This window comes from Rhinatrema bivittatum, chromosome 1, assembly GCF_901001135.1.
Source record: "Rhinatrema bivittatum chromosome 1, aRhiBiv1.1, whole genome shotgun sequence".
Taxonomy (NCBI): Eukaryota; Metazoa; Chordata; class Amphibia; order Gymnophiona; family Rhinatrematidae; genus Rhinatrema; species Rhinatrema bivittatum.
In genome coordinates this window covers 332522860-332594948 of record NC_042615.1, presented here as the reverse complement: position 1 = coordinate 332594948, position 72089 = coordinate 332522860, and the positions used below count along the sequence as shown (strand labels likewise).

General features: G+C 44.9%; 1 long non-coding RNA gene across 1 annotated transcript; it reads right to left on the bottom strand.

Moving 5' to 3' along the window:
- Positions 1–50474: 50474 nt before the first annotated feature.
- Positions 50475–61572, bottom strand: LOC115080674. The gene is made up of 3 exons (XR_003853629.1): positions 61541–61572; positions 61223–61438; positions 50475–50509 (listed from the first exon to the last, which is right to left on the bottom strand). It is a non-coding gene; the product is annotated as an uncharacterized LOC115080674 (long non-coding RNA).
- Positions 61573–72089: the final 10517 nt, after the last annotated feature.

Genomic DNA, 72089 nt, shown 5'->3' with positions numbered 1-72089 from the left:
GTACACAACTTTAAAAAATTGTCTTTACCCCTGAGTACCCAAAAAGGAAGGGGGATCAGATCCAACCCAAAATCTGCAGTTTGCAAAGGGTATACCCTTTCTCAAACACAAAATTGTGTGAAAAACAATCAGGAAAATGAAGACATCCCTCTTGATGGTGGAGCTAGCTAGATGACAAAAGGCAAGGAAATAAACCTTCTCCATCCTCTGCTAAGATACTCTCTGTTCAAAGGTTAGATTACTTAACTTAGGGCCTTATGTTCTAAACCAGGGGTCAGGAACCTATGGCTCGGGAGCCAGATATGGCTCTTTTGATGGCTGCATCTGGCTCGCAGACAAATCTTTAATAAAAAAGTAAAAATCTAACAAAATCCCCCACCCTCCTGACGCCCCCCAAGACCTCCAAAATTAATTTACTACAACCCCCACCCTCCTGACCCCCCAAGACCTGCCAAAAGTCCCTGGTGGTCCAGCGGGGGTCTGGGAGCAATCTCCTGGACTTGGGCTGTCGGCTGCCAGTAGTCAAAATGGCGCAGACGGCTCTTTGCCCTCACTATGTCACTGGGGTCGACCAATGGCGGCGGTAGCCCCTGTGACATAGTAAGAGCAAAGGGCTGTCGGCTGCCAGTAATCAAAATGGTGTCGACGGCCCTTTGCCCTTACTATGTCACAGGGGCTACCGCTGCCATTGGTCGACCCCAGTGACATAGTGAGGGCAAAGGGCCGTCGGCACCATTTTGACTACTGGCAGCCAACAGCCCAAGTCCAGGAGATCGCTCCCGGACCCCCACTGGACCACCAGGGACTTTTGGCAGGTCTTGGGGGGGTCAGGAGGGTGGGGGTTGTAGTAAATTAATTTTGGAAGTCTTGGGGGGCATCAGGAGGGTGGGGGGTTGTAGTAAATTAATTTTGGAGGTCTTGGGGGGCGTCAGGAGGGTGGGGGGTTTTGTTAGATTTTTACTTTTTTATTAAAGATTTGTCTGCGAGCCCTGGACCCCTGCTGGATCACCAGGGACTTTTGGCAGGTCTTGGGGGGGGGGGGGTTGGGAGGATGGGGGGTTGTAGTAAATTAATTTGGCAGGTCTTGGGGAGTCAGGAGAGTAGGGGGTTGTAGTAAATTAATTTGGTAGGTCTTGGAGGAGACAGGAGGGTGGGGGGGGGGGGGGGTTGTAGTTAGTATGGCTCTCACGGAATTACATTTTAAAATATGTGGCGTTCATGGCTCTCTCAGCCAAAAAGGTTCCCGACCCCTGTTCTAAACGAATTGCAAGTGGTAAGGGACGTTTCGCACGCGAAATGTCCCTTTTTGCGTGCAATACCAAAATGGGAGTGGAGTCGGCCCCGGAAGAGGAGGAGTCGGGGCGTCACCGGGCTGACTCCGCGAAGACGCCGTGGACAATGAAAAGGTAAGGCCCTTTTCGCATCCGAGTTCGCTCCCAATAGCTCCACCTCCTATGGTGGCACTATTGGGTGCGAAATCGGAAGCGATCGCACTGCGATGGTGTGATCGCTGCCGGCTAGCACAGGCCTGCCCCCCGTTTCGGCCCCCCGCCCCTCATTCCCTAAAGTATCACAGGCCTGCGATACTTTAGAAAATTAGGCCCTTAGTCTCTTAGGAGGGTGATTAAGCCGTGTGCTCCTGTGCCTGGATATCTCTGGAAAGGAAGTCTCTCAGTCTCTCAGCTCCTGGCTCCTTTTTCCTCTGTTGGGATTTTACATGTAGCTTGGCTATGAAGCAAGAACAGCAGTCTGTCTCTCTATTTCCTCAATGCACAGACTTCTGTCTCTCCCTCTTGTTAATTAGCTCTTCAGAAAAAGAACTGATTGCAGGGCTGCCAAATTACTCCTCTCTTCCTGGCTCCAAATCCTGGCTGCCTCCACCCAGCACACACAGATAGAGCCAGCCAAATTGTGCCTTTTGTATCTTACATGGTCTCCTAGCATTCCTTAGGGGTGTGCATTCGGATTGACCGCATTAGTAAAACGCAACTCATATTTTTTTTTTTACTTAAAAAATTGATTCGACATAAACGATCGGATTTCCCACATATCGAACATAGATATGTTCGATATGTGGGAAATCGCGATTGTTGAGCCAAAATAAAATATAAACCCCCCTCACCCTCCTTAATCCCCCACCCCGACTTACCACAACTCCTGGTGATGGAGCGAGGAGTGAGGACGCCATTTCTGCAATCCTTGGCGAGAAGCATGTGACGTCGGCGGCACGTCGAGTGACGCCGGCGTCACGTGATTCCCGGCTCGTTCGCGCCGGCCGGCTCGTTCGGCCCAAAAAGAACTTTTGGCCAGCTTGGGGGGGCCTCCTGACCCCCCCAAGCTGGCCAAAAGTTCTTTTTGGGCCGAACGAGCCGTCCGGCGCGAACGAGCCGGGAATCACGTGGCGCCGCGTCACTCAGACGCGACGTCACGTGATTCCCGGCAAGTTCGCGCCGGACGGCTCGTTCGGCGCGAACAAGCCGGGAATCACGTGACGCCGACGTCACGTGATTCCCGGCAAGTTCGCGCCAGACGGCTCGTTCGGCCCAAAAGAACTTTTGGCCAGCTTGAGGGGGTCAGGAGGCCCCCCCCAAGCTGGCCAAAAGTTCTTTTTGGGCCGAACGAGCCGTCCGGCGCGAACTTGCCGGGAATCACGTGACGTCGCGTCTGAGTGACGCGGCGCCACGTGATTCCCGGCTCGTTCGCGCCGGACGGCTCGTTCGGCCCAAAAAGAACTTTTGGCCAGCTTGGGGGGGTCAGGAGGCCCCCCCAAGCTGGCCAAAAGTTCTTTTTGGGCCGAACGAGCCGTCCGGCGCGAACGAGCCGGGAATCACGTGATGCCGCGTCACTCGACGTGCCACCGACGTCACATGCTTCTCGCCAAGGATTGCAGAAATGACGTCCTCACTCCTCGCTCGATCACCAGGGAGTTGTGGTAAGTCTGGGGGGGGGATTAAGGAGGGTGAGGGGGTTTAATTTTTTTTTTTGCACATATGTACATATACCCAACTCATTGGATTTTTTTTATGTCCATATTGGCCGCAAGTGGGACCCCCTTTCGGACATAAAAAATATGAACATAAAATTTTGCTCTGCACATCCCTAGCATTCCTTTGGCTTCCTCCTCTGCTGACATTATAGTGCTGTTCTCTGGGCAGGCTAAACAGTTCAGCCCTTTTACCAATGTGTTAACACTGTGAGTGTTGGATGCTGGTTCTTGCAGAACATTTGTCATTCACAGGATAACACCCAGGGGTTTTTGATGTATTTTTATATTCCTTCACCTTGCTTCAGTGACTTGCAGCATCTCCAAGATTGAAAACCCCTTTTTGACAAAACACATCACTCAGATCCAGACACAGCTCAGTCCACGTTATATGGCTAATTCTAATACATGGTTACCTGTGCAATTCAGGATTCAGTAGAAAATCCTTACTTTAATTTTTAATATTATTTATTCTAATGATGTTGGTTGGATTGGTGTAGCACTGCATTTATACACTCCTCAATGAACACTTTGATCTCAAAATAAATGTCTTTTCATCGTCCCTACAATTCAGAGTGCACATTTAACTGAAGTTAGAGACTGTGTATTTTCTATAGCTGGTCCTAAGCTGTGGAACACTATGCCTGAAACATTATGTACATTAACTGATGGCAAGAGATTTAGATGTGAATTAAAAACATGGCTGTTTAAGAATGCTTACAAGAGAGTATGTCATATTGCAGAATAGATAATTGAGTTGGGAATATTATTGCCTTAAGTGAGAGAGATTAGGGTTAAACATATGTAATGTGATTGTTTTTATTTAATTTGATGTTTAATTTTTTACATTTTATAAGTGTATTGTTTTATTTTATTATTATGTAGATTTTATGTGTGTTTTAATTGTAAACCATTATGATCGTTATTTGGAATGACAGTATACAAAACGGTCAAATAAATAAATAAATAAATAAATAAATAAATAAATAAATAAATGAATGAGCTTGAGGAAGCAGGAACCGGGTTTGCAGTAGCTTGCTACAACAGATACCACCAGATAAAAAAGGAAGAAGAGAAAGAGGAGGAGAAAAAGCACCCAGATGCTCTTGTTGCTGCAGCAGCTGAGCCTCCTGCAGGGAAGTAGCAGCCAACACTACCACCACCACAACCACAACTACCGATGGATCCCTGCAGTGGCTCAGCAACTACTCCCCTCCCTGCACAGTAAGCCCCAAGCCTAAACAATAACTCAGCTCTCTCCTCTTTCCCCTTTGGCTCCGGGACCCTTGGACATTGGCCCTGTGGCTGCCCAGATTTTTCTGGGTGATGGAGGTAAGCAGCTCACTGGGTTGCTTCCCCTAGATTCAGGGCAGAGCCTCCTGGCTGCTGCAGAGGAGGCTCTGTGGCAGAAGCACCCACTTCTAGCTCTGAACTACATACTTCAGCAGCTATTGAGGTAGCTGTCCAGAGGATGGAGGAGGATGTCCACAGCCTGCACAGAGACATCAGGAGGCCAGTGGAGGTAGTGTAGCTATACAGCTGCTCTTGACCTGGTGGTCATGAGTTCACCACTACAACCCCCACCCCCCTAAGTCATTTATGGCTGGATTTTAAAAAGGTTACGCGCAACGGACCTATTTTAAAAAGGCCTAGTGATGCGTGTAAAGCCCCGGGACTCGTGTAAGTCCCAGGGCTTTACTAAAGGGGCAGTCAGGAGGTGGGGCCAGAGGCCTCTGACACAGCGGCCATCCCCGAGTCCTGATCCTTTCAACATAGCTTACTGTACTCATTCTCACACACACACATATTCACGCACTGCCACACATGTACTTTGGTGTGCTATTCTGTCTTCTAACCTCTCTTCTGCACTCATCAACCATTATTACATCAGCCACTGTTAAATACCAGGTAATTAAGAGCTGTATTCTATACTTAGCTCCCCAGAATGTCCTTCCTTCAATGGGCACAACAGATCCAAGCTATGAGTCATCAGTTTGGTCTTACTTCCTCTAAGTGCCAGAGATGAGTGCAGCCAAGCCACAAACACCGGTGTACCCTATAGAGGAAAACATCCTGTCAGCTTCCCAAATACAAACAAGTCAATGAGGAGCCAAGATGCTGAAAGTTAGTGGAGCTCCCAGCAGAGAAAAGATATCCTTTTGATATGCTGGTAAGAGCTCCTTTCTACAGAAGTAGACTGCTTAAACTTCTAATCAATCACCTATATCTTCTTAATGATGGCGCTGTAAATGAAAACTATAATGAAATATCTGTCTAGACTCGCATTGAAAAAGACATACGTGGAGTACTACTGGTGGTTGAGCTAACCACAGACCACATCCTCACCTTCTCCCTCTTTACACTGGTCAAAAGGTCATCCTCCCCAGTAGGGACCAGCTTACCTCCACAAGTCTCCCAGCTTCCAGCTGTAAATCCCTTCATCACTATGCCCTCACTTACCGTTGAAACATCCACCTTCCTGGGCCCCTTTCCATGTAGGCAAAAGGAGTTGCGATGGCTCTCACTGTAAAACTTCCAGCTGTGAGCTATCAGGGATTCCTTGATGTTTCCATTACCTTACCCCCTCACCCACCTACACCACCTATAATTGAGAAGGGTCATGGCACAGCAAGCCTTCAGAGCTTGGCTATCACCTGACCTAATTTTCTTTCAGCCGCTTTCCATTCAGACATCAATTACAATACGTGGAGTTTGTAGGGTAGATATAGCTAAAGAGACCCTGTAGAAACTAATAACCTTATATCTTCTACAATACAATACACATACCAAAATTATTTTTAGTTGACTGAAGGTTCTCGTCCTTAAAGATTAAATACCAGGTATAAGGAATAAAAGCAAAGGCCAAAAAATAAAAGTTCAAGGCCTCAGATGTTGAGCTCATCATTCACACATGCCCTGCTTTTCTTATATCCAATATATAGCTGTGTTCAGCAGTTAGCGAGCTGCTTCCATGAACCACCGCCCTTAACTTCAAGGGTGGATCAGCTGCACTCCCTGCTGGCACAGAGGATCACCGCTGATGATCTCCTTGAAAAGACACTGCCAGACACCATGCAGCCAGTGCCATAGCCCCTGATCTCAGGCCTCTCCTTAGGCGCATGCACACTTGACATCAGGCTATTTAAAGAGACCGCAGCTGGAAATTCACTGTGGCCCCTACTGATGATGTCATCCGCATTTCCCTAAATAAGGGCAGCTCCCCTGATGCACCTTGCCTTAGCAACAGGTCCAGCTAACTCCTAGTAGTGCATGTTGCTTCTCAGCATTCCAGTCTTTGTCCAGCTCATCTTCAGTCTTCATCCAACTCGTCTTCAGTCTTCATCCAGCTCATCTTTAGTCTTCATCCAGCTCGTCTTCAGTCTTCATCCAGCTTGTCTTCAGTCTTTGCTCCAACCTGTTCTATCTTCTGTTGTCTGCTTGTTTAAGCCCTTGCCTGCCTGCTCTAGCTTATCTGTTTCTCTTCCTCTCCTTCAGATGGATACCTGCCTCTGACCACTGACTGGACTTCAGTTATGCCTGACCGCCACCTGCCTCTGACCACTGCCTGGACCCTGGATATGCCTAACCACTGCCTGCCTATGACCACTGCCTGGACCCTGGATATGCCTGACCTCTGCCTGACCACTGCCTGGACCCTGGATATGCCTATGACCCTAGCTACTATGGACTTGCCATCAGCAAAGACCCCAACTAAGTTCTGCCAGCTTCAGCATCCAAAGGCTCAACCTGAAGAGAATATGGGCTGGTATAGGTGAAGGTCCTGACCAGTCTCTTCCTCGCCTGGGTCTGCCTGCTGACAGTGGGAACTTACAGGGGTCTTCCCTGCAGGTAGTGTCAGTCTTGCCTCAGCCCAAGGGTTCTCAGACTCAACATGAAGAATATTTACAGCACCCAATTCATGTTTCAAATAAAGTCAATAATTAATAGAACAGTATAAAGATTAATAAACTTGTGATTTCACTCTTCTAATAAAGAATTCCTCCAGAAGCACACCTCTTAACACTTGATCTCTTTCTCTTCCCAACTACTCAATTTATGTAGATTGAAGACAGTTCAATCCTTTTTCCCAATATTTTCACTACTGAGGAGTGGTTGGTATAAATCCCAATATTTATCAGAACGAAAGCCCCAATGCACGCACCTTTCTTGAAGTATTCTTTAATACTTTAGCTCTCCTTATGAAGTACCAGATGGGCACTCTCCTCTCTAGTGTATCACACCTGAGTCAGGAGCAAACATAGGGCCTCATTTTCTAAAGTATCGCAGGCCTGCGATACTTTAGGGAATGAGGGGCAGGGGGCCGAAACGGGGGGCGAGCCTGCGCTAGCCAGCAGCGATCGAACCGTTGCGGTGCGATCGCTGCCGGTTTCGCACCCAGTAGCGCCACCATAGAAGGTGTAGCTATTGGGCGCGAACTCGGATGCGAAAAGGGCCTTACCTTTTGGTCATCCGCGGCGTCTTCGCGGAGTCGGCCCCGGTGACGCCCCAACTCCTCCTCTTCCGGGGCCAACTCCGTCCCCATTTTGGTATCGCATACAATCCAGATGGAGAATGAGGCCTATAGTCCTTGAATACTTTCAGCCCCTTCCATCTAGAAATGACAGGAATCCACATCTTAGATGAAAACCTTCACTCCTCAGGCTCTTCCTAGGTGAAAGATGCCTTTTCCAAAAAAAAAAATGGAAACTGATTCCTTGGGACCAAGTGCACTCAGCTCCAGGTGAAACAAAAATAGTCTTTTACAAAAAGGAGAAAAACAAATCCTCCTTGCCTCACAACAGAGGAGATAGCACAAACCAGATCCTTGAAAGCTGAAACTCCTCTGGAAAGGGTCACTAACAGGTCTGTCCCCTGGAGGAGTGGTAGAACTCTGTCAGAATCTTCCCTTCCCTTGATTTCACCATCCACAGGGATGCCCCAATCCTCTGTGAACTGTCCACACAAGAGTCTCACAAGGGAAGTCTCCAAAACTGGATTAAAAGAGAAAAAAATCATTACAAGTAGGTCAGACTTCAGGTTGATCAACAACAGGGGAAAAACAGACAGTACTTGTGGAACAATTTAAAATAAAAATAACAGAAGACAGTTCCTGCCTTCAGGAAGTCCAAATTAAAATCCATGAGGATTTATGATCCTTGAGAATGATAAAAAGCTAGAACACACCTGAAAGAGGCTCAACTCTTGAATCCTAGACAAGCCCGATGGGCACTCTTCTTTGAATGGTTCGCTATTGCCCCGGTCCCAAGAACCTCTGTGCTGATGCACTATCGAGATCCTTTGAACCAGAGGATGTTCCCGATGTTCCTAGATACATCATAGATCCTGCCTACGTATCCCTTGCCATGACCACCACTGTTCCAGTGGGGAAAACCATTGTTCCACGTAGATTATGTGAATGAGTTCTGAAATGGGCCCATGATTCCAAGATGACAGGACACCCGGGTCATACCAGGACCCTAGAGATGCTGCGGAGATACTACTGGTGGCCAACCATGGTGCAAGACTCTCGTAACTATGTGGACTCCTGTCCCGTCTGTCCCCAACAGATGCCACCTACCGGACGGCCTTGGGGCCTACTCCAGCTGCTTCCAGCACCTACCGAGCCAAGGTCCAGCATCTCAACAGACTTCATCACAGACCTGCCTCCGTCCCAGAACAATACTGTAATTTGGGTCATCATCGACCGTTTTTCGAAAATGGGTCACTTTATTCCCTTGCCGGGCCTCCCATCGGCCCCAGAATTAGCCGTTGTTCCTGAAACACATTTTCCATCTCCATGGCCTCCTAAAGAAAATAATCTCTGACCGAGGACCGCAGTTTTTCTCCAGATACTGGTGCTCATTATGCAAGAAATTTAATATTACTTTGAATTTTAAGTCGTCCTATCATCCACAGGCCAACGGTCAAGCTGAAAGGACCAACTGGACTTTGAAAACATTCCTCCATTCCTACGTGAATGACCAGCAGAACAACTGGTCTGAATTACTACCCTGGGCTGAGTTGTCACATAATACCCACGTCGCTGCTGCCACCGATGGATCTCTGTTCTCCGTGGTATTCGGACGACAACCACAGCTGCCACTTCCACTTCCTCTGACTGTTCCTTCCCCAGCGGCACAGTTCACAGCCCACACCATTCGCCAGGTGTGGAATCAAGTCAACAAACACCCTACTCAGGCCAACGAACACTCCAAGCGTACTTCTGATGCCCACAGACATCCTGCTCCATTCTTCCATCCTGGTCAGAAGGTGTGTCTAAGGGCCCGACACATAAGATTGAGACTTCCCTCTCATCGCCTGGCTCGTAAGTACATCAGTCCATTTCCGGTGCTTTGAAGAGTGGGAGCAGTGCCGTATCAGCTACAGCTACCATGTGCCATAACACATTTCATGTCTCGCTGTTGAAGCCTTTGGTCCTCTCCTGGCCCTCCCGTAGAGATCCTCCTCCTCCATGGATCTCCACTGAACTGGACTCAACTCTTCAGGTAAGAAAGGTCCTCGACATCCATTGGCGTCAAGGTAGATGGGAGTACCTTTTAGCCTGGGAGGGTTATGGGGCCGAGGGTCGGCAATGTATTGTGTGCTAGGTTGCCTCCACGTTCACAGTCTTGTTCCAGTCTTGTTCCAGCCTTGTTTCTGGATCCTACTGTTCCAGTCTTGTTCCAGTGTCCTCCTGTTCCAGCGTCCTCCTGTTCCTGCATCTGTCTCTTCGTCTTCCCAGGTAGTACCCTCAGACTGTCTTTCTGGTACTGACCTCGGCCTGTTCCTTGACCTTCCTGTCTGCTGCCTGCATCCTGACCTCTGCCTGCCTTGTGACCTCGTCTGACCTCCAGAACCTGACCTCTGCCTCGTTGACTACTCCTCTGATTGATTCTTGGATTCTGACCTCGGCTACCCTTCACTACATCTCCTGATTCTGGCTCTGTCCCTTGCCTTGTCATCACCTACACTGTTTGTGCCTTCCTTGCCTCTCCAGGTCAAGAGCGTGAAGTCCTACCGCGCTTCTTTGCTGATTGTGGGCACGCCTCTCTACTACCTCTCCGGGAGACCCTGCGAGGCCCACCTAAGTCCAAGCGGCCCGGGTCCCTATGGGCTCCACCTGGAGGGACCTCGGGCTTCCAGTGGTGAAGCTCATCCAGGCCTCTGTCTCCTCCTGTTCTCTGCCCCCTGAGAGCAGGTGCTTCCTGTTGCCTACCAGGGAGTCGTTCTCCACTGCTCCAGGACAAGGGTCCACCTCTAAGTGCAACAAGATCTAGGTATCATAGTGGATAATACATTGAAATTGTCAGCTCAGTGTGCTGTAGCAGTTAAAAAACATACAGAATGTTAGGAATTATTAGAAAGGGAATGGTGAATTAAATGATAGAGATCATAATGCCTCCATATCGCTCCATGGTGAGACTGCACCTTGAATACTGTGTGTAATTCTGGTTGCCGCATCTCAAAAAAGATATAGTTGAACTGGAGAAAGTACAGAGAAGGGTGACCAAAATGATAAAGGGCATGGAACAGCTTCCCTATGAGAAAATGCTAAAGAGGTTAGGGCTGTTCAGCATGGAGAAGAGATGGCTGAAGGGGATATGACAGAGATCTATAAAATCATGAAAAGACTTGAATGGGTAAATGTGAATTGTTTATTTACTCTTTCAGATATTTGAAAGACTAGGGGGAACTCCATGAAGTTAGCAAGTAGCACATTTAAAACAAATCAGAGAATATTATCTTTTATTCAACGCACAATTAAGCTCTGGAATTCACTTCCAGAGGATATGATTAAGGCAGTTGGTATAGCTGGGTTTAAAAAAGGTTTGGATAAGCTCCTGGAGAAGAAGTCTATAAACTGCTATTAATCAATAAGAAATAGTCACTGCTTATTACCAGTAGGGATGTGAATCATTTTTTGACGATTTAAAATATCGTCCGATATATTTTAAATCGTCAAAAATCATTAGAGGCGATATTTAATAGGAATTCCCCCGATTTATCGTCAAAAATCATAAATCGGGGGAAGGGGGAGGGGAAGGGGGAGGGCGGGAAAACCGGCACACTAAAACAACCCTAAAACCCACCCCGAACCTTTAAAATAAATCCCCCACCCTCCCGAACCCCCCCCCAAAATGCCTTAAATTACCTGGGGTCCAGTGGGGGGGGGGGTCCCGGTGTGATCTTTTACTCTCGGGCCTCCGGTGTGTTGTAGAAATGGCGCCGGCGCTACCTTTGCCCTGTCATATGACAGGGCAAAGGTAGCGCCGGTGCCATTTTGTTTTTTGTCCCCCGACGTCAGGAGCGTAGGAGATCGCTCCCGGACCCCCACTGGACCTCCAGGGACTTTTGGCCAGCTTGGGGGGGGGGCCTCCTGACCCCCACAAGACTTTCCAAAAGTCCAGCGGGGGTCCGGGAGCGATCTCCTACGCTCCTGACGTCGTTTTGCCGTACAAAATGGCGCCGGCCATATGGCCGGCGCCATTTTGTACGGCAAAACGATTCGAGTGCAGGAGGTCGCTCCCGGACCCCCGCTGGACTTTTGGCAAGTCTTGTGGGGGTCAGGAGGCCCCCCCAAGCTGGCCAAAAGTCCCTGGGGGGCCAGCGGGGGGCCGGGAGCGATCTCCTATGCTCCTGACGTCGGGGCACAAAAAACAAAATGGCGCCGGCGCTACCTTTGCCCTGTCATATGACAGGGCAAAGGTAGCGCCGGCGCCATTTCTACAATGCACCGGAGGCCCGAGAGTAAAAGATCACACCGGGACCCCTCCTCTGGACCCCAGGTAATTTAAGGCATTTTGGGGGGGTTCGGGAGGGTGGGGGATTTATTTTAAAGGGTCGGGGTGGGTTTTAGGGATGTTTTAGTGTGCCGGTTTTCCCACCCTCCCCCGATTTACGATTTACACGATATTTAAAAAAACAAAACCGCGACGATCTGATTCCCTCCCCCCCCCAGCCGAAATCGATCGTTAAGACGATCGATCACACGATTCACATCTCTAATTACCAGCATTAGTACCTTGGGATCTATTTAATATTGGGTCTTTGTCAGGTACTTGTGACTTGGATTGGCCACTGTTGGAAACAGGATACTGGGCTTCGTGGACCCTTGATCTCACCCAGTATGGCATATCTTATGTTCTTATGTTTTTTATGTCATTCTGGCAAGAAATCTGGCATAAAATATCAACTTTTTTTTAATGTATTGTTTATAATTTTAACAAATATATTTCAAGAAGAACATCTTGATTTGAAATCAGAGATAACACAAAAAAAACCCCCAAAGGATTATTATACATAGAAAATTTTCTTAATATCTCTGTTCCTAACTCCAAGTCCTCAATAGGTGGATCCAATACTACTACCTCAGGTAAACTTAATCAAGACAAAAAGGAAAAGAACCTGCTGTACGGAGTGCTAAATCATTAATATGGACCTTAATACTGGCAATAACATTCACTCAGTCATGATAGAAGAGCTAAGGACTGATGTAACTTTATCTGAAAGAAAAGTAGAAAGCTGGTTTAGCAAGAGAAAAGAATAGGAGAGACCCTGATATTTAACAATGCATTTACAGAGAAATTTAAGCAGAAACATTGTTCCAACATCAATAACCTTAGGCCTTAACAATAAAAATTGTTTTCTTCTTTTCTGCGTTGCCCTAGACACATCTGGGAAAATACTAATTTTGAGACCCATAAAAATTTCTAGGACGCTGGAAACGAATGCCATGTTGAAATGATACTAGTAAAAAATTGAAATGCCTATTTAGCCCTTGTAAAAGGACCTTGTCTGAAGCACAGTCCCATGTGGGCTTCAGCTATGTGAAAGAGTGTGAATATACAGTGGCTTTTACAGTGAATTCTTGGAAACATCCATGCAACATCAAGTATTTTTTCAGATAAGTTCAGTATCGAATTTCACATTTGGTGATGTATTGAAAGATGTTGATTTTTATTGCATAAAAAAATTGAAAAATTAGTTTTCTATTAGTTTTATGCAGATTTTGGAACTTGATGATTTTAATTGCATCAAAAAGAATAAAAAAATTAACTTATCTACTACGTCCACAGCTATACTGATATTGGGACTTGGCAGCAATTTAAAATGACCGATAATTATATATAAGGCAGAGCCTAGAAGTGGTTTTCACTGACGATGATGGTCATGATGGTCATTAAACATTATATGTGCACTTCGATTGCATAAAAATAATGGAGATGTGGTTGGAATAGTATTGTCTTGATATTAGCTTTCCATCCCTTTTCAACACTATTTTTTGACGTCCGCGGAGTTAGCACAGATTGATCGGGAATATTATAACATCAAGAAATCAAGTAACTACAATTCAAATAAAAAAAAAAAACTACCTTATTTGTTTAGGGATTTATTTTCAAAATAATTTAAACACATACAAAGCAATTTCATACACAAAAATGAGCTTTTGAAAAGAGCCTGGCGGGGGGGAGAGGAGGAGGTTGTGTACATAAATGTATGTGCAGGAGTAATTTTACATGTTCTTTTAGATGCACTAGAAATAGGCAATCCAGGGGGGGGGAGTTTGGGGCAGTAAAACCATTTTACAATACATATTTATATCTGCTTACGAGCGAGGGTAAATGTGTGCATGCATATGCAGCTCTGGGTTTAATGCACACCTGCTGATTTTCATACCTATACGTACGTACAAGTTCACTTTGAAAATTCAGACTAAAGTCTGCTTATACTTTGCACATGCAACCTTTAGCTCTATGGGGGACACTGAAAATTACCCTGCCTAAATTTGTATTCTTTGTGAAATTCTTTGGCTTCACTTATTTTAGTGTGTATTTCTTCTTTCCTTGTTGTAGGAAGATTTACAAGTGTACAACCTAGCTTGAGCGTCTTCATTAATTAACATTCTGCAGTAACATGAGTAATAAAATATTAGGATTTCTTTGTAGTTTTTGCATCTTAGGTTCCCTTTGGGGCGGATTTTAAAAGCCCTGCTCGCGTAAATCCGGCCGGATTTACGCGAGCAGGGCCTTGCGCGCCGGCGCGCGCAGAGCCCCGGGACTTGCGTAAGTCCCGGGGTTTTTCGAGGGGGCGGGTCGGGGGCGGGCCCGGGGGCGTGGTTTCGGCCCGGGGCGGTCCGGGGGCATGGCCGCGCCCTCCGGAACCGCCCCCGGGTCGCGTCTCGGTGCACTAGCGGCCCGCTGGCGCGCGGGGACTTACTTCTCCCTCCGGGAGGCGTAAATCCCCCGACAAAGGTAGGGGGGGGAGTTTAGATAGGGCCGGGGGGGGGGGGTGGGTTAGATAGAGGAAGGGAGGGGAAGGTGAGGGGAGGGCGAAAGCGAGTTCCCTCCGAGGCCGCTCCGATTTCGGAGCGGCCTCGGAGGGAACGGAGGCAGGCTGCGCGGCTTGGCGCGCGCCGGCTGCACAAAATCGGCAGCCTTGCGCGCGCCGATCCTGGATTTTAGCAGATACGCGCGGCTACGTGCGTATCTGCTAAAATCCAGCGTACTTTTGTTTGCGCCTGGTGCGCCAACAAAAGTACGCAAAGGCGCACTTTTTTAAAATCTACCCCACTGTTTTCATAGAGCTCACTTGGGTATATTAAGAAACCAATGACATTTCAACTCCAGAGGTTTAGGTGGATTCTCTTTAAGGCAGGGCTTCCCTAATTGTGGGTCAGGACCCCAAATGGGGGTGTCACATACATTTCAGCTGAGATCACAAGTGCCTTAAATGGCCGAACTCTTCAGGGGCCAGCACAGCAGCAGAATTAGTAGTGACAATCAGCAGGTCCTGTGAGCCAGTACATGCTCATAGGCCCTACAGTGGCACGGCACTTGCTCGAGTTTCTGTGGAAACAGGAAGCCCTGCAAGAGGAGGAATCAGGGTTGCTGCATTGTCCATTAGACTAGAGCTTTCACTAGCCCACAGGCCTCATGCTGAATTGCATTAGTAATGCTGCTGTCACTTGGGATCTGCCGTGAGGGGAGAGGAGAGCAGTGTGCATGGGCAATGGAGATTGCTCCTCATCCACTACTGAACCAACCCAAGAGAAAAAGGCTGCCCCTGTCCTCAACCTGACTTCACTTCCCACCAGTTGTCATCCACCTTTGGCCCAGGACCCCAAAGGAAAATGTTATACTGACTCTAGCCAGGGGATATGTGGAGAAGGCGCTACTTGAAGGGAGAGATGAGATACACGAGGAGTTTGAGGTGACACAGACTGGCTGTGGAGAGTGAAAGAGCAGGGATGTAAGAGGAGGTTGGGAATGAGAGGGAATCAGCTTGGGGGGATGTGAGAAAAGGGTTAGAGGGGAGGAGGTGAGCGAAGGAATGGGGATGAGTGAGGAGGGAATGGGGAGGGGTGAGAGGGAGGGAATGACAAGATTAGTTGGGGGTTATAAGAAGGGATTGGGGTGAAAGGATCAGATAAGAGATGCAAAAAGGGCTGGAGGAGATGGTTGGGAGAGGAATGGAGGTTGAGAGGGGATCAGCTGAAGTGCAGAGGAAGGAGAGAAGGAGTGATTGTTTGGAGAGGGATTGCACCCCTGCTAATTTGCTTTGGTCATCCTCTGGGGCGAAAGTGCTACAATGGGGTCACGTTGGCTAAAAGTTTAATGGTTGTTGTGTCAGTAACCCTGATGATGGTTCTTGTTAAAACTGAAACACTGACATTTTTGTGAATGTAAATAACCATCTTATTTCTTTTAATGTCAAAGTGCTGTTATAGTTTACAGTATATGTACTTTTTAAAGAATCTTTTACCTTATTGAAATTGCATCTACTAGGCAAATCTATAAAAAAAACCTCAGAAGCAGCAATGGAGTAAAATGTTTGTAAACCTTGTTTACTTGTGCACTGCATGATAGACTACTATGAGCTAACACATGAGGCCTCAACGCAAAATCAATATTTCACTCAGTCTAAAAATAGTGAGGAGTTCTCCGGGGCAACCAAACAATAATATCTTTATTCTATACTCACAGAAGCAAGCCGAAATCATGGAACCAATGCATTCATGAATTTTGATCGAATATTTGCTAAAGAGAAAGGGAGCACTGTGTACAATTAGTTTGAAGAAAGTCAACAATGCAGCTGAGTGATGACATCTTTATCAGGCTTAAGGTTTTAAAGCTGAATGTTTTCTGGACTATTAATGTCCTTTGAATTCTTTTCTCAGGCAATCTCTGCATTTGTAGAGGACCTTAAAAGACCTTGGTAGTCCTGATAGTTTTCATTTTACATTTTTATAACATGGGCAGCCATGACAGCATGACCCCTCTCTTCCTGTGTTTCCTACTCTCCCTCTCTTGACCCACCATAATGTAATCAATAGGCTGACATGGTTGTTTGGAAAAGAAAGTTTGCAGCATTTATTACTATAACATTTAATAACAAACTGTTCCCAAGCCAGGATAATCTCAGTAACATTTAATCATTTAACAGTTGTTTTGATGCCCACCATAGGACCAGCGGGGCTATCTGAGTCCTGCACTTGAAAGGTCCACTGTGGGAACCAGCTAGGTTACTGTCATCTCTTCCACAGTTCAGGCAACTGCTGTGCAAGCTAAAGTGCCCTAGTGGTGCTGCTGAATGCAGTGTGCAGCCCATGATATACTAAGGTCCCCAGCCTCCCACTGGGTAGCTATTGATGTTGCACCCTACTATTTCTGCAGGTAATGCAGGACATTTCCTCAGCTTTTGATTCCCTGAATCATGCCATCTTGTTGGACTATATGAGATCCTTGGTTATCGGGGCTACAGTCCAATCGTGGTTTTCCTCATTTCTTGCCGGGCAAATATGGATGGAGTTCTTTCTAATCTATTCCCCCTACCCACAGGGGTTCCACAAAGGTCCTCCCTTTCTCCCATTCTTTTCAATATCTATTTAACACCTCTCTGTCTGCTTCTTTCTCGTATGGATGTCTCATTCAAAATATATGCTGATGACATCCAGTTTTTCTTCCCTATTTCTTCTTCTATGGAAATGGCATTGGAGAAAGCATCTTCCTGTGTCACCCAGATCAGAGACTGGTTATCAGAAAATAAACTACTGTTGAACGTTAAAAAAATGGAAGTTCTACTTTTATCTCGATCAGTAACTGATATTACTTCACTTCATGTCATTACTGACAGCATTTCCATACCCATCAAAAACCAAGTTCATAACCACGGAGCTCAAATAGATTCCACATTGTCATTGCACCCTCACTGTATTTATTTATTTATTTAGAGACTTTTATATACCGGTATTAGTAGGGACATCATACCGGTTCACATTTGAACAGCAGGTTTGAAAGTACATATTAACAGGGAGAAAGAACTGGGAGGGGGATAACACAAGAGCAGCATAGAAATGTAGCTTAACAACAGGCGAACATAAAAGCTTAACAACAGGCGAACATAGAGCTTCTTAATATAAGGAATATAGGATAGTCTTTAGCTCATTAATTCAGGTATCCTATTATAAACTAAGGCTTTTGCGCTCTTTAAAACCGCGACTTAGTTATACCAATTTTCATATAGTCACTCAGTCAATGGCCCTTTTTGTAACTAAAATCACTCCAACTGATACAAAACTCAGCGGCATGATTGATCAGTGAGCTAGAACCTTGAGATCATATATCTCCTGTATTGGCAACCTTACATTGCCTGCCTGTTCTCTGGCAGATTAAATTCAAGATGCTTACCCAGGTCTTCAAATGATAGCATGCATTGCATTGCATCCACACTACATAACTAGCCGAATACTTCAGTCATCCTCCCAGTGTTTATTAGAAACTCCTTCCTTACATGAGGTAAGGCTCTCTGAGTCTAGAAATAGGATGTCGAAATGTGCAGGCCTCACTCAATGGAACAGCTTCTCGGAGGAACTGAAGGACGAAATAGACCTGCTATGTTTTAGAAAACAGCTTAAAGCCTATTTCTTATCACAAGCTTCTCCCTCCCCTCCCCCCGATAAATCCCACACTTTTGCAAGCTAGGGAGATGGGGATAGCATCATAGTGTAGCTGGACAAAACAGGTACTGTGTATGAGATTGGAAACAAGAGTTGTATATACATGTGGATCTATTGTTATGTTTATTCTATTTTACCATATTTGTATCTTGTCTATTGTCGGTTAAGATATGTTTTTATTTTGTATGTATTTTGTTATCCCTCAAGATCTGTGGATTGCTGGAATAAAAGTCTTTTGAATACATAAATAGATAAATAAATAAATTCTCCCTATCCTCACCAAGTGTACCCAGATAAAGGATCTCCCCCTTTAGAAAATTGTTCAGTGATGAGGCATGAGCACCTGAGCACAGTATTAATTATACAATGCAGCCCTCACTCTTGAATCTTCCTGTGACTCCTATCCCTTCTCCCATCAGTCTCAAAATCTTGTAAAATCTTCTGTTCCAGCCTGAAAAATAATATACCTTAAACAGGGATGGATTTATCTCTCAAGCACACTTAGAAGTAGGGGAAAAGGTTCCCTTTCCAAAGATACAGGCATGGTGAGGTGGGTGTCTTCCTCAAAACATGCTCCATGGTGAAAGCAGCACCTTCTTTTAGATCTTGGTGGCACTGTCTCACAAGCATTGTTCAGCCTCAGTCGAAGCATCACATCAGATTTGCCCCCTTAAAGGCATGTGGTAGTCTGGCAGCTATTCTGCTTTACAGTAGTCCCTGCGCTTTTAAAGGGACAAGTTTGATGGGATGCTGGTGCTCAGGCTGAGCACTCTCAGGGCCACAGGGACAGAGGAGGTGTCACTTCTTACACTGCTATGCTCTTACACAGGTGCTTACTTCATCTAATTGGAAATTCAGGTCTGCCTTTAAATAATTGGACAGAAATGCCATTTCATTATTCGCTTACGATTTTCACTGATTGAGTCACTGATTGAGCACAAGTACTACCCTTTTCTGAGGAGCCTACTTTAACAGGCAACAATAAAAATGAAATATTGAAGCACATGAAAATAAATCCCCACCTGCACCCCACCATAGGAAAAAAATCTTCCCAAAATGCACATTTCAAAAATAAAATGAAGAATAAGAGAAAATCAAGCTACACGTTAGAACAACACACATTTTTATCTACATTCTATCCCATCATATTCAGCGCCATGGATTACACATGTGCTCCAAACGTTTCAGTTTTGGAAAGGCACATACACTGGATTAAGAGGTTAAATCATTGTTTCTGCAAAGGTGACGCATAACACTTGCTGTGGTCATCTCAGAACACAGCAAAACAGAAAACCTCAGGACCAGTCCTGGCATAATTAGCAAGAGAACTAAAGCTGAAACAGAAATTAAAACCCTGTTTTGTAGCTGTCTGATCCACGGTCTGAGTCTTTACAATGTTTGTGGGCTTAAAGAAAAACAGGCCGTGCTTGTAACAAAAGTGACACCCTGTTTGTATGATGCCCTTACCTATATGTTTAAGTTATTCAAAGCTCTCTTAACTGCTCGGTACAGTATTATCAGCCCATTCACTCAACAAAACCGGGAGCCAGAGATAAACAATGAGCTAAAGTCCTCTGCATTTTGTCCTTGTCTAACTTCTGGCTCTTTTGTTTTTTTTTTCAATTTTTATTTTCTTCCACAGAATTTATGTCCTAAACAAAGCCTATATTACTTCAAAATTGTGCAACTGTGGCATTTACTAATTCAGCTCCAAAAAATAAAAGGATATATGTCGAGTAGTATAGCATTTAAAAAGAGATATTTCTGGTAAGGTTATCAGATAATACATTACAGAATTCCACAAAACATCTCCAAATTCTAATTTGAATGATCATTAATTTAGCCAGATCCTGTGATTACTGAGCTTCAAAGGAAGTTCCATGTATTTTCTCTTTCTTTGTTATACATTATTTGTAAACTGATATGATGTGCAAACAGTTATCGGTATATAAAAGCCTTTAAATAAATAAATAAATAACATAAGTTCAGTTCCTTAATGTCCATTTTCCTTGAAAATCCTTCTTTTAAGGTGATGCATAAATTTCACAAGATATTACAAAATCCTTCAGTTTGTCCAATAATTTTGGCAAAAGATTTATTGTTAGAACCACTTTCTATATATGTAGACAAAGGGCCTTATGTTCTAAGGCTATTGATATCGATAGCTAGCGAAGGTAGCGCATGCCTGCGCTACCTACATCAGGGCGGAGCCGGCCCCGGAAGAGGAGGAGTCGGGGCATCACCGGGGCCGACTCTGCGAGGACGGCGAGGACGGCACGGACAGCGAAAAGGTAAGGAGCCTTTTCGCTGCCTATTTCGTGCCCAATAACTACACCTTCTATGGTGTAGTTATTGGGCGCGATGCCGGCAGCGATCGCACTGCGGAGTTGCGATCGCTGCCAGCGAGCGCAGGACCACCCCCTGGTTTCGGCCCCTCTTTACCGCATTTTCTAAAGTACCGCAGGCCTGCGATACTTTAGAAAATGAGGCACAAAGGTTTTATTAGACCCTCAGTGCTTAGATGACATCTGTGCTAATGGATGTTCTGGGAGAATTCCTCCAGCTGTGGTGCTCAGGGGGGCCTCAGAAAGGACGTAGTCAATGGCTTTAACAACAGCAACCCGCCACAATATTTATTTTAAATTTAAATATTGCATTCTGTGACTTTTGGCAGTTTAGAAATTAGGAATGCAATCTACAATTTTAAGCTTGTTTTTTAAAATGAAATATTCAACAAATGACATAGGGGAGTTTTCTACTCTTATAGAGCAAATAGTATTTGAGGCATTATGTTTCCGGGGGAGGGGCTCAAAGGGGAGGGGCTCAAAGGGGATGTAGTCATATGCTGTAACTTTTTTCCAGCCTCATTCTTCCCCCTCATTTTCCATGAAGTCAACAATCCCAATTTGGGCAGTCTGCTCAGATATCTGAACTTTACAGGGTTCTCACAGGTGATCCTTTTTTTTTTTTCCTTACTGAAGCAGCAACAAATAAAACAAGTTAAGATATCCTGTAAGATTAAAGGCCTGATTCCCTTTATAGCTTTTCTTCTATTCTCTGTCTATGGGAAAAGACCTTGATGAAGGGGTAACAGATTTCATCACCTTCAAAAGAAGGGATAGTTCATTTTATTTTTTTTTTAAGTGGTGTAATTCTGCAATATTTTACCAGTAAATTAGTCACGGTTAGATCATCAAATTAATTCAAAAGCCATTTTAAAGTAAAAAGATAATAGTGGCTATGATGATACACAACAAGAAAAGTGGCAATCTGGAAATTCTGATAGCTAATTTTGGCAACTAAAAGGACTATTTTCTTTGTTGCAGAATTGATTACAAACGCACAATGTTTTCCACCTTCTCCTGGATTACCATGTAGAAAATACATTTAAAAAAATCAGAAGAAGGTTGGCCCTGTTGAGCCCCTGGGTTCTGCTAACCTAGCCATTTATGTAACTACAAGTCAAATTTATCTAAGCAAATCTCGCTGTGCCACAGTAGAACAATGATTATCTGAACCCTCTCCTCCTCAAGGTTTGAGTGGGGATCAGATTTAATTCAAACCTATTCACCCCTCCCTAAATTAAAAAATAAATGTTCTGTTTTCCATCTATGCAAGGCAGATTTGAATAGACTGCTTACAAAACATAAGCCTCCTTTACTACAATTTGAAATAACATGTCAAACACTGCCACCAACTGGACATATAATGGGCCAAAGGATTTTTGCATGAACTGTAAAATTGAACAGGACAATTCACATGCATAATGAACGATTAATTTTTTTTTGTAGTGGAAAATTTTAGGCAAGAAAAACCCATGAAGAATAGCAGCTCTTATACATAGTACTGGCCTGTGTTACTCCCAGAATATTCTTAGATGACTGTAATGCAAACTACTTTTACATTTTTGCTGTGCATTAACTAGATATTATTGATGTAATCATTTATGTAACCAAAGGAAATACAATTAAGATAAAAGGAGAAAGTGGGGTTAGATAAGTGGGGGACCAGCAGAAGGCAGAAGTCGTAAGCTTTTCAGCTGAAGTTTACAAAAAAAGGGGATCGTGACATACTAAGGCAGAAAATGAGAGGATAAATGAATATGAAATTATTTGAAACCCATTTTTAGAGGGAGCACTTGAAGTACACCAGCACTCACTGAGGGTAATTTTCAAAAGCCATTTACCCGTGTAACGTGCACTTACACAGGTAAATCCTATGAAAAATTCAATGGCATATATTGCAGCAATTTTCAAAAGTCCACTTACACGGGTAAAGTATATTTAGGCATGTAAAATCCAATTTTAAAAGTGTAAATACTTTTTAAAATCTGGCCCAGTATTGGTAAAGCAAATCTAATAATTTCCTTCGACAGATAGCCCAACTACATTTAAGTTTGAAGATCAATTGTAAACAATCTCAACAATAGTAAGGAATTTGGGAATCTATTTGGAATCATATTTATCCTTTAAAGGGTTGCTCAAAGCACATTTAATAAATTCTGATTACTATGTCCTTTGAAACCTTATATAACCAATTCTGACATGTGCACTGTTAGATAATCACTGGTTATTACAAAGTTGGATTATTGCAATTTTATATTGGTCTACCTGGTTACATATTGCAATATCGCTAGGTAGTCCAAAATGCAACAGTACGATTCATTAATGGTTGCATGCACTCAGTGGAGAGACTCCTCATTGCATTAGCACTTTATTAATAATATACAAACCTCAAAGATCCCTGTGTTCAGCAATTAGCTTGACATACCATCCACATGACAAGTATTATTAGATGAGCCCTGAGAGCAAACATTTTATGTAGCTGGCCCAACCCTGTGGAATATTTTACCCAGATGAATTATGGAAAATTCAGTGCTATTTAACATTTCGGAAGCAGGTAAAAGTGTATTTCTTTAAGCAAGCCTATGATTAAGTTAAGAACTGCTGAGATTTTATGCATTGTGTACCATGTAAGTTGAATACAGATGCTTTTTGTCAGTTTATTGTATGTATTTTAGGCGCTATTTTAGCTTTTATTTTGACTGTTTTTAAAAAATGCTTTTATTTATTTATTTATTTTTATTTTAACACTTTTTTATACCGGCATTCGTAGGACACATCATGTCGGTTTACAGTCAACTAAGAAAGGAAATTACAATGAACAAGGGAGGGGCTAACTGGGTAATATACAAAATACAAAGGAAGAGAGAGTCAACAGCAGAATTACAACTTTTTGCATTCAAGTTAGGGTTAAGTATGCAAAGGAACTTATATACAAATTAAACGAGGCATGTACACTTGAGAAATTAGCATGTGTGGGCTTATTTACAGTATGGGGAGGCAAGTGCACATATGTATAGTTAAAAGCTAGAGGGGGGGGAGAAAGTAGGGAGGGAGCAGGGGGAGAGGGGGCGGGTGGGGTAAAGTGAAAAAGGGGTACAGTAAGGCACGGGTACTTTGAGGGAGGGGTTACTAGGGGGTGAGAGGGAGGGGTATTGGGGGGTTAGGAGTGCAAGGGAAGGAAGCAGGGGTAGAGTGAAAGGGGTACAGTAAGGCACGGGTACTTTGAGGGAGGGGTTGCTAGGGGGTGAGAGGGAGGGGTATTGGGGGGCTAGGAGTGCAAGGGAAGGAAGCAGGAGGGGTGATGGGAAGGAGAGGGGGAGGACAGGGAGGTGGTATAAAGGCTGAGCGTGAGCTAAGGTGGTTCGTAGGACAAAATTAGGATTGAGAGGAGTTGGGGTATGCCTGTCTAAAGAGCCATGTTTTGATTCCTTTTTTGAAGTGGCTCAGGGATGGTTCTAGGCGGAGTTTGACGGGGAGGGAATTCCAAAGGGTGGGGCCCGCAATAGAGAAGGCTCTATCCCTGGTAGTGGTAAGGTGTCCAATTTTAAGTGAAGGGATTTGGAGAGTGCCAGCAAGGGAGTTTCTCGTGGGGCGATTAGCTTGACGGAATTTTGGCATATTTTCAAGCCAGGGTGAATTGTTATTGTATAGCGTGTTATGGAGGATGGTGAGTGTTTTGTACTGGGAACGGAAGGCGATGGGGAGCCAATGGAGGTCCTGAAGTATGGGAGTGATATGGTCTGTTTTTCTGGTGTTTGTTAAGATTCTTGCCATGGTGTTTTGGAGGATTTGGAGGGGTTTAATGGTAGATGCTGGTAGGCCTAAGAGGAGGGAGTTGCAATAGTCGAGTTTGGATAGTATAGTGGTTTGCATCACAGTACGGAAGTCGTGGGCGTGGAGGAGGGGCTTCAGTTTTTTGAGGATTTGAAGTTTATAGAAGCCCCCTTTTAGTAGTGAAGTAATGTGGGATTTGAAGCTTAGTTGATTGTCTAGGGAGACTCCTAGATCTCTGACACTGGGAGGTAGTGTGTGAGTTTGTGAGGCGTTTTGAATCATTTGATGGATTGAATCGATTGGTTGATTTGCTATGATAAGGATTTCTGTTTTAGAGGCGTTGAGTGCTAGGTGTAAATTGGAGAGGAGGGAATTGATGGATGTCAGACAAGATTCCCAGTACTGAAGGGTTTCATTGATGGATTTCTGGATGGGAATGAGTATTTGGACGTCGTCTGCATATAAGAAGAATTTTAGTCCAAGTTTAGAGAGGAGGTGGCATAGTGGGAGTAAGTATATATTGAAAAGGGTGGACGATAGAGAGGAGCCTTGGGGTACGCCTTGTGTAAGGGGAATGTGAGCGGATTCAATATTATCAAGCTTGACTAAGTACTTTCGGTGGTCGAGGTATGAGGAGAACCAAGCTAGGGTTGTGTTTGAGATTCCTATCTCTGCTAAGCGTGATATTAGGATTTGATGGTTCACGGTATCAAAGGCGGCTGAAATATCAAGAAGGGCAAGTATGTATGATTGGCTGTGGTCCATGCCTTTGAGGATGGTATCCGTTATATGAACATCCTTTGTAACCCACTGATGACATGGGATTATTAAATAATCAAGTAAACAAATAAATAAATCACACATACATAAATATGACTATAGATAAGGCCATGAGACCCATTAGAGTCAACCTGAGGATACTGAAGGAGCTCAAGAAAGCACTGACTGTACCCTATGTTAGGGATGTGAATCGTTTTTTGACGATTTAAAATATCGTCCGATATATTTTAAATCGTCAAAACTCGTTAGGACCACGATACAATACCAATTCCCCCGATTTATCGTCGAAAAATCGTAAATCGGGGGAAGCGGGAGGGCAGGAAAACCGGCACACAAACACCCTAAAACCCACCCCCGACCCTTTAAATTAAATCCCCCCCCCCGAACCCCCCCCCCCAAATGCCTTAAATTACCTGGGGGTCCAGCGGCACACTAAAACACGGCACACTAAAACCCCCTAAACCCCACTCCGACCCTTTAAATTAAATCCCCCACCCAAATGCCTTAAATTACCTGGGGGTCCGTAGCGGCGGTCCGTAGCTTAAATTACCTCCGTAGCCTTAAATTACCTCCGTAGCGGTGGTCCGTAGCTAAATTGGGGGAAGGGGGAGAGCAGGAAAAGCGGCACACTAAATCGTGTAGTCTTCAGCCGGCGCCATTTTGCAAAATGGCCGCCGCAGACCAAAACGATTCGACGCAGGAGGTCGTTCCGGACCCCCGCTGGACTTTTGGCAAGTGTTGTGGGGGTCAGGAGGCCCCCCCAAGCTGGCCAAAGGTTCCTGGGGGTCCAGCGGGGGTCCGGGAGCGATCTCCTGCCGCGAATCGTTTTCCGTACGGAAAATGGCGCCGGCAGGAGATCGACTGCAGGAGGTCGTTCAGCGAGGGTTCCGGACCCCCGCTGAATGACCTCCTGCAGTCAATCTCCTGCCGGCGCCATTTTCCGTACGGAAAACGATTCGCGGCAGGAGATCGCTCCCGGACCCCCGCTGGACCCCCAGGAACTTTTGGCCAGCTTGGGGGGGCCTCCTGACCCCCACAAGACTTGCCAAAAGTAAAGCGGGGGTCCGGAACGACCTCCTGCATCGAATCGTTTTGGTCTATGGCCGCCGCCATTTTGTGGCAGCCATTTTGCAAAATGGTGCCGGCTGAAGACTACACGATTTAGTGTGCTGCTTTTCCTGCTCTCCCCCTTCCCCCGATTTAGCTACGGACCGCCGCTACGGAGGTAATTTAAGCTACGGACTGCCGCTACGGACCCCCAGGTAATTTAAGGCATTTGGGGGGGTTCGGGAGGGTGGGGGATTTAATTTAAAGGGTCGGGGTGGGTTTTAGGGGGTTTTAGTGTGCCGTGTTTTAGTGTGCCGCTGGACCCCCAGGTAATTTAAGGCATTTGGGGGGGGGGGGGTTCGGGAGGGTGGGGGATTTAATTTAAAGGGTCGGGGTGGGTTTTAGGGGGTTTTAGTGTGCCGGCTCACGATTTTAATGATTTTCACGATACTTTACACACCCAAACGGCAACAATACGATTCCCTCCCCCTCCCAGCCGAAATCGATCGTTAAGACGATCGAGGACACGATTCACATCTCTACCCTATGTAGCTCTGTTCAACTTGTTCTTGGAGACAGGGGATGTTTGAAGAGACTGGGGGAAAGCAGATCCAGTTCCATTCCACAAAAATGGGAACAAGGAAGAGGCATGCAACTACAAATCAATCAGTCTAAATGTGTTAGTGAGTTAAGCTATGGAAACACTATTGTGTAGTATCTTGAAACAAATAAATTACAGGACAAAAGACAACATGTTGGCATTTGCATATTATTTACATTATATCATGAAGTCTCTTAGAAGATGTTGCTGTCATTCAATTGGAATCTGGGAAGGCTTGCTTAAACAGCCAAGTCTTAAGCCTTTTTCTGAATGTGGGTAGGCATGGTTCTTGTCTCAGATCCGGGGGAATAGAATTCCATATTGATGGTCTGGCTGTGGATAAGGCTCGGTCTCTAAAAGTTAAATGGTGAGTGGTTTTGGTTTGGGGAACGAGAAGTGATCCTCTGTAAGCTTCTCTGATGGGTCTAGTGGAGGTGTGTCGTCTGAGTGGGATTTGTAGATCAAGCATAGCATGGTGTTGGATAGCTTTATAGATGATGGTGATGGATTTGTGGATAATTCTAAAGTGTATTGGCAGCCAGTGTAAGTTCTTGAGAATGGGAGAGATGTGATCTCTTCTCCTCGTGTTAGTCAGAATTCTCGCAGCCGAGTTCTGGAGCATCTGAAGGGGTTTAATGGATGTGGAAGGGAGACCAAGTAAGATAGAATTACAATAGTCTATCTTAGAAAAAATTACTGCTTGAAGTACCGTTCTGAAGTCTCGCAGGTGAAGGAGAGGTTTGATTCTCTTCAGAACCTGTAGTTTATAGAAGCCGTCTTTTGTTGTTTGTTTGATGAAAGATTTTAAGTTGAGATGGTTGTCAATAATTACTCCTAAGTCCCTTGTTTGGGTGGTAAGAAGGTTGGTTGGAAGTCACAGAGAGAGGTTACTATTTTCTGGGGAGATGAAAAGAAGTTCCGTCTTGGCTGTATTTAATATCAGATTTAGACTAGTGAGAAGGAGATTGATCTCTCGAAGGCAGATTTCCCAAAATTCAAGTGTTTTAGTGATGGTTTCTTTAATGGGAATCAAGATTTGCACATCGTCGGCGTATAGGAAATGTGTTAGTTTCAAGCGGGTTAGCAGTTGGCAGAGCGGGAGAAGGTAAATGTTAAAGAGTGTTGAGGAAAGGGAGGAACCTTGCGGAACTCCTAGAGACGAGGTATAGCGGAATGATTCTTTATTGTGGATTTTGACCTTATAGCCTCTATTGCTGAGGAATGTTTTGAACCAGGATAGTGCAGATCCTGTTATTCCTATGTTTGACAATTGATTGAGGAGGATGGAGTGGTCAACGGTGTCAAAAGTGGCCGAAAGATCTAGGAGAATAAGTAGAAAGGATTGGCCTTTGTCAAGACCCATGATGATGTTTTGATATGGGAGGTTTACTGTATTGAAATGGTAATTCTATTTGTTCACGACTTTCTGAGGGCCAAGCCCACACCCAGCATGCATTACATAATGTCTAATTCCATAGGAGCACCAAGTGCAGAGTTTTCTGGTTGGCACTGCAGGAGTGCCTGTAAATATAATATGTGTGTTGTTGGTATTTTTGCCTCAGCAGACTTTACTTTTGAATGTTCTTTTTCATGTAAAATGTATTATAAATGAATAATTTAATTGTGTGAGTCTGTAAAAGATGAGGGGAGGTGGGGGGGGGGAGTGTGCAAGGCTATAAGGTTTGCCTAGGTTACCTAATACCCTTCCCTATCCATGGGTGGGGGTGGGGGGTACTTGTCGATTTTTAAAAATATAGATTGCAGGACGGAGCTGGGCTTTATTTGATGGGCCCGGGATAGGCACTGAATGAATCGGGGGTGGGGAAGCACAGTAATTTTTCACACAGGGCAGCAAAAACCTAGCACCGGCTCTGTGTAGGAGGTAATATTCAGTAAACCGGTGAGTGGGCAGCTAAAGTTAGCTGGATAACTTGTAGAGATGTGAATCATGTCCTCGATCATCTTAACGATCGATTTCGGCTGGGAGGGGGAGGGAATCGTATTGTTGCCATTTGGGTGTTTAAAGTATCGTGAGTATCGTGAAAATCGTGAGCCGGCACACTAAAACCCCCTAAAACCCACCCCCGACCCTTTAAATTAAATCCCCCACCCTCCCGAACCCCCCCCCCAAATGCCTTAAATTACCTGGGGGTCCAGCAGCGGTCCGGAACGGCAGTGGTCCGGAATGGCCTCCTGCAATTGAATCGTGTTGTCTTCAGCCGGCGCCATTTTTCAAAATGGCGGCGCAAAATGGTGGTGGCCATAGACCAACACGATTCGACTGCAGGAGGTCGTTCCGGACCCCCGCTGGACTTTTGGCAAGTCTTGTGGGGGTCAGGAGGCCCCCCCAAGCTGGCCAAAAGTCCCTGGGGGTCCAGCGGGGGTCCGGAAAACGATCTCCTGCCGCGAATCGTTTTCCATACGGAAAATGGCGCCGGCAGGACATCGACTGCAGGAGGTCGTTCAGACTTTCAGACGACCTCCTGCAGTCGATCTCCTGCCGGCGCCATTTTCCATACGGAAAACAATTCGCGGCAGGAGATCGTTTCCGGACCCCCGCTGGACCCCCAGGGACTTTTGGCCAGCTTGGTGGGGCCTCCTGACCCCCACAAGACTTGCCAAAAGTCCAGCGAGGGTCCTGAATGACCTCCTGCAGTCGAATCGTGTTGGTCTATGGCCGCCGCCATTTTGCGCTGCCATTTTGAAAAATGGCGCCGGCTGAAGACAACACGATTCAATTGCAGGAGGCTGTTCCGGACCGCTGCCGTTCCGGACCGCCGCTGGACCCCCAGGTAATTTAAGGCATTTGGGGGGGGTTCGGGAGGGTGGGGGATTTAATTTAAAGGGTCGGGGTGGGTTTTAGGGGGTTTTAGTGTGCCGGTTTTCCTGCCCTCCCCCTTCCCCCGATTTATGATTTTTTGACGATAAATCAGGGGAATTGGTATTGTATCGTGGCCCTAACGATTTTTGATGATTTAAAATATATCGGACGATATTTTAAATCGTCAAAAAACGATTCACATCCCTAGTAACTTGTCCTATAGATTCAGCGGGATAAATGTCCTGCTGAATATAGTTGTCTAAAGCGATCTAGCTACATGTAGCCGGATAACTAAAAAACCCTAACCAGCTATGTTTGAAAATAACTGATTAGGTTTCATACTTATCCAGTTTTGTGTAACTGGATAACTTAGTACGTAACTGGATATCTTATAAAAATATCTGGTTAAATAGCGATGTCAAATTAAAAAAAAAAAGCCTGTGGCTTGATTTTCTCCTCCCTCTCCCCCAAATTTCATAGATAGCCCTTTTGGGGCATGCACCCTCCACCCCACATCCCCTCTTAATTATTAAAAATGTTCTGCGGTCTGCTGCTGGCCCCCCATTTCCTTCCCCATTTCTATAAATATATAATCTGGAGCTACCCCTAGGAAGGTACTGCATCACATTCTCCACCCCTTTGGATCCTACCCCTAACTCCAAAAAATGTACAAACCCCTGTGGGGATTGTTAGGGTAGGAATTTACCTGCTTCCAGCACTCCAGCTGTCACAGGCTGTGCTGGAAGGATAAACTACAAAATAGAGATGTGAATCGGAACCGGAATCGGTTCCGATTCCGGTTCCGATTCACATCATTAATTTTTTTTTGTGTGGCCCGATCGCGCTTTTATCGGCTGCGCCCAAACCGATAAACAAAAAAACCCACCCGACCCTTTAAAACTGTTCCCTTAGCTTTCCCCACTCTCCAGAACCCCCCCAAAACTTTTTACAAGTACCTGGTGGTCCAGTGGAAGTCCCGGGAGCGATCTCCCGCTCTCGGGGCCATCGGCTGCCACTAATTAAAATGGCGCCGATGGCCCTTTGCCCTTACCATGTGACAAGGTATCCATACCATTGGCCAGGCCCTGTCACATGCTAGGAGTAATGGACGGCTGGCACCATCTTTAAAAATGGCACGGGCCATCCAGTGCTCCTACCATGTGACAGGGGCCAGCCAATAGCACGGATACCCTGTCACATGGTAAGGGCAAAGGGCCATTGGCGCCATTTTGATTAGTGGCAGCCGACGGCCCGAGAGCGGGAGATGGCTCCCGGGTCCCCCACTGGACCACCAGGTACTTGTGAAAAGTTTTGGGGGGGTTCGGGAGGGTGGGGGAAGCTAAGAGAACAGTTTTATAGGGTTGGGTGGGTTTAGGGATTGTTTTGGTGTGCCGTTTTTCCCGCCCTCCCCCAAAACGATAAGAGAACCCCAGGAACAAAATTGTGGGGTTCTCTTATCGGGAGCACCCGATTTCTGACGATTTTGAAAATATCGTCCGATATTTTCAATCGTCCGAAGCCCAATTCACATCCCTACTACAAAATAAACATACAAGGCCGGATAACTTAGATGGATATAACTGAAATTTGGCTAATAACTTATCCGGCTAAAATCTAGACAGATAAGTGGCTCAGCATTCAGAAACTTGCCATTTACACAAATAACTTGTGAGTTATCTGTTTAGATGGTTTTCAGTATTGATCTTGTAAATTTTTAAAAAATGATTTCTCTCGCTTTTTGTTAACTGTTGTACACCACTTTGCTGCTTTCTGAAAAGCAGTCAAAAATTTGATTACATAGATAAATAAATAATTTCAAAAAGGGAAGATCCTGTCAGAAAAACTTGATTGAATTCTTTAATGAGGCAACACAGGTAGTGGATAGGTGATGTGCAGTAGGTGTTGTTGCCTATCTGTAATTTTGACCCTGTTCCATGTAGAAGAATGGTAAACAAACTAATCAGTATGGGAGAAAGACAGAAAGTTATTGACTGGGTGAGGAGCTCATTAAGAAACAAAACCCAGAGAGTGCTGGTCAATGGGATCTGTATTGGTGAAGATTAAGATGATACATTTCAAAATGATTTCTGAAGGTAAAAAGTATTTTACTTGCATATATATCACTTTCTAAAAATTGCACACACTCAATGCAGAAGAATCCATGTTGTTCCACAACATGCTTACTTTTAGCTACATTAATAAGTGTTCCTAGGGGCATGTTTAGGTCATGGTAGGAAAATAGCACACCTAGATTGCATTTTCAAATCTATGCGTGTTCTTTTCCATCAAAATTCTACCAACAGAAAAATCAGGTGCAAGTGTCTGGGGCAACTTTCAAAATGGAAGTATGTGGGACAGGCTTCCAAAATGGGCCCTATGCCATTTGAGCATGGCCTGGGATACATTCTGGGTGGTAGAGTCCCTTGATCTCTTTTCTGGGGGTTTTGCAAAAGATTGATGTTACTGAATGCTAAGCTTCATAGAAAAAAATACTGATCCTGACAGCTACCTTGAACAGCCACTAGATGGCATAGTATATGGCAGAGGATGATGATGCATGTCAACTAAAGGGGAGTTTATGAATGGAATTTCTAGGGTATGTTCTAATGAGTCTCTTTTAATGCCTATGGGAGAAGGTTCTGCTATAGGGAATATTCTAAAGATGATATAAACTTATGTTCAGGGATTTTGCAGGCTTGTAGATTGGAGGGACTAACCAGAAATGTCCGGTTGCCCAGACTGCTTCTCCTCAAGGAGAGGCAGTCTGGGCAACCTGCCGGAGCTTCCCCCTCAATGGGAAAGGACCAAGGCTGGAGTAGAGTTTCCTCACAAAGGTAATCTTCAGGCCCAAAAATCAAACCTTGGTCCTGAAGCGAGAGAACAGGTTTGAGGTCCCAACATCCATGTAAGACCCAGGAGTGGAGATGTTCAGAGGTGTGTGAGCTTGGGAATCCTTTGCAAATGCCTTAAGGAGAAATCTGGAGTCTGGAAAGGATACACAGTTATCTTATGCAGTGAGACGAGTCATATTGTGTCAGAAGAGTGGATGCTGATGTAGCTGGAGTTGATGTTATCACTAACAGAAATTATGAGTAAAATATTGTGCTGACATGGAGAGCTGGGGAGCACTTTTTGTCATTTCTCTATAAAAATAAAAGAAGTACATAATTGTAAGAAAAATATTTTTGTTGATTTTTTTATGTATTTCTAATGCTGCAGTTTTGCTGTGGAAGCCTGTGAGCTCTGATCAAATCGTGGTTTTTTTTGTTTGTTTGTTTGTTTTTTTACATCTTTTCAATATTTTGAATTCTCTGACTGCTGGACCCAGCCTCGCTCCACAGGATTGCCTCAGCAACAGGTCTCTCTGCTTGGATGTAGTATGTGCTGCTCCTGCACTGGTTCCTGCTCCTGCTTTGCTTCCAGCCTGCTCTGTCCCTGGTCCCCCTTCATCCTGGTCCTTCTTCAGTCTGTTTGATATTGACCTCTCCAGCACTCCCAGGTGGTGTTATGGACGTGTAAACTGAGTGTAGATTACGCTTCCAGCGCTGCCAGTCAGAAGCAGCGCTGGAGCCATTGGGAGTAGGTGAATAAGACCCTCACTCCTGGCAGGGACCGATTTAGGAAATCAGGGGGGGGGGGGGATGGGGGAGTCCAGGATGGGGGAGGAGTGAGCTTGTTTAGTGTTTTCTGGGGGAGGGGTGAAGTTCGGGAGGGGGTTCCCATTACAATATTTTTTATTAAATCAGGCAAAGGTTGCGGGGGACGGAGAGAAGGGGTCATTCCTTGGGGCCAAGGGGAGCTGGGCCTGACAGGGCCATTTATGTATAAGGGGAGGGTGGGCAAGGCTCACAGTCGGACCACAGGCCCTTTGATTTTTATTTTTTTCGGTGTCAGTGGCAGTGCCACTTAAGCGGATATCTTTGAAGATATCAGGTTAAGTAGAAAGTTAACCGGCTAACGTAGCTGGATGTACCCGATATTCGACTAGGTTAGCCGGATAGCTCAGTCCCTCTGTACAACGCCCCTGACATGCCCCCTTTTTCCTACAGTTAAATTATAGCTGGATATGTAGTCTCAAAATTTCACAGTGAAAGTTTATCTGAAAGTCCTTGAATTTGAGCAGAAACTGATTATGCTAGGCCCACTGCCTACTCTTTCAAGGGAACTCTAGTAATCTGAGTGCACTCTGACATCGCAACATCTTGACTCAGGGGAAAAGGGAGGGAGGGATAAAGGCATAAAGGAGATTACAGATTTTGGAGCACTTTTCAACCACTGAAATTTTGCCCAAGTGCCATCTGAATTAGAAAGAAGGTCCATAAAATTCCTGAATAAAACAGTGATTTAAGTAGTTTTGTCTAAAGTGGTCTATCCATAAAGCACCTTACCTATATATGGTGTTATAAACCTTAACATAGCCATTCAAAGCACTGCAAACAATTGGAGTTCATAAAGTAAACAAAAAAGAAATGTTTTATTTTTCCCTTAAAATGTATAATTATGTTACATGTATGTTCTTGCCAGCTTCTAATGGATGGAGAGTCACTTATTGTGCATTATTGACATTTTGAAACATACATTTTAAGGGCTAGATTTTGTTTCAGCCTAATACAATATATTCTAAAAAAAATTCCAGCATCTCAAGAGTGGTTGACTCTCTGTGACATTTTTTTCTTATACTGTTAAGATATTCAGGCCAGCTCAGGAACTACTGAGTTCTGTTTCATGGGAGATTTACTCATGTATGTGCTTTTTAATCCCACCTCCAAACAGAGTACAATTACAGCAGTAACAGAAATGCTTGATTTACAAGCTTGTAATATTAAAAAATGGATATCATAAAATCAAATTATTGTAAAGTAATAAAGGATGGAAAACTCATAACAAGAACATCAGCCATCTGGTCAGTCTGAAGATAATGATATATAATCCTGCAAAGAAAAATATATAAAATCATATGAAATTAGACTAACATATTTTGACATATTTTAGTTAATCTGCATTATTTACACTAGGTAGCACACAGTGTTGCTGTATGGATAAAATACAGGAAAAAATATTAACAAATAAGTTCCCTTGAATACATTATAAAGTACACCAAAATGTTTTCAAACAAACTGCTAAAATTTAAATTACGGGATATATCTTCCTAAAAATAAGTGGAGAGTTGGACTTAAGACAGCCATCTTAAGACAGCTCTTTTCTCTCTTACACTCTCTTCCATTTTAGTCCGGTCTTTTTTTTCCCTATTCTAAAATATTTTCTTTTCTTTTCCTTCTTCACCTTCCTCCCCAACTTGACTCTTCCTCCTTTTTCTTTCTCTCCAAAAGCTGTTTCTCCCTCTTTCTCTTCTCAATCCATCTCACTCCTTCCCTATCCAATGTGCCTTCTTATAGTCTCTTCATCTTTCTCTGCCCTTCTCTCCTCAGTCTCCTTTAATCTCCTCTCTTACAATTTCTTCCCTGTTATCTCTGTTTGTCTTCCTAACCTTTTCACTTCCTCTCCTCTTTCCTTCTCCAATCAATTTTCTACCACTCTAAAAGACTGATGCCTAAGATAAGAAACATTTTTCATATTTTTGGTGAAATGGTATGTCCTATTTTTGTACCAGGCGCTATTAGAGATGTGAATCGTGTCATCGATCGTCTTAACGATTGATTTCGGCTGGGGGGGGGAGGGAATTGTATTGTCGCCGTTTGGGTTTTTAAAATATCGTTAAAATCGTGAAAATCGTGAACCGGCACACTAAAACACCCTAAAACCCACCCCGACCCTTTAAAATAAATCCCCCACCCTCCCGAACCCCCCCTAAATGCCTTAAATTACCTGGGGTCCAGCGGAGGTCCGGAACGACCTCCTGCAGTCGAATCGTGTTGTCTTCAGCTGGCACCATTTTCAAAATGGCGGCGCAAAATGGCACCGGCCGTAGACAACACGATTCGACTGCAGGAGGTCGTTCCGGACCCCCGCTGGACTTTTGGCAAGTCTTGTGGGGGTCAGGAGGCCCCCCCAAGCTGGCCAAAAGTCCCTGGGGGTCCAGCGGGGGTCCGGGAGCGATCTCCTGCCGCAAATCGTTTTTCCGTACGGAAAATGGCGCCGGCAGGAGATCGACTGCAGGAGGGCAGGAGATCTCTCCCGGACCCCCAGGGACTTTTGGCCAGCTTGGTGGGGCCTCCTGACCCCCACAAGACTTGCCAAAAGTCCAGCGGGGGTCCGGAACGACCTCCTGCAGTCGATCTCCTGCCGGCGCCATTTTCCGTACGGAAAAACGATTCGCGGCAGGAGATCGCTCCCGGACCCCCGCTGGACCCCCAGGGACTTTTGGCCAGCTTGGGGGGGCCTCCTGACCCCCACAAGACTTGCCAAAAGTCCAGCGGGGGTCCGGAATGACCTCCTGCATTCGAATCGTGTTGTCTACGGCCGGCGCCATTTTGCGCCGCCATTTTGAAAATGGCGCTGGCTGAAGACAACATGATTCGACTGCAGGAGGTCGTTCCGGACCTCCGCTGGACCCCAGGTAATTTAAGGCATTTGGGGGGGGTTCAGGAGGGTGGGGGATTTATTTTAAAGGGTCGGGGTGGGTTTTAGGGTGTTTTAGTGTGCCGGTTTTCCCGCCCTCCCCCTTCCCCTCCCCCTTCCCCCGATTTACGATTTTTTGACGATAAATCGGGGGAATTGTTATTGTATCGCGGCTCTAACGATTTTTGACGATTTAAAATATATTGGATGATATTTTAAATCGTCAAAAAACGATTCACATCCCTAGGCGCTATATTCAGATAAGCCTGGGAGGAAAAAAGAGCACTTGCAGGATAACTTTAAGAAAAGAGTGATGTGCCCATATGTGCCAGCTATGTGAACACGCATGCATGGACATGTATTTTACATCATATATAAAATACGCTTAAATCTACCCAACAACATGTTTGTGTATCTAAAAGATATGAGACATGTATTTTCATCAAGCCAGGTAAGTAGCATTTTAACACTTATTTGGCTATCTTAGGCCTAGATTCGTCATTTCTGCTATATTTATAGCAGAATGATGAGCTGCGTAAAAAAAAAAAGGGGGCAGGGAGAAATTGTGCAGCTGGCCGCATCGTGGCGTTCCTTTTTCGCCCGCTGCAGTTGCAGCCGGGCCACACAGTTTTGCACCCATAGCGCCACGGGAAAAGCTGTAGTTGTTTCCCGCAGTGCTGTCGACCATGTTCTAAAAAACTTTATTGCCTGCAGCGCTTCCGGGACATAACTCCGCCCAAACCACGCCCAAACTCCTCCCCTTCCCCTAATTTGCATTGTACCGCTGCGATGCGGCCACTGTTGAGTGCGGTAGGGCCGGCACATCGCGGTTTGATGAACAACCCGGTTAATTAGCTGGATAAGTAGCGGTTTCTGACACTTACCTGGCTAAGTGGGAGCAAAGCTGCCACTTACTGAAGAAGTCAAAATGTATCCAGATAAGTGCCGGAAGTCTGCTATGCACTCATATTTGTGCTCCTAATTTCAATCATTTACAAGAGGAAATTTAACTCACGTATTTTCCTTAGCACTTGCCAGCTTTTACACAGGTAAATTATCAAATTTTGTAACATGTGCGCATGAAGGAAATTACCATTTTTCCCAATTAGTCCCCCAGTTTGCCCAGTCTGTAGGTAATCAAGACCCTACTGGTTCTTCAGCTTGAATTCCCCCCAGTTTACCCAGATCACGCACTCAATAAGTGTTTGGTTATAAAGAATTGTATTGTCATTTACATCAGATAATTAGCAGGTGTAAATATCCGCAGAACATACAAACATGCATGACTTTCGCAGGTTATAAATTACCAACTTAAGAACATAACACCATAAGAAATTGCCATGCTGGGTCAGACCAAGGGTCCATCAAGCCCAGCATCCTGTTTCCAACAGAGGCCAAACCAGGCCACAAGAACCTGGCAATTACCCAAACACCAAGAAGATCCCATGCTACTGATGCAATTAATAGCAGAGGCCATTCCCTAAGTAAACTTGATTAATAGCCGTTAATGGACTTCTCCAAGAACTTATCCAAACCTTTTTTAAACCCAGCCACATAAAACTTAAATGTGTAAATATTGGCCCAGCTCCAGCTCACCCCTTTTTCATACAAGCAAATTTATTCACGCACCATTACTTGCACCTGTACGTTTGAGGCTTATAAAATAGCACTTATGAGAATATGCGAGCATTTGCTAATTTGTATGTGAGGAATGCTTTGAAAATTCACCTTTTAGTTTTTCTACATGAAATTTCAAAAACATTTAATTGCAGTTCCTTGTGTTGTAGTTAAAGTGTTTGCATAATTGGCAATTCAATAAGCTCTGCGGGAGAGCCGGCGCTCCGAGGCGAGCACCCACTCTCCCAACGCGTGCCCAGGCCCCTCTCCTGGGCGCGCGACTCGGTATTTAAATTAGGGCCCACGCTAATGTTGATGAACCTATTAGTTACTCACCCGAAATACAGAAATACTGCTTTTCTGTACACACTCCCACTTAATATCATAGGGGTAATAATAGCGCGTCAAAAACGTGCGGCCAAAGGGGGGCTAAACGATGCGCTCCGTTCTGTATCGGCCTGTTTGTGCATAGTATTGCTAGGTGAGAATAGTTAATGAGGTGCTTTGCATGATTTAGCATCTCATAAACTCATTAACTATTGACTTAAATACATTTTAGCAAGCATAAAACTATGGGCAAAAATGCATTTATCTGCCGAGCTGAAAAATTTCATGTAAAAGGAAAATGGTGTGCACTATCACAAATAACATGAATTATTTGCCATTTTTTGCACGCAAAATGGACTTTGTGAAAATGTTCTCGCTATGTTACATTGGCATCTATATGTTCTTGTAAACTCATCAATCAAAGCAGAGCATACATGAATTACTGGCTTTTAAAAGGCAGTAAAAGCTGCTCAAGATTGAAGTTGTGTTTTCTTGGTATTGTACATTTAGATATACCATGCAGAGTACAAAAAATGTTATTTTCTGACCCAACGGTTTCCTTCGGCCCCTTTAGGTTGCAATTCAGTTGAAACCAAGTTTGGGATTTGGAGGCTTTGAGTCTTTGTTCACAACTACCCAGGGATTTATTCTATTTTATAAGCAATTCCCCCCCCCCCCCCCAACAATGTACCTGGTCTGGTTCTACTGGAGACATTCATCAGGGCTCCTTCTGGAACCCTACTATCATGGGCCCTGAATCCAGTTACTACACCGCATCCCCAGCTGCAGCCAACCCAGGGAGCAGAAGACCCGACTTGGGGATCAATCTGGGGAGCTTCTGCTCGGTAGTGCACAGCACAGTATTGTCACTGCCACCGGGCTTATCCAGACTCCAGAATTTGATATGTAAAATTAATTTGCTATTATAATTTGTTCAACTATGCAGTTTACTTACCAATCTCTCTACAGAATGGCCTTCTTTCTGATAATACTTCATTTTATTTTTTTTTCTGTAAAACAGGAATAATTTGTATTAGTATTATAAAGTGATAATGCCTCTGTACAGATTTATTATGACGGGGCTTTGCCATCATCCCTAAATATTTTCCATAGCTGTTCTGTTTGGGGGTTTTGCATATTGGGGGTCCTCCCCATTCCTTTTGCCATCCCCTTTTTGGGAGTGGTTGCGTATCCCTATAAATCCATTTTGAGCATGGTCAAGGGCTAGTTGTAGCTGAGGGGATCCTTTTGAGTGGAAGTTGGAGTTTTGACAGACCTAATGGCTGACCATTTGAAAATGTTTGGCAAATTTTTGGAAGATTTGGAGAAATATGTTTTTGACCAGTTCCTAACACAAGTTCCAACTTGCCCTTGTTGGAATGGCTGGAGTTCCAGGGGATCAACCCTGCGACCAGTGAACAGTTGGGGATAGATAAAGTTGGACTTGAAATCTCTGTTTTTTTTTAAACCAGTTTGGAGCCTGAGGATTTTTGGATTGTTTTCCCCTCTAGAAAATGCTAGAGGAAGAAGAGAATTTTCCCACCCTTTACAGGGAGGGTTTTTAAGTCACTGATTCAGTAATAGAAAATGGAGCTGGAACAGTTTGCACCAAGGAGAAAGATACTGTGCAATTTAGAATTATGATTTTCACTCTTCTACAGAATCTACTGGTCAGTGATTGAGACTGTGGTGATATTGAACTAATGTGTTGTTTATTGTCATCACTGCACTGAGGGCCCTGGAGGTTCAAAGCTACAACCCACCAGTGAACCCCAGTACCCCAAGAGCTACTGAAGTAAGAATATGGTAGAGAGAATTAGAAGTCCAGGTCATTGATAGCATCCTGAGGACTGTGTAGCTCCTCAAAGTCTATTCAACTGTGGAGGAGGGGGGTGTTATGCTTTGTTGAGACCTCAACGAGGATATTGTGTCCAATTCTGGAGGCCATTCCTCCAAAAGGATATAGACAGCCTAGAGGCAGTAATAGAAAAGCTACCAAAAAAGGGGTGGAGTGTGCAACAAAAACTATATGGCATGAGACTTAGGGACTGGACTACGTATTCCCTAGAGGAAAGGAGAGACAAGGAATATGATAGAGACATTTGAATACTTCAAAGGTACAAATGAGGCACAGGAAGCACATAGAAAAGAATGTTCTGAAAAAGACATCACAGTATGAGATTCCAAGGAGTCGTCACAGACTCAGGAGCAACATTTGAAAATATTTCTTTAAGGAAAGGGTGGTGGAGTGGATACATGGAAGGGACTCCTAGAGGAAGTGATGGAGACAACCATGATAACAGTTTTAAAAACATATGGGATATGTACAGATGATGGTAAAGAAGAAGCACTGGGGTAACCTATTCAGAGAGACTGTTATAACCCTAAACAGCAGTGGTATGACCGCATCAAGCTTCCAAGAAGACATTCAGGTAACCTGCACAGAAAGGTTGTTACAATCCTAAACAGCAGTGGTATGACCGCATCAAGCTTCCAAGAAGACATTCAGGTAACCTGCACAGAACGGTTGTTACAATCCTAAACAGCAGTGGTATGACCGCATGGGGCTTGCATGATTGCTGTGGTAACCTGTATGAAGGAAGTACACACATTCAAATGGCCATGCTCGCTTTATAACATGGTCCTTTAAGCAAGTGTGCACTCTGCATCTCCTTAGTTTAGTAAACTAAGTTCAATCAAATATAAAAGTCCACTGTGCTCTGCATAGGAAAAAGAGTGCTTAAAATTGTACAATTTTAGAGCTCTTTTTAGTACATTGGTCCCTAAATTTGTCTGTAACTGATCAACACAATAAGAATTTTTCAATTTTAAGTTATTTTAAGAGCTAAATATTTTGCAATTATTTACCATCTGAAAGCAAGGCCAAGTCTGATGTCAAGGACAATTTTCAGGAACAAAGCAGTTTTGTCAACAAATATTTGTTGGAATGAATAACAGACTCTGTGAGTATTGTATCACTGGAAAAATTCCCATTGGAATGGAAAACAGGTACAGTATCTATATCATAGATGTCACACTTCTTATCATACAGGGCCAAATTTTAAGATGTACACCCAATTTTATAACATGCATGCACAGCCGCATGCATCTTATAAAATCCAGGGTTGGCATACGCATGGGGTGCACCATTGTGCACCTTGTAGGGGTGTGCATTCGTTTTGAACTTATAGGTAAAACGCAACTTATTTTTTTTTTAACTTAAAAAAGTGATGAGGCGAAAACGATCGGATTTCCAACTTATTCAACATAGCTATGTTGAATACGTTGGAAATCGCGATTGTTGATCCTAAATAAAAATTTAAACCCCTCACCCTCCTTAATCCCCCCCAAGACTTACCAAAACTCCCTGGTGGTCTAGCGGGGAGTCAGGACGCCATTTCTGTACTCCTTTGCGAGGAGCACGTGACATCGGAGTGACGCGGACTTCACGTGCTCCTCGCAAAGGAGTACAGAAATGGCGTCCTGACTCCCCGCTAGACCACCAGGGAGTTTTGGTAAGTCTTGGGGGGGGGATTAAGGAGGGTGAGGGGTTTAAATTTTTATTTAGGGAATCGGTGCACGTATGGACATAGACTCAACTTATGGAATTCTCCATATGTCCATATTGACCGAAATTGACCCCCCCTTTCGACTTATGGACTTATGAACATAAACTTTTGGTCTGCACATCCCTAGCACCTTGCGTGCGCCGAGCCCTAGAGGAGCCCTGATGGCTTTCCCCGTTCCCTCCGAGGCCGCTCTGAAATCAGAACGGCCTCAGAGGGAACTTTCCTTCGGCCTCCCCCCCACCTTCCCCTCCCTTCCCCTATCTAACCCATCCTCCAGCCCTACCTTAAACCCCCCCTAACCTTTACTTCATAAGTTGCGCCTGTCTTCAGGCAGGCGTAGGTTGCACACGCCGGCCAAGTGCCAGCGCACGATCCCTGGGCCCAGTGGCAGTGGAGAGGTCTCTGGTCATGCCCACACCCCGCCCCCGAACCTCCCCACCCCACCCATGCCCCGCCCCTTTCCCCAAGCCCCGGGACATACGCGCATCCCGGGGCTTTGCGTGCATCGCCAGGCTTATGCAAAATAGGCTCGGCGCGCGTAGGCTTTGAAAATCTGCACCACAATGTAATCTGCTAATAGCTTAACCAATTACAGAAATTATATTTAATCCCCTTTATGAAAAATCTGATACTGCTTTATGTTAAAAGCAGCTTGACCTCTAACAATCATTATATTGCACATATAAATTTGTTTTATATCTCCAAAATTGTACAGTACACATACTACAAACACATATTGTATCTACTTATTAGTCTTACCCCGAAGAATCCACTTCCCTAGATAAAGAAACAAAAACATTTTTAGTCCTTGTCATTATAAAATTAGGGGTAGATTTTTAAAGTTATGGGTGGGCGTAGATTTGTTCATGCAACCCAGTGCGCATGTTATAAAATCCAGGGTCGGCGCGCACAGGGGGAGTGCACAATTGTGCAACCTGTGTGCGCCGAGCCGAGCAGCCTGCCTCGGAGGGAACTTTTTTTCCGGCCCCCCTCCACCTTCCCCTCCCTTCCCCTACCTAATCCACCCCAGCCCTAACTAAATCTCCCCCTACCTTTGTTCAGAAAGTTACGCCTGCCCGAGGCAGGCATAACTTGCACGCGCCAGCCAGCTGCCGGCGCACCATTCCCCAGCCCAGAGGCTGGTTCGGAGGTCTCGGCCATGCCCCTGGAACGTCCCCGGGCCGGCACCACACCCACGGCCCCCACCCCCAGAACGCCCCCATCTGCCGTGCCGCCCCTGACACGCTCCCCCAACACAAGCAAAGCCCTGGGACTTACACACATCCCGGGGCTTTGCGCTCGCCGGCGGCCTATGCAACATAGGCGTGCCATTCCCCTGCACACGTAAATCCGGCTAGATTTATGCATGCAGGGCTTTTAAAATCTGCCCCTTACTGTTCCATGCCTACTCAAGAGTGCAATCCAAGTGGTTATTTATTTACAACATTTGATTATGACATAAGCATAGTGAAGAAGAGAAAAAAAGAGTGAGAAAGACTGTCATATGGATGCTCAACACAAAATGCTCAACTACTTAAAAACTGTTTATAATATATTGTAACCATATGAAAGTTTAGGTTACAAATAACATGTACTGAGAAATATAATCACTTTATTCTTCACAGCAGGATCAGAATATCAGAATTAGGAACAGGGATTAGTTGAACTGCGTTGCTTCTTCACTGATCTGAAGAGGACAGCATAACTGAAATCTTGTCACAGATGTCTTAACTTCCTTAAATTACAAGTTATCACCTACGAATTGTAGCTGAACCTTATATCTATATGTACAAGGATCACAAACCTGGCCTAAATACCAGGTATTTTCCACTAGGTGGTGTTTTGGTACTTTTCATCCAAAATTGCATTTGAACAATCAGGGAAGATCAGAGTAGAACTAAAAACCCTGATTGTATTGGAGAGTTTGGGCACAATACATTCCTATTAGTTTGGGATTACATTTATATGGCATGATTTACAATAGAGTATCTCCCATATTGTGCCAATGGGGAACCCCTTTTATAAATTTAACTCTGTTTCATTTATAAAAGATTGCCCAAACTAAATTTGATCTGCAGAAAGTTATTTTGTTCTACAATAATATGTATACTTTCTTTTACAATTTTGGAACCTAGTGAAACTAGGAGGTTAAATTTACTCAGCCACAGTACATTTTTAAAGTGCCAATTTAAAAGCACAATTAATGTTAGGATATCACACTTGACCCTACAAGGTTATCCCTTCCTGTACCTCCTCTCCCAGGTACTGTTCCTATTTTTTCCTTCCTCCTTACGGCTATCCCTCTTTGCTTCCTCTCGTTCTCTTCTCTTCTTACTGCTCCCCTCCCCCTCCCCTGTTTTTTGTACTTTCCGTCTTTTTCAGTTATATTGTAAACCGGCATGATGTTCCCCATGAATGTCGGTATAAAAAAGTTAATAAATAAATAAAATAAATAAATAGATTGACTGGAGCCAAGGCAGGAAGGTAGAAGGAACAAGCCAGGAAGCAGGACCAATCAAAGTCAAACATTTTTTAAACCAGCTGATCCTAGCTGGCATGTGCAAGGCTTGACAGTGATTTACTCTTTTTGTTTTTTTAATGAAAGTTAAATCAGCAGGTAGAATATTTTGAGCTCATTTGTTGAGAAGAGAAAGGGTGTTTGGATTTCAGGCTCTGAAAATGGAGAAAAGACAAAAGAGTGAGTAAAGACTAGGGCTAGGATAAATAAAAAAGTGAGGTTTGCCCTTGCTCTGCGGTTTCCTTTTGTCAGACAGATACATACTTTGTTACTCTGTGCCAAAAATATTTTGTGTTTTGCACTGGTACAGCACACACATAGACACACAGTATATCTGTAACACTGCCAAAAGAGAGTAGAGGGAAAACTTGGTGTGAAATCTCTATAATGGATATATGTCAGTACATTAACACAGAGATTTTTAAATTACAGAAGTGGACTGACTGTGTGTGTGTGTAGGTATGTGTGTGTATGTGTGTGCGTGTGTATGTGTGTATGTGTGTGTGTTCTGAGAAGGAAACAGAGCACAGAAGCCAGGCTTGAACTGCTGCTTCTCTGAGTCTAATCTTAGAGTGGGAAAGTGAGTTGACTCTGTCCGGATGATGTAATAAAATGCGCTCAGCCGGGCACACGTATTTATGCGCAGTTGAACGCACTAGCCTAGCACCCAATGCAATTAGTAGATTATCTTATTCAAAACGTGTGCCCAGATAAACATATAGCTGTTAGCACCCACCACATGTAACTTCCATGTAGATGAAGCTATAAGTCATTACCCCTGATGCAGAAAATTGCTGGGCACCCAAAGCACACTTTTAACATTGCAAATTTAACTCCAGCCCCAGAGCTGGCATTAAATCAATCTGCGAGTCAAGGGTTCAGGAGAAATTAAAAAAATATTGTCCTGTGAGGTTTCTACCTTTATTCTTAAACACCTACTGCTTGCAGTGTTTAAGAATAAAGGTATAATGTAATGGCTTGATGAAAAAAAAAAAAGACATTCTGGACACATAATAATCACACACAGTATACATGCTTCAGGCCAATTTCGCCCCTTGCTATTGTGTATGTATAATATTGGGAGAAATTGACCTGAAGCGGGATTAAACGGACGCTTGTATTGAGCGTCCATTCCAATTCTGGATGCACAGTCAAGTTTCCTGATGCATTTGAGCGCTAGGGACGCATAATTCTTCCCTAGCGCATCCTTTTTAACGCAGCTGCTCATTAAAATAGAGCATCAGGCACCCAGGAAACATGGCTCTGTACACGTTAGGAAAATGGGCGCTCAATACGAGCACCCATTTTGCCACGCATCTTGTTGCCTCGGCCCCTGTGTTTGTAACGTTGTGCTGTTTTTCCATAAATTGTCTTCATGTGTGGAAAACGAAAACACTACCACTACTAACAGGTAGTTTGTGTGAGAGTAGTGAAAAGTGGATTACACACACTAACACTACAGTACAGTACAGATATACTCCTTTCCATAGGCAGTGGGCATGCCTAAAGACCTTGTCAAATTTCCATCATGCCATAGGGAATGGAAGAAAGAGAAAGGCTCAGTGGAAATAATGGCACAGGGAGAGGAAACTCTTTGCCCTTTTTCAAGAAAGACACATAAAAGTGAAAATCCTGGTAGCACTACTAGCACCAGCCTGCCCAAGCTAAAGAGTGATTTTTCTCTCACGGAGAAACCACAGGGAAAAGCAGCATCAAGCAAGAAGAGCCCGAGGTTGGAAGAAAATGTCTGCCTGCTGCCACTGTTAGCTCTATTTCTAAAGTCCAAGGACAGGAGAAGGCAGAGTCAGTGGAAAATGGCAGTGGCACTGGTAGTGGTAGTGAAAGGACAAGGGCAGTCCCAAGAGAGGAGCATCCAAAAGCAGCACACAGCTCCTCCCTGATGCCTCCTGACAAATGTCTGTAGTAGGTCCTGTAATAAACTACTGATTCATGGAAATCATACCAGGGCCTCTCAGAAACAAAGGAGAGAAAACAGCAGCTGTGGCGATGTTGCTAACGTGCTATCTTCTCATTGAGCAGCTAGAGCAGGGGTCAGGAACCTATGGCTCGGGAGCCAGATATGGCTCTTTTGATGGCTGCATCTGGCTCGCAGACAAATCTTTAATAAAAAAGTAAAAATCTAACAAAATCCCCCACCCTCCTGACGCCCCCCCAAGACCTCCAAAATTAATTTACTACAACCCCCACCCTCCTGACCCCCCCAAGACCTGCCAAAAGTCCCTGGTGGTCCAGCGGGGGTCCGGGAGCAATCTCCTGGACTTGGGCTGTCGGCTGCCAGTAGTCAAAATGGCGCAGATGGCTCTTTGCCCTCACTATGTCACTGGGGTCGACCAATGGCGGCGGTAGCCCCTGTGACATAGTAAGGGCAAAGGGCTGTCGGCTGCCAGTAATCAAAATGGTGTTGACGGCCCTTTGCCCTTACTATGTCACAGGGACTACCGCCGCCATTGGTCGACCCCAGTGACATAGTGAGGGCAAAGGGCCGTCGGCACCATTTTGACTACTGGCAGCCAACAGCCCAAGTCCAGGAGATCGCTCCCGGACCCCCGCTGGACCACCAGGGACTTTTGGCAGGTCTTGGGGGGGTCAGGAGGGTGGGGGTTGTAGTAAATTAATTTTAGAAGTCTTGGGGGGCGTCAGGAGGGTGGGGGGTTGTAGTAAATTAATTTTGGAGGTCTTGGGGGGCGTCAGGAGGGTGGGGGTTTTTGTTAGATTTTTACTTTTTTATTAAAGATTTGTCTGCGAGCCCTGGACCCCTGCTGGATCACCAGGGACTTTTGGCAGGTCTTGGGGGGGGGGGGTTAGGAGGATGGGGGGTTATAGTAAATTAATTTGGCAGGTCTTGGGGGAGTCAGGAGAGTAGGGGGTTGTAGTAAATTAATTTGGTAAGTCTTGGAGGAGACAGGAGGGTGGGGGGGGGGGGTTGTAGTTAGTATGGCTCTCACGGAATTACATTTTAAAATATGTGGCGTTCATGGCTCTCTCAGCCAAAAAGGTTCCCGACCCCTGAGCTAGAGGAACAGAAAGCAACACTTACGGGACAAAGAGCACGCCCCCACCCCAAAGAAGAAGAGATAGTGGAGGCTTTGAGTGATGTTCCTGGCCTTTTGACAATATTATGCTCCATTGTGTCAAATATGGGCTCTGTTATCAAGAAAAGGCTCCACCATCCTGGGTCGGCACAGTGCCAGTAACTGTAAGTGCAGGGATATACCATTCCACTCTGAGCCCTACAGGGTAACTCGTTATGTAGCAGATTAGAAGCTCCTGCAGCAGCCCCCATAAAGTCTGTGGGAAGCCACATTTTGTGAAAGGGTGAAGGGGAAAATAGTTCATAGTATATGTTACAATATATATGGGAAAAAAAAGATATTTCTTTAGCCATTTTTTCCAAGAACCTGTTATCAACTCAATCTTTGGTATCTGCAAAGCTGACATCAGTAAGGGAAAGAGCGTTATCTCTAGCTGGCCCAATGATTTGGAACAGTCTACCTGCTGAGTTGAGATTAGAAGCAAATGCAGCACAATTTAAGAAGAAAATTAAAACCTGGTTATTTCAGCAGGCGTTTGAGACTAGTAAAGAATAGAACCATGATAGCAACAGAGATATTCTAACAGACAGCATTGGAAGAGCAATGTTTCGATTGGTTATACGTATATGAATGGAATTTACAAATGAAATTGTATTTTAATAATGTATGAATGAATCTACAGATTTATATGTTATTTTATATTTTTGTATTGTTTTAATAGTTTATTTTAACTTTTTTACATTGTAAACTGATATGATGGTGGTATCCAAATACCGGTATAGAAAATATTTCAAATAAATAAATAAATAAATAAAAGAACAGGTTTCTTACCAAGAATGGATTCAAAGGTTGGCCCTAAAGAATAGGAGAAAAATGTATGATTATTATTCACATTAACTACTGAAAAGGTTCTTGTTTGTATATTACATGTATGGCTGTGCACTTTTATTTCTTATTTATTTTCTTTAGTTTAATGTTTTTCAATATGAAACAAAAAAATGAAAGAAAAATAAAAAATGAAAAATGAAAAAAAAGGCAGATTTGAGCAAAGTTTTAAAAAATCCAGCATATCCCAGACCCCCTATAATCACATCTTACTCCATTGGTAGGTCTTCCATAGGCAGGTGCAATACCTAGTCATGTCTGCCCAAACTATCCTGGTTTTCAAAATGGCAGCCAGTCAACCTGAGGGCCAATGCCATTAGGTTTCTATCAGATCTGTTTATTTATTTATTTAAAATCTTTTCTATACCGTCGCTAAGTTATCTACCATCGCAACGGTTTACATGTTGGCACATAAATTAATGTAGGGAGAAGCGTACTATAGTACATTCTAACAGGTGCTGTCAAGGTTTGGTTACAATAAATCATTAAATATAAACAATTGTCAATGAAGTTGGTCATGACCGAGTGTACCAGGAAGGTACTGTTTACAGGTAAAATTCATTATTCATAGTGTTACAATTATGTTTGTAGTGATGTAGAGTTCATAGTAGGGATGTGAATTTTATTTCTGATGATTGAAAATATCGTAAGATATTTTCAAAATCGTCAGAAATCAGGGGCTCCCTGAAACCGAAAGGAACAATTTTGTGGGGTTCTCTTATCATTTTGGGAGGAGGGCGGGAAAAACGGCACACTAAAACAACCCCTAAACCCACCCTGACCCTTTAAAACCACCCCCTTAGCGTCCCCCACTCTCCCGATCCCCCCCAAAACATTTTAAAATTACCTGGTGGTCCAGTGGTGGTCCCAGGAGCAACCTCCTGCACTCCGGCCATCAAATGCCAGTACTCAAAATGGCACCAATCGCCTTTGCCCTCACTATGTCACAGGGGCTACCGGTGCCATTGGTCAGCCCCTGTCACATGGTAGGAGCACAAGATGGTGCCGATGGCCATGTGACAGGGGCTGACCAATGGCACCGGTAGCCGCTGTGACATAGTAGATCAAAGGCGATCGGCCCCATTTTGAAACCAGCACCAAGGGTGTGAGTGCAGGGGATGGCTCCTGGACCCCCGCTGGACCACCAGGGAGTTTTGGTAAGTCTTGGGGGGTCAGGAGGGTGGGGGTTATAGTTAATTTAATTTTACCAGGGAACGAATAGAAATCGACTTATTAACGTATCGGGGCACCATATGGCCGAATGCAACGAATCCGAATCCCGAATGCAACGTATGGCATCCCTCTGCACATCCCTACTAAAATCCCCTCACTTATGCAGTAGAGGTGACATTTGTGCGCCCATGCGCGCATCATATAAAATTGTGAGCATACGTATGCGCATACAGCCTATTTTATAACGTGTGCATATTCGCTCGTATGTTATAAAATTGCTGCATCCTTTGGCAAACGCCGGCATACGCGTGTACATGTGGGCCTGTGTACCAGTATCTAAGTTACCATCCCTGTATGATACATTACACCAGAGCAATGCTTTGAACTAAGTATAGCATTTTGAACTACCGTATTTTTCGCTCCATAAGACGCACTTTTTTCCCCCCAAAAGTGTGTGTGTGTGTGGGGGGGGGGGGGGGGGGGAAATGTATGTACGTCTTATGGAGTGAATATAAAAAAAAACTAAAAATCTAACAACCCCCCCCACCCTCCTGACTCCCCCAAGACCTGCCAACTTAATTTACTCCAATCCTCCACCCTCCTGACCCCCCCAAGACCTGCCAAAAGTCCCTGGTGGTCCAGCGGGGGTCCAGGAGCGGTCCGGGAGCGATCTCCTGGGCTTGGGCTGTCGGCTACCAGTAATCAAAATGGCCCCGACGGCCCTTTGCCCTTACTATGTCACTGGGGGCCGACCAATGGCAGCGGTAGCCCCTGTGACATAGTAAGGGCAAAGGGCCGTCGGCTGCCAGTAATCAAAATGGCGCCGACGGCCCTTTGCCCTTACTATGTCACAGGGGCTACCGCTGCCATTGGTCTGCCCCAGTGACATAGTAAGGGCAAAGGGCCGTCGGCACCATTTTGATTACTGGCAGCCGACGGCCCTTTGCCCTTACTATGTCACAGGGGCTACCGCTGCCATTGGTCTGCCCCAGTGACATAGTAAGGGCAAAGGGCCGTCGGCGCCATTTGTTTACTGGCAGCCGACGGAACAAGCCCAGAAGATCGCTCCCAGACCGCTCCTGGACCACCAGGGACTTTTGGCAGGTCTTGGGGGGGGGTGTCAGGAGGGTGGGGGGGTTGTAGTAAATTAATTTGGCAGATCTTGGAGGTGGGTCAGGAGGGTGGGGGGGTCGTTACTTAATTTAAAGGGTTGAGATGGGTTGTTTTTTTGGGAGGGGTTCCCAGAGAAAGAAAAGTTTTCTGATCTGGGGAGTGGACCGAAATGGCCCTCCCCAGACCCGAAAACAAAATGGGGAGAAAAAAAAAAGTTATGCACTCCCCTAATTTGCTCCATAAGATGCACAGACGCTCGGGAACAGAGCCGGTTTAGCACAAATTTATTTTTTTTAACTTTCCCCCTCTGAATCCTAGGTGCGTCTTATGGTCAGGTGCGTCGTATGGAGCGAAAAATACGGTAGTTCTTTTGTAGTAGAATTATTTACCTGAGTCGGATCATAAGGTATGGGGATAAAAATAGGAATCTGTTAAAAATAGAAAAGAGACAGAAAAACTGTTATTTACAATCCAAAGGCAGTAAAAAAAAAAACAAAAAACAACCCATTGCTGTTCATGATATGTCCTAATCTTTCAGTGATCTTAAGAGGGAGAGGTAGGGAAAGAATTTTCTTTATTTTATTGTATTTATATTACACCTTTCAGGCACTTCAAACTGGATTATATTCAGGTACTACAGATATTTTCCTGTCACCAGAGGGCTCACAATCTAACCCCGGGATTCATCAACCTGCTATAAAATATAGCGTAATGATGGCCCGCGGGAAAACAGGGACGAGGGGCGATAGTGGACAGCTGGACGTATTGCGGCGGTGTGGCTCTGCCCACCGCGGTGCTCGGCACTGCACACTATCGCTCCCCATAGCACCATGGGAAAAGGTGGTGTTATTTCCCACGTTGCTGCCGGTGATAATGTGTAAAACATTATCGTCCGCAGCACTGCCGGGGCATAACCCTGCCCAAACCCCACCCATATTCCTGCCCCTTCCCCTGATTTAAATAGCACTGCCGCGATAACAGCACATTGCAAATCAATAAATGACCCTGTTAGTTTGTACCTGAGACAATGGAGAGTGACTTGCCCAAGGTCACAAGGAGTAACAGCAGGATGAAAAGCACTGGAGTAAGAAAATGTTTTTCAAAGACGTGAATTTACGGCGGCTCAATAGCTCTGCATTATATGGGCTAAGTTAAACTGGTCCTGGTTTTACCACCCCCCCCCCCCACACACACACACACACACACGCACTCTCTCTAAGGACCTGCACTCCTGCTTTCCTCGAAAAAATTAAAAGGAGCTACAAATCCATAGAGATGCTGGAGGGTAAACCCCACAACTGACTCAGCCAGTCCCTTGTGACAGGGGGTTATCCAGTCACCTTAAGCGAGTGGCAAAATATGGACATACGCTTTGATTTGGAAAAAAGGGGATTTCCAGCTCTTGATGCTTCAGTCCGGTGGGGTGTGAAAGCACAAAAAGAAAGTGGAGGCTACAGGGCTAGCATGCAAAAAGTAAATCCTGAGAGTTTACTGTCCAGGAATCAGCATTGGGTAATACTGAACTCACGGACCTGGGCCATGGAACGCACCCATGGCTGAAGAAAACAGCAGGAGAATGATCTTTATGAGCCAGCGGCAAATGCTGTAAACCAAGGACTGATTTCAGATTTAAATACTATGTATAATTATGCATTGTCAACATGTCAAAATTTGGCTGGTTGGTCTTTTCTAGCTGGGGGACTTCCCTATTGCAAAACCCTCTCCAGGACCACTATAATAGGAAAACATTACCCATCAAGTGGTTTAAAAAACCAGTACCTTCCATGATATATGTTTAATAAATCCTTGGTACTTAATAGACCACATCACATGTAAATATGATTCCACTTGTATGCACTTGCACAGAGGACTGAAATCTAATCCCCCCAAAAAGGTTTACGTGACTCCCTTTGGGACAGTGCTGGTTACCACCTGCTGCTTTGCACCAGATGAGTTTGAATTGCATTGTATGTCCACACAGCTGTGTAGTTCAACTGATAATTCAGTGCCCATCCTTGTTAATGTGAAGGAATATTCCACTATGTCTGAAGAGGGTGAAATAAAAGAACTAGTGCACTTATGGTAGCCCTTCAGTGTCATAATAAATATATTTCAACTTGAAACTTTTATTAACATTTTTTTTAAATCATGATGTTCAATCATTTTGGCTTTTCATTAAAAAAAAAGAAGTTTCATTTCTTCTGATTTCCAAACCCTGTCAGTCTGGTAAATTTCATATAAACTGATTCAATGAGTTTTGTTGGGCAAAAGTAATACTATAAAATACTGAGGGCCTTATTTACTGAGCTATTTTTTTCCGCCAGAAACGCAGAATGGGAGAAAAGTCTTAGTAAATCAGGGTCTGAATTACAAAATATATACTGGTCAATTTTAAAAGTCTTGTGGATGCCAAAACTGGGAGAATGATGCGTGACTCGGACCCGGGCACACCACGTGGATTTTAAAAGACCTGCGGCCACACATGTATTTCTTGTTACTCACAGAAAAATCTTTTTGCCAAAAAGGGGTGGCGCATGGGTGTGTTCTGGAAAGGGAATGGGCTGGACATGGGCGTGCCAGGTCTGTAGCATGAATAATCCAGCGCATAAGTAGCTCCAGGGTCCAATACTGAGTAACTTTACTTCAGCTATGGATGGTGTGTAAGTCATGTAAAAAAAATAGGCTAGTTAGCAGGGTTTTAAGGGTCGGGGTAATAGGGTAAAATGGAGGCAAATTAGCTAGGGGGTTAAGGAAGTCCTCTCCTTTACTGGGATGAACAGGGAGCGCGACTGGGAAAAAGTCCTATTGCATCACTATGTGTACCTACTAAAATTTCCCCCACTTACGTGCTTGAGATGGCATTCAATATACTACTCTAGTTATACCTAATATTAATGTTTATTACTACCTTCCAAATTTATGCACCTATGTTAACCATTTGTTTCTACCTTATCTTATGTTACCATCTGTTCCATGTAAACGTTTTTTATCTTACAGTTCCATGTAAACCGATACAATGTGCAAATGGTTATCGGTATAAAAAATACCCTTAAAGAAATAAATAAATACAATTAAATTTGCATGTGTCAATATAAAATCATGCAAGCATGCATGTGAGTATAGCTGATTTTATAACACATGTGCATATACGCGTGTATGTTATAAAATCGGCGTGTTGATGTGCGTGTGCCGGCAAATGTGTGCACTGGTGCGGGTCTTAAATTTTTGCTTCTTAGACTTTATACCATTCTACAGAAAAATAGCTTGTAATTTTATGTTAGAATCAAAGGTACAGCCTATTATAGCACTTACCCAAAGCAGGCACTGTTCATATTTCAGAATTTTTAAGTATTTTTTAAACTGCCCTGCTTTGAAGTGAGAAAATGAAAGACATATTTTTGTTTGTTTAAACATGATTGAATTATGAATGCTCTTAAAAGAGATTCACAAATAGACAGGTAAGGTTTGAAACCTTAACAGTTGGGGCTACCACATATAAGTTTCAAACTTGTATTAATTCAATCTTTAGTGCTCAAATTTATGAAGATATTGGGCTTAAAATTTGTATTTTCCATTTGCATAACAAGAAATTTCAGGTGGCAACCCATCATATTTGTACAGCATCAGAAAGGAGGACAGGTTTTAAAAGGATGTGCCCAGGTAAGTAAGCAATTACCTGGATAAGTTCCCTGGACTGAAAATCACCTTCACCTCGGCAGTGGGATGCATGCACACTCATTCACAAAATATTCGGAGACCTACAAGCTGCCTTCATCTAGTTAAAAAATGCTCTACACATGTGGCTGAATTATGATCACAGGCGTTAATGTCTATAGCAACAGTAAGAGCACAGATACTGATAACCCATGCTTACACATATGGTAGTGCTGTGGAGATAGATGGAGTAAAAGTACAAATGTTTAATTTATAAGGGAATAGTATCAAATAATCACTGATTTGACTTATAATGTAGAATTACAGGGAGCTCATTCTGATGCATTGTGTAACAGTATGATGAAAGACCTTGACCATCAGCGACTTTGTTCATAATGACATGGCATCAACATGAATATTGATAAGAACACTACTAAATACCTTGATAACTGTGCTAGACAATGGCTTTATCCTTTCCTGCCCTGTCGTGAAATTTAAAGGAGCAATTAAGGGAAAAGAGTGAAGAAGCCACAACCAATGGTTCTAACTGGAGATTTGGAGTTTCTGGGAAAGCCCTGGTTCTCTGATGAGCTCCCCTCTGACATCATTGGGCTGAGTTGAGCTGCTATAAAAGACCTTTCCACTGCAGTGCACCGCAACCAGCATCCAAAAGCTGTGCCCCTAGATCCAGATTTGTCCAGGTATGATTGCTATTGGGTCCATAGAATCAGTATAGGTGGGGGATCGCCTTCCGATATCGCAGCTGAGCATCAGGCACAGAGGTGGTTATCCAGGGTTTTGTGCTCAACAGGACTTAAGCAGCGTGCCTGCAGCCTGTCTCCGGGGATTGCCTTCCGATATCACAGCTGAGCCTCCAGCTGTTCCATCAGGCACGGAGGTGGTCATCCGGGATCCTGTGCTCAATGGGACTTAAGTGGAGTGCCTGTGGTGCGCCGCCACCAGTGCGCCGAAGCCGCATGCCCCTTCTGATAATTTTCTCCCTTCGAAAGTATGGAGGGAAAAAAAAAGGGGAAGGTTTTTTCAACTCCCCAAACACCACCACCCATAACTGGACCTTTAGATCAGTGGTCCCCAAACCTGTCCTGGAGGGCCACCAGTCAGTCGGGTTTTTGGGATATCCACAATGAATATGCATGAGAGAAAATTTGCATGTTATGGAGGCAGTGCATGCAAATTTTCTCTCAAGCATATTAATTGAGGATATCCCAAAAACCCGACTGGCTGGTGGCCCTCCAGGACAGGTTTGGGGACCACTGCTTTAGATCATCATTTTATAAGAACAGTTGTTCCTAGGGAGAACAATGAAGTGGAAGAAACTGGAATTTAAGGTGAGCTCTCTTTAAGTATGGATGGTAGGACTCCTCCCCCTGCACCTCATTTGGAGACACCTGGGGGTTTAGTGTTATCTGGGACCTCTTCCAATGTAGGTTTAATGGACTTGTTGTCCCAACAGCCTTCTCAAATTGACTGACTAGTATCAACTTCTACTAGTACTCCAATTGCTCAGGGTCATGATTTGGCTATCTTGACTAATACTCATCAGCATCTGGAAAATTAAAATTTTGGATTAAGGGTCCTGATCCCTAAACCAGTTATACAGTCTTTAGAGAATAAGTTACATCTACCAGGTGTTCTGGAAGAACCAGAGAATGTAACTTTAAGAAACATTTGGAGAGTAGTCTCATGGACGGAGGCTGCTATATCCCAAACTGTCTCTCAATTATGTGATTACCCTATAAAAACCTCAAATAAGCTTTTGGACTTGGAACACAGAGTAGCTGCGACAGAGGGGCAAATGGCAATCATTAACCAGACCACTAATAATATACAATCTGTTTTTGCATCAAATATCAAAGATAGTTTATTTCTACACAATAGAGTTGAACAATTTGATAATGTTATGAGAGATAAAAACTTAAGGTTTGTGAATTTTCCGAAAACAAGATTATTGTCATCTATAGACTTGTTTAGGAAATATATAAGTGAAGTTTTACAAATCACTCAAGATAAATTAAGTTATCTAAATGTCACAACCTCCCGGAATTTAAATGTATTCAGGCCCTAAGGGGGGCTTTGATAATTTAGTTTCAAATAATACTCTTGAAGTATCAGAGTTTCTCTGGGAATCTCAGGACATTATATCTAAAAGAACTACCTTATTGGTTACTTTTGTAACAGATATGGATAAGGATTTAATTTTAAACAATATTTTAAAGTTAAATCCATAGAATTTTGAGGCCAAAAGGTTTTTGTTTATCCAGATGTCTCCTGTGAAACACAGCTTCGTAGAAAATGATATCTTTCTTATAAGCAGCATACGATTTCTCTTGGTGCTACTTTTTTCCTTAAATTTCCTTCTAAGTGTTTAGTAACTTACCAAGAGAAATCATATGTGTCCTTGATCCAGCTCATTTGGAGACCTTTTTGAATGATTCAGTGGTTATTACAGATCAAGTTACTTAGCAGGGTATAGTAGTCATTGTATGTAATCTACAGCTGCAATGGTCAATGTTGTATTTTCTTTTTATTACTTTTTTCATTCCCCAAGAAATGGGCTATAATTCTGTTTACATTAATGGTAAATCCTATTAAGATTTATGCCTGTCTATTATATCTACTTTTAATGTTGAGAATATAGCTTTTATTATTTATTCATGTATATGATAAATAACCAATAAAGATATAAATTATAAAAAAAAGAATCAGTATAGGTAAGAAAAGGAAGGGCAGCATGCGTGCCAAATGATTTGGGTTGGCTATCTCCTCCTCTTCCTCTGTCCAACTGACTCTTGAGCAAAATTCCGGATCTTTTGAACATGAAGCTTCCAACTCCATTCTAAATGAGACTCTTGTCTTTTGAATCTTAATGTCTTCTCTGCTGGTGGGAACAATGGGCCTCAGTTTCCATCCGGATCGCACGCGATAAGGGACATTTCGCACGCGATAAGGGACATTTCGCACGCGAAAAGTCCCTTATCGTGTGCGGTACCAAAATGGGGGCGCGAGTCGGCCCCAGAAGAAGAGGAGTCGGGGCATCACCGGGGCCGACTCCGCGAAGACACCGCAGACGATGAAAAGGTAAGGCCCTTTTCGCATCCGAGTTCGCGCCCAATAGGTACACCTTCTATGGTGGCGCTATTGGGTGTGAAACCGGCAGCGATCGCACCGTGACGGTGCAATCGCTGCTGGCTGGCACAGGCCCACCCCCTGTTTCAACCCCCCGCCTCTCATTCCCTAAAGTTTCGCAGACCTGCGATACTTTAGAAAATGAGGCCCATTGTTTGATGCAGGAACTAGGAATGAGATGGTGAGGTTTTGTGCATCTACCCCTTTATCCCTCCATAATGAGGAGTTCCCTGCATCTGAGAGTCTGTTACATGCTATCTCGACAAACTTGGAGGCAATGGGTTAAGCTTTGCCTGAGAATCCTACAGTTATCACACCAGACCTATTTATGATCAGCAATTGTTAATATAGAGAAATCTGTACCTTCCAGGATCGATCCAATGTTAAATTCTTTTATCTTGTCAGGTGAATTAACATTCACAAACAATTAAAGAGCATGGTGGAAAAATTACTGAGAAAATATTCAGCTTTGTATGAATCTAATGTAGCTTTAATGAAATATAATCAATTATTACACCAGAAGTTAGAACATTTGGAAAATTACTCTGGAAGATTCAAAGGTTTCAAGAGCTAGACAACAGGAAAACCCCTGTTTTCTTTAAACTTTTTTTATTATGTTTTTGACTTTTGTTCATGTATATCTCCGTATGAAACGCTCTTCTTATCAATTAATTAAACCATCAGAAATATGACCACTTTACTTAGCTTTGAAATGTTCATCTGGTAACAAAGTCTCGCTTTGAAACTCCCGCTTCAAACCTTCCCGACTTGCAAGAAGTTTCGACACCGAATGTCTTCATCAGGGTTTATCCATCCTCCTTTTTACTCTTTTTCTCTTTTTTCATAAAATCCAAAGCAATATTCTGCCGTTGCCACCTCAGCTTCATAGGTGCTCAAAACGCCTCCATGTAACGCTGCCTCTGACGGCGTTGAACGCACAAGATGGCGCCAGTCCATCCATTGCTTCTACCATGGTGACAGGGGTCGACCAATGGCACCGGTAGCCCCTGTGACATAGTAAGGGCAAAGGCCTATCGGCACCATTTTGAATACCGACAGCCGACAGCCTGAGTGCAGGAGATCACGCCAGGACCCCCGCTGGACCACCAAGGACTTTTGGCAAGTCTTGGGGGATTTGGAGGGTGGGGGTTGTAGTAAAATTAAATTTAAAGGGTTTGGGATGGGTTTTTTTTTCAGAAACGAATACATATGTCACTAATGAATGGATTGGGGTCCCCCGAGAATGGATGCAACGGATTTGGGTCCCGACGAATACGAATACCGAATGGGACAAATCCGTCCCTGCTGCACATCCCTAGGAATTCCTCCTTCAAGACCCTGAGTGGCAGGAGTGGACTTTGTAACTCCCCTATACCAACTGTGAGGGCTGTAGATGCCAATAACATGTGGAGACCTCAGATTTGAAATGATCAAAAGTAACTACTAATGGGTGGATCAGATAAGTAAATGACATAATTCAAACAGTTTCTTAGTACTACAGATTGATCTGCTATTCACAGCCCTTCCTCTATCTGTGCAAGAGTCACTAACAAGGCAAAAAGAAACACTCACCCTCCAGGGCATAGCTAAATGAGGTTCCCAAGTAGAGAGGGGTATCCTTGTATAGACAGGAAAAACCCCTCCAAAGGTGGTAAAAATTGGTAAAACAGTCTAAGCACAGAGAGTTCAATTTTCTCTCTCCTTGGGGTGAAGACTCCAAGTGGAGGTCCTCAGGATTGGTTTTAGTTTGATTTTACTCATAGTTCTCCAGAAGTCCAGAATCCCCTCTCTCTCTCTCTCTCTCTCTCATCCTTGATGGGAAAGAATGCAGACAGGAACATGCAGTTCTCAGATGTTCCTCTCCAAGATAAGAATGGGGTAGCAAAAACTCTTCCTCCCAGATCTTTCAATGAAAAATCTCTTCCCAAAAGTTCAGTCCAATAATCACCACTATTCCCCTTGCAGAGGGGCAGGTCTTCCCTATCCTGTGCCCCCCAGAGTAATGTTTCCCTGTGACCTCTCTTCAGAAAACACCCAGGAGTCTCACAGCTTCTTACAAAGGAAAACTTCAGCAACATCACAAAACAACTGTTATGCGTGCCGCCTGCAGCAGGCCCGCGGTGCGGCCCTCTCTCCTCTTCAGATGGACTCCAGCTGCTGGTTCCTCTTCACTGGTGATGGTGGGGCCGCCAGCTCTGGCCTCGGGTCCCTCTGGGGCCTCCGGCCCTGCCTGTTGCCCAGTGGTTGCCGACCAGGATGTTCCTGCTCGTCGAGCTCTCTTGCATGGCACCATGGAGAGATGCCGCCACCAGTGCCGCGCCCCTTCCTAGGAGCGCACATCAGTGGATTCTTTTGAAAGGACCCGCGGCGGGAACCTGGCTGCAGACCTGGATGCTGACATCAGACTCTTCAGCGATATAAAAGCTCAGGCCTTGCTCCATAGCGTTGCCTTTGCAAGCAGGTCTTCTCCATACTACGAGTACTCCGTTGCTATTCCTTGGATCGTCTCATCGTGTGTTCCTGTCTTCCTTGGTTCCCGTTCTTTCTCCTAATTTCTGTTCGTCTATGTGTTGGATTGACTCCTTGGGACTTGCCTTCGCTACACCTGACCATTCTTCAGCTTCTTTCTAGCCTCGGACCTCCACTATGCTGACTACTCTTCAGCTTCTCTCCAGCCCTGGACCTCTGCTGTGCCTGACTACACTTCAGCTTCTCTCCAGCCCCGGACCTCTGCTACTCCTGACCACTCTTCCACTTCTCTCCAGCCCCGGACCTCTGCATTGCCTGACCACACCTGTCTTTTCCATGCCCTGACCACTGCCTTGCCTGACTACATTTGCCTGCTCCATATCATGACTATTGCTTGGACTGACTATACCTGCCTTCTCCGCGCCCTGACCCTCACTTTGTATGACTATGCTACAGACTCTCCTTTGTCCAGAGTTCTTCATTGCTTGCCACAACATCCATTCACAGCAGGCTCCGAATCCAGCCTGTCAGTGATGCCTCTCCTCACCTATTCTCTGGTTGTGGACTTTCAAGGCTCAGGCCTCCCTTTGCTTGGGTGCCTTCAGTTTCCTATTTTTCTTTTGGCACCTGAGCTCTTGTACCGATCCAGTCCAGGATAGAACTACGCTATCTACCAACTGCTGTATCTGGGCTGTACAGCTACTTACCTCTCGCTAACCTCGAGGCCCACCTAAGTCCTGCCGGCCTCGGCACACAAAGGCTCAGCCCGAGGGGAACAAGGGCTGGTATAGGTGAAGCTGCAGTGGCCTCTAGCTTCAGCCCACTCCACCTGCTGACGGTGGGAACCCGTAGGTCCTCGCCTATGGGTTGCGTCAACCCCACCTCAGCCCAAGGGTCCATCTCCAATGCAACAACAACCCAACATGCAAACTCTACCAGCCAGTGAGTGGAATGGAAGAGCAGCTCCCTGACTTTGCCTAAGGACCCCAGGCAGGGCATGACTGAATCATCAAGTAGGCTAAAAAATCCAATGAAAGAAAACTTCCTGCAACTGCCTCCAAACTCTCAACTCAAACTGCACTGCCTCCAAACCTCTCAGGAGAGAGCTTCGTTAATTTCCTCACCAAAGGGATGGCCACCCCAGGATCCTCAAAGAGAGGGGCTGTACCAAATGGTGCCTCCCCTCAATCTCTACCTTTCTGTCCCTAGCTAAAGGAGTTAAACTAAAGGCACTATTGGTAATTAACCCCAGTGGGTCATTATACTTTCATTTAATGTAGATTTGTAAAATCATTTTCATGTGAATTGTATAAATTAATACATAATAGGATCCATATAAACCAATACTATACAGGTCATTCATTCCATTTGGTCAGTAATATAATTTGTATATAAATCCAAACTCATCTTTTAATTATGATTTCACAGTTCTAGTTGAGTCATCAGTAATTACTAGGGATGTGAATCGGGTGCCCGATCGTTCCCACTTTCGGGATTGTCGGGCCGCGGAAAAAATCGTTTTCCCAAGGATCCCCTTTTTTTTTTTAGTGAAAAAATCGTTTTTTCGGGTTAGTGCGCGCTAACTCATGTTAGCGCGCACTAACAAAAATAGCAAAAAATACAAAAAATAACAAAAATAATGGTTTTTGTTAGTGCGCGCTAACATGAGTTAGTGAACACTAACTCCCATTAGCATGCATTAACCCGAAAAACAATTTTTAACGAAAATTCGGGGGGGGAAAAGGTGATTGTTTCTTTTTTACCTGATATATTAACAAATTTAGAAATATCGGAACGATATATTAATTTGGTAGAAAAATGATTCACTCCCTAGTAATTACATTTTAAGTGGGCAGCAAAGATTTCTGTACCTGTGGTCCTTGTCGGTTGAAGGGATTGACTGGAGTGCCTGGATTCAGTGGGCTCAATGGATTCATTGGATTGACTGGATTCAATGGATTGATTGGATTCAGTGGATTGACTGGATTGACTGGATTGAATGGATTCACTGGATTGAATGGAGTTCACTCGTGGTTGACCGGATACTGTGGATAGTTTGGAAAATGTGGATTTCGTGGATAAAACACCTAAAAATATATGCATAGAGATTTTGATTATTGTCAATACAAATTATGCTTCATATACACTAATTTGCAAAGAATCCTATAAAACAAAATTAAAAACCTTACCTGCTCACTCAAACTTTCTGTAGATATTCCATCTTGATACAAGAAAAAAGTTAGAGATATTTATTACTGTGCATGAATTATGGCTTTAAATGAGAAAATAAATTGGTCATATACAAAACATGCCAGCTCTTAGATGAAGGCCCCTATCATTGAGTTTATACGTTCATCTTTTGGGGTGAAATTTTAAAGAAGTAACTGAAACATGCAAAGCTTTTTTAAAATCAACATCGAAATGAAATGGGATAATGTATAGCAGAACTCCCAATTTAAACTCTGATCAGTAAGGCAGCATACATTTAATAACTGCAGCCTTCAGTACAACAAAATATTGAGGCCAAGAAACATTAATATAGCAAATGAGGCATCTGGTCAATCAGATAACATGAATTAACTTTCCAAAGCATTTTCTTAATGTGAAGACCTGCAAATGGTTGTTGCTAGCTGGGCAGTTAAGTTGGGATAAGATGGTTAATCTTAATCCAACTCAACTGAGGTTGAGGAGGACTGCAAAAATTACTGTACATTCGTATTATATACATAAGCATTCTGATGAAAGCAGTGGCCTAGTCTCTGATAGGGATGTGCAGCAGGGATGGATTCATCCCATTCGGTATTCGTATTCGTCGGGACCCAAATCTGTTGCATCCATTCTTGGGGGACCCCGATCCGTTCATTAGTTACATATGTATTCATTTCCCAAAAAAACCCCATCCCAACCCTTTAAATGTAATTAGCTACAACCTCCCACCCTCCTGACACCCCCAAGACTTGCCAAAAGTCCTTGGTGGTCCAGCGGGGGTCCTGGAGCAATCTCCTGCACTCGGGCTGTCGGCTGCTGGTATTCAAAATGGTGCCGATAGCCTTTGCCCTTACTATGTCACGGGGGCTATCGGTGCCATTGGTTGGCCCCTGTCACATGGTAGGCAATGGACAGCCAGTGCCAAGACTTGCCAAAAGCCCCTGGTGGTCCAGTGGGGGTCCTGGAGCGATCTCCTGCACTCGGGCTGTCGGGCGCCGGCTGTCCATTGCTCCTACCATGTGACAGGGGCCGACCAATGGCACCGGTAGCCCCTGTGACATAGTAAGGGCAAAGGCTATCGACGCCATTTTGAATACCGGCAGCCGACAGCCCGAGTGCAGGAGATCGCTCCAGGACCCCCGCTGGACCACCAAGGACTTTTGGCAAGTCTTGGGGGATCAGGAGGGTGGAGGTTTATTCATTAGTGATACGTTGTATTTGTAGGGGTTCGCCATACATTTCATGACCCCCACGAATACAACAAATATTGCATATACGTTGCGGATTGCCAATACGTTGCAAACAAATGCCCATCCCTAGCCTCTGATATGTGATATCATAATTGGGATAAGGGAGGGGAAAAAGTGTAGATATTTCTGTACAATATGCTAAACTATCAGTGTAACTGGACATAAAAAATGCCAAGAGATACTGTTGGGTAGGGATGTGAATCGGGTGATCGATTGTCTTAACGATCGATTTTGGCTGGGGGGGGGGGAGGGAAATCTGATGTCATGGTTTTTGTTTTTTTAAAATCGTAAAAAATCGTAAATTGGGGGAGGGCTGGAAAACCGGCACCATAAAACCCACCCCAACCCTTTAAAATAAATCCCCCACCCTCCCGAAGCCCCCCAAAATGTTTTAAATTACCTGGGGTCCAGTGGGGGGGTCCCGGCGCGATCTCCCGCTCTCGGGCCACGGCTGCGTTAAAAGAAATGGCGCCGGTGGCCCTTTGCCCTTACCATATGACAGGGCAAAGGTAGCGCCGGCGCCATTTTGGTTCCTGTCACCCGACGTCACGAGTGCAGGAGATCGCTCCCGGACCCCCGCTGGACCCCAAGGGACTTTTGGCCAGCTTGGGGGGGGCCCTCCTGACCCCCACAAGACTTGCCAAAAGTCCAGCGGGAGTCCGGGAGCGACCTCCTGCACGCGGGACGTATTGCCAATATTCAAAATGGCGCCGGCACTACTTTTGCCCTCACTATGTCGACATAGTGAGGGCAAAAGTAGCGCCGACGCCATTTTGAATATTGGCAATAAGGCCCATGTGCAGGTCGCTCCCGGACCCCCGCTGGACTTTTGGCTAGTCTTGTGGGGGTCAGGAGGCCCCCCCAAGCTGGCCAAAAGTCCCTGGGGGTCCAGCGGGGGTCCGGGAGCGATCTCCTGCACTCGTGACGTCGGGTGACAGGAACCAAAATGGCGCCAGCGCTACCTTTGCCCTGTCATATGTTAAGGGCAAAGGGCCACCGGTGCCATTTCTATTAACGCAGCCGTGGCCCGAGAGTGGGAGATCGCGCCGGGACCCCCCCTCCCCCACTGGACCCCAGGTAATTTAAAACATTTTGGGGGGCTTCGGGAGGGTGGGGGAGGGTTTTAGGGTTGTTTTGGTGTCCCAGTTTTCCCGCCCTCCCCCGATTTACGATTGTTTACGTTTTTTACCAACAAAAACCATGACGATCAGATTTCCCTCCCCCCCCCAGCCAAAATCGATCGTTAAGACGATCGATCACACGATTCACATCCCTACAGCCTATATATACAGTCAGTTTGAAGCAGTATACAAATTTAAACTAATAATACAAGAACAAACAAAACTTGTTGTGAATCTGCCCATGGTATGCGAGTAGACTCCCTACCTTCTGCCTCTCTGGACCGCGGCCAGCCACGCTGCTGCCGTCATCATCCCGCGGCAGGCCTAGCCAAGTTGCTCCCGGCTCCCCCGCGGTCCTAGCGCCACTGAAGTTCCCCGCGGCCCAGAGGCCGCGGCTGGCTCCTGCTCGGTGCAAGCAGCCCAGCCGCCCACTCACATGGCTGTAGCCGCTGCTGCCGCACCTGCTCAACTCCAGACGCTGCCGGGGTCCTTAGATGGCAAGGGAGCCGTCTTTGCCATTGCCCACTTCTTCCTGTGTCTTCGCAGCTGGGAGCCGCTCCATCTTGGGCCCTCCATGCTGCAGAGACACCAACAGCCTCTCTGCTTCAGTCGCTGTCTTCTCTTCTGCTTCACCATAGGCACGGGTGCGCACTCCTCATCAATATTGAAAGGGCTAGCGGCGGGAAAAGTCCCGTGGCCCGTGTAAGTGATGTCATCAGTCTGTTCTGCTTCAGCCCTATAAAAGGGCCCTACCTGCCTTCATTCAGGGCCTTCAGATCGAGTCTCACAGTTGTCTGTGTCCTTTCTTCGGTCCAGGTCCTCCGTGGTCTTCTCCTGCTTTGACGGCTTGTCTTCGTGTTTCTGATGTCCGTCGTCTGTGCCTCCAGATGTTTTCATGTTCCTGATGTCCTTTGTCCATGCCTCCAGATGTCTCCGTGTTCCTGATGCCCTTCAGCCGTACCTCCTGATGTTTAATGTTCCTTCCAGATGCCCTTGTCTTCACCTCTGCTTCCAGTTCCTTGGTTCCTAGATTTCCACTTTCTCGGCAAGCCATTGTCGTGGTCTGTGACCAGCCCCCAGGTGGGCTGTGTAGGGAGCCTCATGGCACATTGTCATCTTCATCTCCGCAGTGCTAGCCTCCGGAAGACTTCTGCTTGTCCCCTGACTCTTGAATCCCGAGTTGTCGGAGAATCCTGTATCTTGAATCCTGAGCTTGTATCCTGTCCTTGTCTTCGGAGCTCCTTGCATTGCAGCTGTCCATATCTAAGACTCTGTTTGAACCTGCTCCGCTTCAGCGTGTTCTGCGACCAGCCTCAGGCGGCTGTGTAGGGTGCGCCCCGGTACAGGCCTCTTCAGGATCTTCGCCATGTTCCAGTCTCATCTTCTCCACACCTCGTCTAGAGCCTGCTTCGAGCCCAGCGTGGTCCGCGACCAGCCCCACGGGTAGGCTGTGTAGGGCACTCTGCATTGCAGTCTCAACCCAGTACTTGATCTTGCTCCTGTATACTTTCGCCTGCTGTACCTTGCTCCAGAACCCTCAACTGCTGTACCTTGTTCCTGAATCCTCGTCTGCTGTACTTTGCTCCTGAACCCTCATCTGCAGTACCTTGCTCCTGAACCTTCATCCAAGAGTCTTCGCCTATGTCTACGTCCAAGAGTTTTCGCCTTTGTCTTTGTCCAAGAGTCTTCCATGTTCCAAGGCTTCCGTCTGTCCTCATCCTCTGTCAGGCCTGCCGCCTATTGCCGTTACCCAGTGGCAGGTCCAAAAGGGCTTGGAACGATCGGAGGACTGTTCATTGACCAACATTGCGTTGCTGGTCTTCTTGGGGTGTGCAGGTCCGGTAGAGGGTCAGACCTTCAGTCTCCTTGTCTTCACTCCAGCCTTTTGTTTCTTATTTACCTGTGCTTGCATCGGCTCACCTCTCGCTGCGCTCTCGGGGCTCCTCCCTGAGTGGTGTGGCGACCCAAGGGCTCACATCTTTCATCAGAAGCGACCGCGCCTCCGCGCTCGCAACAAAACTAGTACACAACCAAAGACAATGATACAAAACTACAAAAGATAGAGATTTAAAAAATAGAATAAATCAATCACAATGACCCCATAGTCATTTGATAAACATTGTATAGAACTCTTATCCCCTTCCTTCACAGGTTTCCCCTACACTATCCACTTTCTTCCCCATTTCACAAATAATATTCCCAACATCTTGCCTTACAATGTTAGCTACCAAATTCAGGAAAGAACCATGTTTATTTATTTATTTATTTATTTTTATTTAAAAGTTTTTATATACCAAAGTTTAGCTAAATGCCTTCACTCCGGTTTACAGGTCAAACAACATATTACACTTTGAGAAACAAAAGCTAAAACACAATCTATTACAATATAGGAATAACAAGATAACCAGATATAGAACAACATATATAACATCGTCATACAAGTTTTGGACAGCTGGGGAAGGTAAAATGAAGTCGTAATAAAGCTTGTGGATAAGTCTTGAAATCATGAGAATGAAAATTGAGTGTCAACTTTTGAATAAAAATAGCCAGATAACCGTCATCCGTATTAGACTCGTCAGTGGTATTATTTGGGCAGTCAGTGGTTAATTATGTCAAGTATGATTATCCAATTCCGTCTTGAAGGCTTGCCTGAAAAGCCATGTTTTGAGTTCTTTTTTAAATGTTTTGGTGTTACTTTGTGAGCTTAGGTACTCTGGTAGTGAGTTCCAGAGAGAGGGACCGGCTATGGAGATAGCTCTATTTCTTACATTGGATAGTTTGGCGTATGATATTGATGGAACGTCAAGTTGTAATTTGCTGGTGGTTCTTGTAATGCGATGTGATCTGTGTTTCTGTATGATATTGTTTAGGGCGGTGCTTTCGACGTTGTATATTGTGTTGTGTAGGATGGTTAGTGTTTTGAATTAAATTCTTTTTTCTACGGGAAGCCAGTGTAAACTGTTTAGCACAGGGGTGATGTGGTCATGTTTGCAGTTGCCGGTTAGGATTCTGGTTGCGTCGTTTGCAGTTTCTTCCAGAAATAAAGTTACGTTCAGCTCTATCTGTGATTACAGTGGTTGACTTTTCTGTGTCATCAGGAATGCAATGGTTAAAGCCCATCCATGCTTTCCGGGTAGCATGCTGATCCAGAACCTACAGCAATGCCCTCTCTAGTCTAGAACAATGTAGCACCATGATACTACCAAACTCTTAATAAGAGAGCAACCTCTTCCCATATCTTTCTTTAGTATTATCAGTAGCATATGGGTCTGTTCAGTTTATGCAACCTCCTCTGACATTGGGGTGCCTTGCTTGTAGACAAGGATGAGATTTTAGGGCTTTCCTAAAGGCAATTAGGTTCACTTCCCACTGAAAATAAATGATATGCTTTACTTACTGGGACTGGAACAGCAATAGTAACACCAAGGAGGCAGGCAAAAATGATGATCTTCATATCTATAACTATAAAAGAACACGTAGAATGGTGATTCATGGTTTAAATATTCTTATTATTGCATTTGCATTATATATCAAAGGTTACAAACCAGAATTTTTAAAATAAGAGTTCCATGGTTTAAAAAATGATATTCGATAATTGTTCATATCAGGCAGTATATATGATAATTAACATTGAGAAGGCAAAATGGGCACTATAAAAAAATGTTTACATTAAACTACAACAGTTTTTTGTTTTTTTTTAAATAATGCTAGTTTAAAAATATTCCCTAAAAGAGCAAAAAGGCCGCCATTTGAGACAGATGCGGGAATGGCTCTCTCTGTGCACAATTCTAAATCTTTTATTATCTTCAGCAAAACGCCTCATACCAAGCACAAGGCAAAGGTAAGGGAGATTTCTACCTCTTCTCCCTTATCGGAGTCATCTCAGCTGAGGACTGAATCCTTCTTCGCAACATCATCAGAGACAGTGCCGGTGGAGAGAGCAGCTGTGGACGCCAATACAGAGCGGGTTTCTGCGCTACTGGCTGAAGTGATATCTTTAAGCACAGGTGCTCCGAGAACTCCCTCTCCACCCCAACCTACGAATATCTTAACAGCTACTGTGGGCCTCAGAGAGGAGGAGAAATGAATATTGCAGTTTGAAATTCCTGCTCTGGATATATCAGGTAATGCTGAGTTTCTACCTCTGGTGAGGCCTACTCCCTATTTAACAACCAGGGACTCTGTTATTTTGGAAGGAGCTAATCATTTGAGGACGAAAGGTATGAGCCAGGCTGGAGCAGGTGAAGTGGAGCTCAAGACCACCATGGCTGCCTTATCCCGGTCTTGGCTCCAGGTACCGGAGGACTAGAGGCAGTGGCTCCTCCCACACCATCGGCTAGTCCCTGCACTGTTTGCCATCAGGGACTCGAGGCAAGTTGCTGCTGTTGCAGTCTCTGTGCGATCCCCGGGATGGCTTTGAAGCCTGCAAGATCTGCCGGGTCCATGACCTTGCAAACTGTTACGGTCGTGGACCCTTGGGCCGGCTGAAACAGTGGATGGTCTGCTGTAGAGGCCCACAGCGAGTGTCACAGCTGGGAGGCGGCATGGAAGAGAGTCAGAAGAGGCTTCACCACTGGAAGTCCAAGGTCCCCCCAGGAGGAGCCCGTAGAGACCCGGACCTCTTGGACTCTTGGACCAAGGATCCGGGCTGTGGCTGAAGAAGTGGATAAAGGACGGCTGGGCCCAGACAGAAGAAGAGGAGCCCGTGAGAGCCCGAGCCGCTGGGACTTAGGAGAATCCTCTGGGCCAGCGAATACCGGATACCTGCGGTGATGGAAGAAGCCAAAGTCGGAGTCCAAGAGCGAAGCCGGGTCAGAAGCCAGAAATTGGAGATCCAAACCAAAGCCCGAGATGAAAGCAGAAGACGGAGTCAAGGAATGGAGCCGGATCAGAAACCAGAGGTCAGAAAACGATACCAAGCCAGGAACGGAAGCTGAAGACAAAGTCGTGGGATGGAGCCGGGTCGGAAGCCAGGAGTCAGACGTCAATACCAAAACCAAGAGTGGAAGCTGAAGACAAGTCAGGGGCAAAGCAGGATCAGATGCCAGGAGTCAAAAACCAGTAGAGGCAAGCGGGAGTCTTATGCAGCAACTCAAGACACAGAAGAACTGTGGAACCTCATTGCAAAGCAAAGGCTTACCCAAGCTGCAGGGTTTAAATACCCTGCAGCGTGTGATGTCATCTGGAGGCTGTCCCTAGGATTTCCCGCGCTGACCCCTTTAAGAGCCGAGCCCCAACGCGTGCGTGCGCCTAGGGGGCGGGGCCCAGCGCATCAGATCGGTGGCGTCTCCCTTGCGAAGGTGGCAGCCATGTCGGGCCTGGACGGCCGAAGAAGAGTCCGCGCAGGCCAGGCCGGCCCTGAGGTAGAAGGAGGGACCGGGGCCCGGCCCAGTCCCGTAACAGGACCAGTGAGTAAAAGAAAGATGATATGGAGGAGAGCAGGTGGAAACACTACTGGTCCCCCTTCCGTGGAAGGGGAAGGAATAGTTGAAGCCTAACAAGCAAAGTAGCACACCTGCCTTGCTGACCACAAACTGTAAAACTGAGAAATACCACATGAGACACAGCCTAGAGGACAGCAACACTTACATCTTAGCCACAAGTCATGGCAGCCATGTGGACCAGCAAGGGCCTCCAACCATAAAACACACTCAGTGTGGTGTCCTCGGCTTCTGCAGGTGCACATGGGGGATCCTGGGGTAGATCAGGAAGTATCTCCATTGTTATCCCATGGCGTAGAGTAGCACTATATCTGCTACTCTGGGTGAGGCATACATTAAAGCTCCCCTGTTTTGTCCAAACAGCAAAATCTACTTTTGAAAACTTCGAAGGTTAGTTCTTATGACACAGAACATAAGGTCTTGTTGTACCTTGCTCTGCTGGCATGTTGGGAATAGCAATGGAGGTAAGAAGCCAGGTCCTGCAACCGTATCCCAAATCTCCTGTGGCAAAGACTGTTACTTTGAGTTATGGCTGGCAACCCACAGCATGCTATAAGACAGTAGAAGCTAACCTCTAGCTTAGTATGAGCCTTAAAAGCCAATTTCCCTACCCTAAGTCCATGCCACTTTTTTATGTGACATTATATGAACACAATATCACTTGCTTAATCTGTGTCAGATCTTCCAGACTAGGAAACTGCATCTGGGGTTTCCACCAAATGTGTAGTTGTCCCTCACAACGAAGCTAAGGCTACTCATTCATAGCAGTGATCAAACCCTGAAGCAGTACATCAGAGCTGACACACCTGTTCTAGCAGAAATACTCTACCTCATGGTCTAAATGTGCAAGTCCCTGGCTGCTCTGCAGTATGTCCTACAGAGATACAAATTTGTCTGCCCTGACACAGTGAATATGCTAGGCCCAAAAATGCACTGGCTGCTGCTTCTGCTTTACCTGTATGATGGGCAAGACAAACTATGCCTGACTTCCTAGCTGACCCATCACTAACAGAGCATGCCTGATCTGGGAATGCCAGCAGTGGGGACACTAAAAGGTTGTGATTAACCTGTGAGATTTTATCTGCTCAAATGGGAGAATCGGAAAAGGCTAATGTTTAAAGTGAACCCGTAGAAAATGTGTAGTGGCTGCTCATACATAAAGCTTTATGGAAAGTGCATTGTTTGGCCTCACAAGATTAGCAGGCCTTTCGAGCATGGGGAGAGAAAGCCAGACCCTGGCACAATGGTGTATAGACCTAACTGTACAAGCCACTTCTCATGTCCGCAATGCTGTTACATCCCCACAGCCCCCTCCATGTCTGTGCCGTTTGCTGTAAACACAAAGACAGAGAGGGAATAGAGAAAGAAGCATATCTCTTACCTACGAGCCAACCGTCACAGTAGAGGTCATCCTCACAATTTTCAAAGAGGCCAGACTGCCTAAATATAAAGGAATCGTGTGTGGCTCCTGGGTACCTGGCCACCACATTGAGGATGTGCAGTCAAACATCACAAACCACTGTTATTGTTGTAAGGTTTTGGGTGGACCCTTGGACACTGTGGCTGCTGACCATGCCCACGGGGGGAAGTCCTGTGAGGGGCCACAGGTCAGGCTCAGCTTTGGGACACACAACACAGAGTTATATCTTTTATTAGACAGATTTGAGAAGCCACCAGAAGTGGCAGTAGAGAGTCGAGATGAAACCCGGCTGGGCTAAGGTTCCTCAGGATACTGGAACAGTGATTCCCTCTATGGCTGTGCTGTAGTGGAGAGAACTGAGATAGTGAGTACAGTGGAGCATACACAGAGTTCTCGTATGGAACCTCATTGGTAAAGTTACACAGCGGTTTCTCCTGGAAGGTGACACATAAAATATCAGGATATCATCCAGGTATACCATGACACTCTCGTACAACAGGTCCCACAAGATGTCGTTCATCATGTTCTGAAATATTTAGCTATGGCATAAAAGCCTCTCTTCATTTCCATCAAGTCCTGCCTATCCTGAAGGAATGCTTTGTAGCAACAGGAAAAAAAGTGGTTTGGAACATTTCCCCAACAACTCCTACTGTTGTCTGGAAGGAGCCAGATGCCAGGAAATGAGGGTGGCCAATAGTTTGGTGAGGCCCAGAATAGTGTGGGACCTTTCCATGACTGGATCCAGATCCCCTCGGATTTCTTCATATTATTCCAGAATAGCCTGAGTGCTGAGATAAATACCTGCTAACCACATAATCTTCTGGCATGCCCAGCAATGAGGCTCGTGGAGGAAAGATGCACTCCCTGTATCTCCTCCACCATGCCCGCCTGTGTGCCAAATTCAGCTGTGGCCCACTGCACTCTCCCTGTGGGGCCAGTGGCTTGGGCTCTGATGCTGGGATTTCCCTAGGATGCATTGGAACTTCTCTTGCTTGCCCTTCTGGATGTTGTTGTTGTTGTTCTTGATGTTGTCTGCGACAAGCACCCTGAAATAACCAGTATCCCCCAGCAAGTAAACCACCACAAACATAATAGGTTTAGGAAAACAGGCCAGGTAAGAAAAGGTGTTTTTATTGGGCCAGGAGGGTATGGTAGGTGTGTCTGATAGAAGACCTCATTTTATCACATGCGATAACAGCCACGATCCATTATATCAGCCGCAGTTGTGCGATAAAACCTTTACTCCCCTCTAATGCAAAAAAAAATGTGTAGTTATTTCTGATGTTAAATCTCGCGTT